Source organism: Scyliorhinus torazame, chromosome 24, assembly GCF_047496885.1.
Source record: "Scyliorhinus torazame isolate Kashiwa2021f chromosome 24, sScyTor2.1, whole genome shotgun sequence".
Lineage (NCBI taxonomy): Eukaryota > Metazoa > Chordata > Chondrichthyes > Carcharhiniformes > Scyliorhinidae > Scyliorhinus > Scyliorhinus torazame.
In genome coordinates, this window is record NC_092730.1 from 53,287,340 (window position 1) to 53,345,902 (window position 58,563).

Sequence of the window (58,563 nt, forward strand, 5' to 3'; positions counted from 1 at the left end):
TTACTCACTCTCCAGGTTTACTCACTCTCCTGCTTCACTCACTCCCCTGATTTCGTCACTCCCCTGGTTTACTCACTCCCCTGGTTTACTCACTCTCGTGGTTTACTCACACACCTGGATTACTCAATATCCAAATGGACGTATTAGTGAGAGGCAGCATGGTTTTGTGAAGGGGAGGTCATGTCTCACTAGCTTGATAGAGTTTTTCGAAGAGGTCACAAAGATGATTGATGCAGGTAGAGCAGTGGATGTTGTCGAGATGGACCACAGTAAGGCCTTTGACAAGGTCCCTCATGGAAGACTGGCACAAAAGTTGAAGTCACACGGGATCAGGGGTTAGTTGGCAAGGTGGATACAGAACTGGCTCGGTTATATAAGGCAGAAAGTAGCAAATGAAAGGTGCTTTTCTAATTGGAGAGCTGGACTAGTGGTGTTCCGCAGGGATCAGTGCTGGGACCTTTGCTGTTCGTAGTATATATAAATGATTTGGAGGAAAATGTAACTGGTCTGATTAGTAAATTTGCAGATGACGCAATGGTTGGTGGAATTGCAGATAGTGATGAGGACTGTCAGAGGATACAGCAGGGTTTAGATCGTTTGGAGACTTGGGCGGAGAGATGACAGATGGAGTTTAATCCAGACAAATCTGAGGTAATGCATTTTGGAAGGTCTAATGCAGGTAGGGAATATACAGTGAATGCTGGAACCCTCAAGAGTATTGAAAGTCAGAGAGATCTAGGTGTACAGGTTCACAGGTCACTGAAAGGGGCATCACAGGCGGAGAGGTAGTCAAGAAGGCATACGGCATGCTTGCCTTCATTGGCCGGGGCATTGAGTACAAGAATTGGCAAGTCATGTTGCAGCTGTATAGAACCTTAGGCCACACTTGGAGTTCAGTATTCAATTCTGGTCGCCACACTACCAGAAGTATGTGGAGGCTTTAGAGAGGGTGCAGAAGAGATTTACCAGGATGTTGCCTGGTATGGAGGGCATTAGCTATGTGTCACGGTTGAATAAACTCGGTTTGTTCTCACTGGAACGACGGAGATTGAGGGGCGACTTGATAGAGGTGTATAAAATGATGAGGGGCATAGACAGAGTGGATAGTCAGAGGCTTTTCCCCAGGGTAGAGGTGTCCATTACTAGAGGGCATAGGTTTAAGGTGCGAGGGGCAAAGTTTAGAGTAGATGTACGAGGCAAGTTTTTTACACAGAGCGCAGTGGGTGCCTGGAACTCGCTGCCGGAGGAGGTGGTGGAAGCAGGGACGATAGTGACTTTTAAGAGGCATCTTGACAAATACATAAATAGGATGGGAATAGAGGGATATGGACCCAGGAAGACTAGAAGGTTGTAGTTTAGTCGGGCAGCATGGTTGGCACGTGCTTGGAGGGCCGAAGGGCCTGTTCCTGTGCTGTACTTTTCTTTGTTCTCCTTTAGATTTACACACTTCTCTGGTACCACCATTCTCATGATTCACACAATCTTCTGGTTAATACACTCCCTGCTTTATACATTCCCCTGTTGTACACACTACCCTGGTTTACACACTCTCTGGTTTACAAACTCTCAGGTTTACATAATTTTTAGTGTGCACATTCTCATGGTTTTGCACACTCTCCTGGTTTACACTCACTAATTTTAAACACTCTCCTGGGTGGAAACTCCCCTGGTTGTAAACATTTCTCTGATTTCCTGGTGCCCGGATTGTTGAAGTGCCTCCTCTCCACAGAGAAAGTCCAGCTCTATGAGTTCATCCTTATCCTTGTTTCTCTGACACTCTCTCTATTTTTCTTGTCTTTCTCTCATTTTCAATATGTCATCAGGAGTGTTGTGGACACAGTGATAACACGTGTAACACTGGCCCTCACTGTGAACACTGGACCTCACTGTGAACACTGGACACAGTGATAACACGTGTAACACTGGCCCTCACTGTGATCACTGGACACAGTGATAACACGTGTAACACTGGCCCTCACTGTGAACACAGCTGCCGTGTTGTGGGTGAGACGGTCACTGTCCCTCCTCTACACAGAAAGTCCGGCTCTGTGAGTCCATCTTTATTTTTTAAATTTGCTATTGGGATCAGAATGGTCAGAATCTGTGTCACTGTGAAAAGCTCCACTCTCAGAGGGGGTGGGATTATTCTTTAACTGGGTGTCCCTGCTTGTTAAGTTTGGGGTTCAGTGTTACCGGGCAGTGCAGGAGGATCACATCAAACAGGAAAATCTCCACTGATATAGAGGATCTCAACTGTATTTTCACCTTCACGAAAGGTGGGCCATCAATGAATTTAGATTTAAAAATATGACTGGCTGCTGCCGGGTATTTAGATCAACAAAAAATAGGGAGCATAAAACTCAGATTTGAAAAAAAAAGAAAATCTATAATTAAGACACGGATTGGGAACAAGTGTTGAGAAGAGGGAGAATTCTGCCCTGGGAAATGTCATTTCCAGACCTTGTGTGTGGATGTGAATATTGTGGAAGAGAGAGTGTGTGAAAGGGGCGGACCAAACAGGAGAAACCAACTGTGTTTGTGTGTCCGCTCTGACCAGGAGATCTCCCAATCCCTCTGGGACTGAATTGGAAATATTTTTCATTCAAACAATCCCCCTGTTCCCCATCTACTTTTCCAAGTTGGATTTCAGGGCAGTTTCGATGCTGCTTTCCAGATTTCTGTGGAAAGGTTGGGAAAATGAGGGCGATCGGGTGAGAGAGCGCGAACAGTGCATCAGTAAAACGGGTTTAAATGCAAAATGGAGCCTTCAAATCGCGTGAAACCTTTTCTACAGCAAACATGAGAGTGTGAGAGACAGGAAGGAATTATCCTGGGACACTGTGGAGCTGGAATTTGAGTGGAATTGGAGAGTTTGGGACGAGAGAAAAACACAGAGAGCAGCAGCAGCCTGGAGCTGAGAGCAGGTTGTCTCCTCCCCGTCCGCTCGCTGCCTTTAAGTTGCTCAGTGCCGCCACCAGAGGCTTCATTTCTCACCCACATTGACGGGGAGATTTTGTGCAGAGTCTCGGACATGAGCGACAGTGCAGCCGCCGAAACGGCTCCTCCAGCCGCCACCCCAGTCAAGGCTGTCAAGAAGCAGAAGGCGGTTCCCCGGAAGAAACAAGAAGGTCCCGGGCTGGGCGAGCTGATCCTCCAGATTGTGGCGGAAAGCGGCGATCGCAAGGGGATTTCCTTACAGGCCATAAAGAAGGCGCTGCGGAGCAAAGGGGTCGATGTGGATAAACAGGGGAACAAGATCAAGCAAAGTGTCCGGAGGAGTGTGGACAACGGCATCTTGGCTCAGGTCAAGGGCACGGGCGCCTCCGGCTCCTTCAAGATCGTTAAGAAGACAATCGGGGGGAAAGTGAAGACCGGAGCAGGCAAGAAACCATCAGTGAAGAAAACAGCAGCCAAGAAATCTCCCAAGAAAACAGCAGCCACGAAAACTTCAGTGAAGAAACCAGCAGCCAAGAAATCCCCCAAGAAACCAGCAGCCAAGAAATCTCCCAGGAAACCAGCAGCCAAGAAATCTCCCAAGAAACCAGCAGCCAAGAAATCTCCCAAGAAACCAGCAGCCAAGAAATCGCCCAAGAAACCAGCAGCCAAGAAGGCGGCAATTCCCCAAAAGAGCGCGAAGAAAGCAGCCCCGAAGAAAAGGTCTCCTGTGAAAAAGACCAAGGGCGTAAAAAATCCGACCCAATCGAGGGCCAAGCCCAAAGTGAAATCAGCAACGGCTAAGAAACCAGCAAAGAAGTGAAAGAAGACGATCAAATTGTAAACCTCTGAACCCAAAGGCTCTTCTCAGAGCCACCCACATCTCTCAGGAAAGAGCTGATCCCCCGACCAATGAATCGCTGTCCCGGTGCTGGGAGCAGATTTCAGACAGAAATGTCAATCCAGTATTGCCGCTCACTCGCTGACATGCTCTGCACCGGGCCTCTCCCCCACTCTGCACTAAAACACAGGGATGTTGCTGCCTCTTCCTAACCGGGGATGTGTCGGGGGAACAGTCACAGTTTGTGTTAGTTTCATTATTCACAGATTCAGGGGGAGAGTCTGTAAAAGAGTTAACACGGCGGAGAAATCCCACCTCACAACTTAAACACTTTATATCAGCTGGAAGGGGTGTTAGTAAAATTCCCAACCCGTCTGGGAGAGGAGTTGTGTGGGGGTGGAATCGGAGCTGGGGTTGAAATGGGTGCAGATAGTTGGGCTGGTTCTAGAAAGGAGCGAACTGAGGCGGGAATATTACTGACAAGTCTGGATTTAATAGATCCGCGTTTCTAACAAGCTGCTGTCTGATGTTGCAGTTTGTACGTGTTGTTCAGCGCGCTCTTTTCACTTCTGTTTGGAATATAAAATGTGGGTTGGAGCAGGCAGGAGGAGGAGCTGGATGATCAAAGACATTTTACTGCTCTGTCTGTCACTCAGTCTGCTCCCCGCCTCTCTCTCTCAGTCAGGTCGGGGCGGGCTGTATAATAAAGGAAAGAGCAGCAGCTCGTCTCTCATTCAGCAGCGACTTTACTCAAGAAGCATCATGTCTGGCAGAGGGAAAGGAGGCAAAGGACTGGGTAAAGGCGGAGCAAAGCGACACCGCAAAGTGCTTCGTGATAACATCCAGGGCATCACCAAACCAGCAATCCGCCGCCTGGCTCGCCGTGGCGGCGTCAAGCGCATCTCGGGTTTGATCTATGAGGAGACTCGCGGGGTGCTGAAGGTTTTCCTGGAGAATGTGATCAGGGACGCCGTCACCTACACTGAACACGCCAAGCGCAAGACCGTCACCGCCATGGATGTGGTTTACGCTCTCAAACGCCAGGGCCGCACTCTCTATGGATTCGGCGGCTGAGAAAATCCATTTGACAATTTAACAAAACCCAAAGGCTCTTTTAAGAGCCGCCCAAATCCTCACATTGAGAGCACTGACCTTAGAATGGCAGCAGAATAACTCATCGAGCTGGTTTAGCGAGTCATAGCTTGGAAACCTCGATTTCCTGTTAAAACGGGTGGCGTTAGAGCAGGAAATCCTTTCCGAGCATTGATTTCTGTTTTCACTCTTGAAGAGCCGCTGCAGTTTCGATGGGCCGAATGGTCTGCAGTATAAATTGTATAATTCGGCGACATAGTTATACAGTCTGAAACACAAAACCTTTCTCCGAGGTCAAACCTGTAACCGCGCACAATGAACACTGACATTGATCAGAGACACTGTTTACATAACTGATCTGTAAACAGCGCCTCATCCTTCCATCTCCCCCAGAACAGTCGCTAAACGAATCAATCCACTCTCCCTTTAATAGCTATTGCTCTTTGCATTGAAACAACCGATATCGCTGATAAGATAAAAATGAGACAGAATTCCGCCCCTCAATAGGAGCTTTACACCAGTCTGGGGAGCTTTACCCCAGTGTGCTGTAGAATAATCAGGGAGTGAATCTGAATTTAATCCGGGTGCTCAGGCAGTGGGTCGAATCTGAGACAAAAATGGGACCAGGAATCATTGAAAAGTTTTTCACATTTACAACTTGAGATTGAGTTTTGATTTTTTTCGGTTTTGTCAAATATCCGTTCCTGGTCCCTGTGAAATTGGCGGGCTTTTTGAAATTGATGGGGTGTCAGTTGTAGGTCCACCAATCAGGGCCCTGATATCCTTCCCAATCATCGCTCTTTTCAAACTTGTCCACGGGATCGGGCTGTATCCAATGAGGAGAAGTGGGCGGTCACTATAATGTCTTAAATAGGCAGCGAGAGAGCGGCGCCAGCATTCTCAGCGTGTGCGTTTCACCCAGTTTCACATCATGGCCAGGACCAAGCAGACAGCGCGCAAATCGACCGGAGGCAAAGCTCCTCGCAAACAGCTGGCTACCAAAGCGGCCCGCAAGAGCGCTCCAGCCACGGGCGGAGTGAAGAAGCCCCATCGCTACAGACCCGGCACTGTGGCTCTGAGGGAGATCCGCCGCTACCAGAAATCCACCGAGCTGCTGATCCGCAAACTGCCCTTCCAGCGCCTGGTGCGAGAGATCGCTCAGGACTTCAAGACAGACCTGCGCTTCCAGAGCTCCGCCGTCATGGCCCTGCAGGAGGCCAGCGAGGCTTACCTGGTGGGGCTCTTTGAGGACACCAACCTGTGCGCCATCCACGCCAAGCGAGTCACCATCATGCCCAAAGACATCCAGCTGGCCCGCCGCATCCGCGGGGAACGCGCCTAAAGCCCGGATTCAGCACCAACAGCAACAAAGGCTCTTTTAAGAGCCACCAAGTCTGTCAGGAAGGGAGCTTCACTCCCCAATACTCATTTGACGTGATTTCGAATATAAGCATCGGCTTTAGGAAGCTTTATTGAAATCACATACCAGAATTAATAGGATGGAATGAATTTATGACATGAACATCGCTTGTCACAAGTAGGCTTCAAATAAAGTAACCGTGAAAAGGCCGCATGTTCGGGGACGCTGGAAGGGAATTGAACCGTCCTGCTGGCCTTTCGTCTGCTTTAAAAACCAGCTCTTTAGCCCTGTGTTAAACCAGCCCGGATTAGATTCTTCCCGGTCCTGGCGCTGGTTAAGAGTCGCTAAATCGACAAATAAAAGCTGCGATCTCCTGTTACTGGTCCCAATGCTCAAGCCTCAATTACAATTAACTCTCCCTTGCAATGGAGTTTCTCTTCTCTCTGAAGGAGCAATTATGTTAATATGAGGCTCCGAGTAAGAAACTAGTCACAGATAGCAACCCACTTACAGATAGCCATTGCAGAAACATCTACACATTAAATAGCAGAGCAGAAACTCTACAGGATAGATTAGATCGCAGGCTTCCTTATTTGAGCAATATTGGAAGGCGCAAAAAATAATTCGCTCTTTTTCCGATAATTTGAGTGGCTCTGAAAAGAGCCTTTGTGTTATTAGACTAAAGAATGGTCGCTTCACTTCTTGCCGGCGCCAGCGCTGGTTTTCTTGGGCAGCAGCACGGCCTGGATATTAGGCAGCACTCCGCCCTGAGCGATGGTCACCCCTCCCAGCAGCTTGTTGAGCTCCTCGTCGTTGCGGACGGCCAGCTGCAGGTGCCTGGGGATGATGCGGGTCTTCTTGTTGTCCCGGGCCGCGTTGCCGGCCAGCTCGAGGATTTCAGCGGTCAGATACTCGAGCACAGCAGCCAGATAGACCGGGGCTCCGGCCCCCACACGCTGGGCATAGTTGCCCTTTCTCAGGTGCCTGTGAACACGGCCCACCGGGAACTGCAGTCCAGCCCGGGAGGAGCGAGACTTGGCCTTGGCCCGAGCTTTACCGCTGGTCTTTCCTCTTCCAGACATTGTTCCAATCTTACAAACACTTTCACACAGAATGAGGAAACCCGCCCACATTCACTTCTCTTATAGCTTCAGGAGGAATGGCGGTGCACACATTGCTGATTGGTTATCTGAACAACATTGCAGAGTCTGCTTCAACGTGACCAATCAGATATCTGTTTGAAGCACCAATCAGGAGGATCCAGGGTACTGAGGGCGGAAACAGATTCCAACCGAAGATTGATTTCAAAGCTTAAAAGAGCGCGAAAAGATTTAAAAAAGAGAAAATTGAATAGGGACCGTAAAAAATGTGAATACGTCGATGAATATTGAGTGTAAGAATGTTGGATTCTCTCTCTATCCCTAGTCCACAGTTTCTCTTCATCTATCAGTTTCTGATTTCGTGTTTTCTCTGTAACTGACAACAAACCCAAAATAAATTAAAGCAAAATAATGCGTTGCTGCAAATGTGAATTAAGGAGAACGTGCTGGATAAACTCAGCATGTCCGGGGGCATCTTTGGAAACGTTTTGAATCTGCAGAACGTGGATTTAGATCTGAAACTGTCTTCAAAATTTTTTCCAATTTGGAGTCCAGTCGGGTTTAATCTGGCTGCTGTTTAAAACGCTCTCAGTCGCCGACAGAATGTCTAATTTCCAGCCAAGTGAAAATTTTATAATTTGTTTCCATATTGTATACTGCTTCCTCGGTGTTAAAACTGGAGTGAGCAATTTGGAGCTCGTGTCAGTATTGAAATGGAGTTTTCCCACACCAATGGTGTGCTCCAAATAAACTGATCGATTATTGAGTAAACCTGAACATAAATGGAAAGGGAGGTTTTTCGGAACCTGAACACAAATTGAAAGGGAGGTTTTGCAGTTCTATTGTCTCTCCAAATCTAGCGACAGGGACCGAATATGACCAAGTCAGAAACCAAAGACACACAGCGTCACCGAGCAGTCACGAAATGATGGGACTTTATTATCAAGGCACGAAGGATGTTATGTTCCAGTGAAACGCTATTTGAACGGATTTGGCTATTCTTAAACTGATAATTGAAAATATGATAGTTTGGCTGCTTTGCAGAAATTGTGGGTGGCTCTTAAAAGAGCCGTTGGGTTTTGATGAGTTTGAGAACAGTTTTACTTGGAGCTGGTGTACTTGGTCACCGCCTTTGTCCCTTCCGACACGGCGTGCTTGGCCAGTTCCCCGGGCAGCAGCAGGCGCACGGCGGTCTGGATCTCCCGGGAGCTGATGGTTCTGCGCTTGTTGTAATGGGCCAGGCGGGAAGCCTCACCCGCGATGTGCTCGAAAATATCGTTGACGAAGGAGTTCATGATGCTCATGGCCTTGGAGGAGATGCCGGTGTCGGGGTGAACCTGCTTCATCACTTTGTAGATGTAGATGGAGTAACTCTCCTTCCTGGCTCGTCTCCTCTTCTTGTTGCCCTTCACTGGTACCTTCTTCTGGGTTTTCTTAGCGCCCTTCTTGGGAGCTGGAGCTTTCTTGTCCTCAGCCATGGTCAGAGCAAACTGCAGACACACAATAACTGAGAATTGCCACACAACTGTTCTTTTCTCGACTAACTCAGTGAACTATGTTAATGAAGGATGGGTGAGAGACCAAGTCACCATTGGTGAATTTAGAATGCTCAGACATCGACGAGCATCTGATTGGTTGTTTCAGGTACCCAATTAGAGCAACTGCCCCTCCCATCCACAAACTTCTGTGGCCAGTCAGATTCCCCTAATTGACACATTGCTCTGACTCTGGGCCTCCCTCTGCCGGCAGCAGCACATTCTCTCTGCTGGTAATAACACGTCACTCTCCAGGGACTGTCCCGGGTGCCGGCGATACCACGCATGCGTGCCCACTCAGCCCGATCAGGCAGTGCGCAGGCGCGGTACACAGCGGGCCGGACCGCCTCCTCCTGACGTCACCGGGCTGTCCAAGGGCAGCTTCTTTGAAGCAACAGCAGGTTGAAGCGGCGCCAGAGAGCAGATCCTCCATTTTGTAGCTGGCAGCTGTGAAGAATTGAAAATGGACGGTTTTGTAATAAGGAAGAGAGGGTCAGAGACACAAACAGGCCCGGATCACACATCTAAATCTGTGGGAGAGAGTCGCTGAGGAGAGTCCACAGCAACACAAAGCAGAGCTGGGGTGAGCTCCACGGCCTCTGCTCAACAACCCATTAAGAAGAAGCTGGAAACAGGAACACAGCAGAATAAAGGTGATATTTGAAGGTATGTCTTTATAAATTGTGCCAATGCAAATCAGGATCCCCTCTGGCTGATTTGTTTGCTGATGAAACGTGGAAGCTCTCTATGTCTTACCTTCCAGACATCTTTTCAATTCTAAACACACTGAACCGCAAATTGTCAGGGAAGGAGGATGATTGCTTTTGGCGCTGTGAAGAATTTGATGCTTTCCAAAAGTAATTGAACGTTAGGCAACTGCGCGTAGAAAGCCAAACCTACTACATGTTCCCCACACTGCAATGACATCTCGAAGAAAACGGTTAGGAAGGGAACTGTCGATAGACTGGCTGCGCTGAACAACAGTTTATATCGCTATTTTCCAGAGGAGAAGTTTCAGATTTTGAGAGAGAATTAGTTGGTGAAAACTCCCTTTGAGTTCGAGACCCCAGACTCAATTTACTGATTTATAGCTGACTCCAAATGTACAAACTGAGCTTCTGCACCTTACCTGTGACAGCACATTAAAAATACGGCACAACTCCATGAGGTTTTCAGAATTCTGGCATAGCGTCTCCGAGGAGTATCCAGTACGGAGTAAAACAAGCATTCTTTTGCTATTACACATCACAAGGATCTACATGTTCAAGGTTGGATTTTTCATCCTCAAAAGGATGAAGACAGCACACAGGAACCAGCTGAACTCTGCACCTGATACACGCACTGCCCTCTCCTCTAAACCTGATTGGAGTGAGATCATAAGGACCAAGCAAGTTCACCTACTGGATTAAAGGTAAGAGAACATAGTGGGTCACGGAGGTCAGCTGGTGTGGGTCCCAAAGGCTGGCCAGCATGGGTCCCAAAGGATGGCCGGTTGGTTAAAATGGGTCGCAGGTTAAAACAGTTTAAAAGTACTGCTCTGTAAAATTCTGCTGATTCAGTTCATCCACTTATCCTTCATTTACCAGGACTAACTGATCGAATGTCATTGATGTAGTACATATGTTACAGATAAGAATATTTATAACTGAAGCAGAATGGAAAAGGCAGTTTCAGACATCAGGACAAGACCAGGTCTCATGCTACAAGAAGAGACCTGCGCACTGATACATTGTTCGAATTATTATTGGTAAACATGCAGTTACTGAAGAAGAATTTTAAAATCCAGGTTTGGCAGTATGTCATGGTGCTCATTACAGAGAAAGTGCTGCAAACTGCTCCGAACTGTTTGTCAACAATTCAAGTGGAGACTGGAGAAGCTTTCAACTGGAGCTGAGTTCATAGATTTCATCGAGCCTACAGTGGCCATTCGGCCCATCAAGTCTCCAACGGCCCTTGGAAAGAGCATATTAATAATAATAGATTGTCACAAGTAGGCTTCAATGAAGTTACTGTGAAAAGCCACAGTCGCCACATTCTGGCGCCTGTTCGGGGAGGCCGGCACGGGAATTGAACCCACGCTGCTGGCCGTGTTCTGCATTACAAGCCAGCTGCTTAGCCCACTGTGCTAAACCAGCCCTCCCCAACTACCTAAGCTCACACCTAAACCCTATCCCCACACCTCCACCCTCCCCGGAAACCTTCCCTCACCTTTTTTGGGCACTAAAGACAATTTAGCACAGCCAATCCACATAACCTGCACATCTTTGGACTGGGAGGAAACCGGAGCACCCAGAGGAAACATGGGGAGAACGTGTGACTCAGTTGACTGTGTAAACCAGGGGAGTGTTCAAATCAAATTCAATTTCAAATTGGAAAGGGGTGAAAATGAAGCCAGTCAGTGAAATGTTAGTTTGCAGAAAGTGAGAGTTTCAGGGGCTGAGTGACAGTGTAATAACAAACAAGCTGCAGGCAATGACTGCAAATTGAATATCTCGTTGGGACAAACACACAGCTACAAAGGTGATTGGTTGAGCCCGAGGGCGCAGGGCCACTTGCAGCCACACACACACACACACACACACACAGGGTCTCAGACTTGCGGGAGTGGAGCAGCTGCTTTGCTGCTGGAGGTGGGAGTGAGACTACCTGTGGCCTGTTGCTGCTCCCTCCCGGGGTGAAGGCCCTGACCTCTGTCCTCCCACCCTTCTCCCTGAGGTGGGACCCCATGGGGCCTGGTGCTGTTTCCCCTCCCGGGGTGAAGACCCTGCCTTTGGTCCTCCCGCCCCTCTGCCTGAGGTGGGAGTGGGACCGCTTGCGGCTGCTGTTAAGAAAAGGACTTTGTTTCGGGCCCCCACAGGGCTGAAGAGTGCCGTCTGCCCACCATTCCCACCCCCTGTGGCGGGTGTGGGGCAGCTTGGGACATTGATTTCGGCCCCTCCAGGGCTGAAGAACGCTGCCCCGCTTACAGTGACTATCTGCTGTTGCCCTGCAGCTCCTTCCCTTGTGGCACCTGCTGTTGTGGGGCCACGTCGTTCCCCATGTACCCTGATCTCAGTTACAAGGCCATGCCGTACCAGGGCCAGTAACCCAGGGGCATCCTCCACTCTGCTGGGGGCAGGGCGGACAAGTCACTCTGCGGGGAAGACAGCCTCCTCGCCCTTCCGCCTCCTAACGCAGCAACTTGGGGTCAAATGTTATGCCCACCCAACCATGGCCATCAAGGCGTGCACTCGTGCGATGGCCGGGGTCATCAGCCCTTTGGCCATCGTAGCCGCCTCTAGGATGTACGGTAAGGCCGTGTTTTTCCTGCGGGCCGAGCAGGCGGTCTACCGTGTCCTGGAAAGGGGGCTCACAGTGGGTGTGGGACACGTGGCGCTGGACCCACTGGAGGCCACTGCCGAATGTGTCGTTCCTTCAAACGTCCCGCTCTACCTCCCCACCGAGCTCCTCCTCCCCCATCTCAACTTCCTGGGGGAGGTCTGGTCCGGGGTGGCGCCGCTGACACTCGGCCTGCGGGACACTTCCCTCTGTCATGAATACTCCTTCCGGCGTCAGGGTTTTGTCTGCCTGACCCGGGAGGAGGTCATGGAGGGAGGATTTGTGGCTCCCCACCAAGGGAAGGACCACAAAGTGATCTGGTCTGCGGATGGCATGCGGTGCCATGCCTGAAGTGGGCTGGGGCATATTCGCCGGAACTGCCCCACCCTAACGGCCACTGCCAACACCATCTCCAGGCCGGCCATGGCTGGCACTGCCCCCCTCTCCTCTACCACCTCTGTCTGCCCAGCAGCCGGCCCCTGACAACACCTCGGCTGTTGGCGGCCTAAAAAGGCCAAACGGAAGACGGCGCGATGGTCGGACCGGGCCCACCCACACCTTGGCCCCATCACGAGTACTGACCCCGTGCCCGTCCCAACCAACACAGAGGCCGCAGCCTCACCTCGCGATGCCGCCGCCACCTCACAACAACATGAGGGGCCTGGAGAGACCAACACACGGGCTCCGGAGGGCGGTGGGGACCCTGTGTACAGTCCCGAGCTGGATGCTGTTCCGGCCCCACCACAGTACCAGGGGCTCGGCGATGCGGAGGGGGGGGCATTGCAGAGGGTGGGGGGGGGGATGCTGCCGAGGGCCCTCCAGCAGTGGTGGCCCCGCAGCAACATCAGCTTGCCCCCCGCAAGCGTCAGCGGCCTGGGTTGCAGGTTGTGGTGGATCTCGCTCCCCCCTCCCCAGGCGAGCGGGGTTGAGTATCTCCTGTGTTTATTTCCATCACCCTGATGCCCAGCCCCGTTAAAAAGGCCAAAGCAGCCTCCAGTGCCGCCGAGGCGACCGAGCTGCCATCGTCCCCCGAGCAGGGAGGCCTGGGGGCGGGCGGAGACGAGACCCCCCCCCCCAATGCTTACATTACTCCCCAATTACCTTTTGTTCATCGCTGGGGGCCGGCGGCAGCCATCAGAGCCCCTATATCTTCGGGTCGTGGGCGGGCGACAGGGAGGAAGGCTCCCCGCTCACAAGGCCCAAGCAGACGATGCGAAGGAGCCCAGAATCCATCCCGGAGCTGTTCCCGGGGATCTTTCCGGGTCTGTCAGAGGGCCCGGCATCGACGGCGGGGTCGGTGTAGCCACGGACTCTGAATCGAGGGGGGGGGGGGGGCCTGCGAGGAACCCGCCTGAGAGATCCTGGGGTGGGATCGACTCGGACCAGAGGGAGCAGCGCCAAGCTGTTCTGTTCCTCGCGGGGCTCCTGAGGGAGTGGAGGGGGCAACAACCCTCTACTCCCTCTGAGCAGAGTTATGGGTGATTGGTGAAGGACACACGCTACAACTGACTTGGAGGTAACCATAGCCAGACTCAACATCCACGGCACATCACCGTTTCCAGTGCTTCTCTGTCCTCCGGGACGCAAAGTACGGGGTGTGCTTCCTGCAGGAAACCCACGCCATTCCGGGGGACAAAGCTAAGTGGACCCTGGAGTGGCAAGGGGGAGTCTTCATGAGTCACTTGGCCCCACGTTCGGGCGGGGTGGCTATCTTGCTGGCTCCACATTTTCAGCCAGAGAGCTGGAGGGTCAAGGAGCCAGTGCCAGGCCGTCTGTTGCATTTAACGGTCCTCGACGGGGACGTGGTGCGTCACTTTGTGAATGTATACGCTCCCTGGCCGGGCCGCAGCAAACAACTTTCTTTGACAAAGTGTCCACTCTTCTTGGCACCATTCCTGTGGGCGAGTGCATCATCCTTGGAGGGGATTTCAATTGCACCCTCCAGGACAAGGACCGTGGTAGAGTCCAGTGCAGCACGCAGGCGGTGATGAAGTTAAGGGACCTGGTCAGGTCCTTCGACTTGGCGGGCGCCTGGAGAACTCTCCATCCTGAATCTCAGGTGGACACATTTGTGGGCCCTCTGTTGGGAGCGTCCAGAATCGACCGTCTTTACATTTCTAGGACGTACTTGCCCAGAGTTCAGACGGCCTGTGGAGCAGGTGCCGTGCTCGGATGACCACCTGGTGTGGGCGGGGCTCGGCCAGCTCCGCGCTCAGGCACGGTCTGCGTACTGGCACTTTAACAACCTGCTGCTGGAGGACAAGAGGTTCCTGGAATCGCTTCGCCATTTCTGGGCCGGCTGGAGAAAGAAGCAGGGTGGCTTCCCCTCCTTGAGGCTATGGTGGGACGTGGGCAAGACTCATGTCCGCGCCTTCTGTCAGGGGTACACGAAGCGGTCGATGCCGGGGCGGAAATCCACGATCGCCAAATTGGCTGAAGAAGTCTTCCATCTGGAGTCACGTCTCGCTCAGCCCGATGAGGACCCACCCTGGGGCTGCTGTACGGGGAGAAGACTGGCGTGCTGCGGGACCTGCAACTTTTCGGGTCCCACGGCGCGTATGTGAGGTCACGGATCCGTCTCCTGACAGACATGGACCGTGGCTCCCCGTTCTACTCGTTGGAAAGAAGATGCAGGGCCAGTCGGCCGACGACAGTCCCTCGTCTCGGATCCGGAGGGGGTCAGGACCCTAATCAGGGACTTTTATTCTGACCACTTTACTGCAGATCCGTGCAGCGAGGACGCTTGCAGAGTTCTGTGGGAGGACCTGCCGCAGGTCGGCCCGGAGGGCGTCGGGGTCTCGACCAAACCGTCAATCATCAATACCGGCGCCCTCGACAGCAAGACCCCAGGGCTGGACGGGCTGACCGTGGAGTTCTTCAGTGCGTGCTGGGGAGCGACTACGCGGGGGTCCTGGGGAATGTATCGTGACCGGGGAGATGCCCCTTTTGTGGCGCAGGGCCGTTATTGCCCTGCTGCCCAAGAAAGGGGATCTCCGCCGACCCAAAAACAGGTGAGCGGTCTCCCTCCTCAGCACGGACTACAAAATAATTGCCAAGGTCATGTCTTTGCACCTTGGCCCTGTGCTGGACCACATGATCCACCCTGACAGTCCTATACCATCCCGGATCGCACCATTTACCATGATGCACCCTGACAGTCCCACACCGTCACGGACCGCACCATTTACCATGATCCACCCTGACAGTCCCACACCGTCCCGGACCGCACCATTTACCATGATCCACCCTGACAGTCCCACACCGTCCCGGACCGCACCATTTACCATGATCCACCCTGCAGTCCCACACCGTCCCGGACCGCACCATTTACCATGATCCACCCTGACAGTCCCACACCGTCCCGGACCGCACCATTTACCATAATATCCATCTGGTCCGGGACATCCATCATTCCCAGATGGCTGGGATGTTGAGCGCCTTCCTGTCTCTTGACCAGGAGAGGGCGTTCGACAGGGTGGGGCACGAATATTTGCTCGGGCCTCTGCGAGCCTTCTGGTTCAGGACGCACTTTGTCACCCGGATCCGATTACTGTACGCTGCCTTGGAGTGTCTGATTAAGGTTAACCTCTCCCTGACGCGCCCCTTCGCTTTGGGAGAGGAGTGCGTCAGGGCTGCCCCTTGCCCGGCCAACTTTATTCTCTGTGCGTGGAGCTTTTCCTGCGCCTCCTGCGGAGGAGGTTGTCGGGGCTGGTTCTGCGTGAGCTGGGCATGGCGGTGGTCGTTTTGGCTTAGGCTGATGATGTGCTGCTCATGTTCATTGACCCCGGTGACCTGCGGAGGATGCGAGAGTGCCAGGCTGTGTACTCCGCCTCATCTTCTGCTGGGATCAACCGGGCTAAAATGTTCCGGACACCTGGTCGGTCCGTGGCAGATGGACCCCCTCCCAGAGGAGCTCAGGCCTTCAGCTGGAGCCGGTCCAACATCGACTTGGACCAACATCCTCGACCTGGGAGCCCACCTTTGCCCGGCAGAGGAAGCCTGGCCGGTGAACTGGCAGGAGTTGGAGACCAAGGTCACCGCTCGCCTGGGACGCTGGACAGGACTGCTCCGAGTGCTGTCCTACAGGGGTCGAGTTCTCATCATAAACCAGCTGATAGCCTCCATGTTGTGGTACCGGCTGGTCACTTTGACCCCTCCCCCTGACTTTGTGACAGGCATCCTGAGAACTCTGATTCGGTTCTTCTGGGACAATGGATTGCACTGGGTCGCTGCGGAGGTCTGGAGTCTCCCGCTTGCGGAGGGCGGTCAGGCGCTGGTGTGCCTTCGCATCCAGATCACGACTTTCCACCTTCAGACTCTGCAGCGATACCTGGACGTTGAGCCTCCTCCACGATGGTGTGCCCGGGCGACATATTTCTTCTGCCAGGTGCACGGCCTGAACTACGACGTTGACCAGCAAGGTCTTCAGAATTCTTTGTTGGCGCTGCCCGTCTTGTACCAGGACCATCTCAAAGTCTGGAACAGGGTCCCCACGTGCCACAGCTCTCCGCTGTCAGGAGTAGTGGCTCTCGTAAAGGAGCCGCTGCTCAGGAATCCGCACCTCCGCCAATATCCATTCCGGTGGCTGGCGGAGCGGAGGGTTGTGGATGTCGGGGTGACCAGGATCTGGGACGTGCAGGGTGGCAGAGTAGTGGACTGGATGACGCCCTACGAGCTCGCCGAGCACGGTGCTGTGTCCACCCAGCACGCGGCCAAGCCCATCCGAGGCCTCAAAATGGTTGTGCTCGGCCCCTTGGACTCGAGACGGCGCAGTTGTGCGGTGGCATCCCGTCTGAGCGGACCCCTGCTCGGACGGAATGCCACGTTGGTCCCAGGCCCCGGAACCCCTTCCGGGCGCCGGTACCCCACAACCCCAGTCGCTTCATGTCGACACCCCCCGTGCCTTTTCGTACCGCGCAGATGTGTTTCCTGTACGGCCTGCTACTGCACACCTTCCACCTCCTTGCCCTCGCCCGCAATCCGGACACGGCTTGGCGTGCCTTGCTGCAGTCCGGCAGCGGAGGTCCCAACTGGAGTTCCCTCTACGGAGGCGTCTTCCCTATAAGACTTGGGGACCTGGGATGGAGGGTGCTGCACAAGGCAGTGTCATGCAACCATCGGTTAAATCACCACACGGCCTCCCCAGAGACCTGCCATGTTTGCGGCCTGGTGGAGACCGTGGAGCATGTGTTTGTTGTCTGTCTTAGGCTGCACTCCTTTTTTAGTTTTTTTGACAATATTGTTGTTGAGATTTTCTTTGCACTTAAGCCCCACGCTCCTGATCTATGGACATCTGGTGTGGGAAGGTGGGGAAGCGGGGAAGGCGGAGGACCTCCTTGTGAACCTGCTCCTGGGCCTGGCCACACTTGCCATTAATAGGTCCAGGCAGCGGGCGACCGAGGGGGTCGTCCGGCCTGACTGTCTGCCCCTCCTCCGCAGCCTCGTTCGCGGCCGGGTGTCCCTGGAGTGGGAGCTTGTGGTGACCACGAGCACACTTGAGGCCTTCCGTGCTCGGTGGCCACCGTAGGGGTTGGACTGCCTCATCAACCCTGATTTTCACACTTTAATTTAACGGGTTTTGTTCCGTTTCCGTTTCCTTTCTGATTCCTTTTTGGGCTCTGCTCCAGTTGCTTTCTTTTTGGAGCACCCCCCGGTTTGCTTTTGTCCCTCAGTTAATTTTTGTATTTTTTCTTTAGTTGTCACGCCGTGCATCACTCCAGAATAGTCGGTGGATGCAGGGTTTTAATTCTGCTGCGTGGAGATAAATGCAGCAGGTCATCACTCACAAGGGAAGAAAACACAAGAAAAAAAAAACAACACAAAAATATTATGACAGTTGTTAAACCCGATAAAACCCCCCACACACAGTGCCCCCAACACGGGCTCTATAGGAGGTTTTGCTCTATATGTGATGACAGTGAAATGAGGAATATTTCCATTGATTCTCAATGCGCAATTACTGCGGGGATCTGCGCATGCCCGGCGTAACCCCGCCCCCTGCCTGTCCTCACTGAGGGTGAGAGCGCATGTGCAGCCCCTCCAGCCCAGGAACAGCGTTCTCATTGCAGCAGCACATCCATCTGGGAGTGTGAGCAAAGAGGCTCAGAGATCATTACTGACTCGGGGGGAGTTCAGGGAGAATCGGGCGCTGTTTGCAAGAGGCGCAGCGGAGCACGATCTTGTTCCGGGACTTGGAGTGAGCGGGGGGAAGGGAGAGCTCTTTCTGGGCCTGGCTTATTTGTCTGATTCTGGGTTAGGATTTGGAGAGTATTTTCTTTATTTTACTGATTATCAATTGAAAGAATAGATTGATCTATCATTGGTCTCATCTGATCCTGATTTACAAGAGAGATGGTATCTTCCGCCCAGTTCAACAGATAAAGAGATGAGTTCCAAGATGATGATTCCTCAGCAACGTGAATGTGGCGACTTGGGGCTTTTCACAGTAACTTCATTTGAAGCCGACTTGTGACAAGAAGCGATTTTCATTCCATTTCACATGGTTAGGTGGGGTTACTGGGTAAGGGTGGAGGCGTGGAACGCTCTTTACAAAGATGGGCTCGATGAACCGAATGGCCTCCTTTTGCCCTATAAATTCTGTGATTATCAGTTGAAAGAATAGATTGATCTATCATTGGCCTCATCTGACTCTGATTTACAAGAGTAATGCTTTCTTCCCCCTAGTTCAACGATGAAGAAATGAGTTCCAAGAACAAGATGATGATTCCTCAGCAAAATGTATGTGTCGCCGTCTCCTTCTAACTGACAGTAAGTACAATATTAATCCAACATTGCAGAGACACAGACACAACATCAACTCCACCGTCACAGAGAACAGAAGCAGTCACACTCACATTCACCTCAAGTCCCAGATAAACATGTCCAATCCAACAGTGATACACGAGAGGGCAGGTGGAATCATTTTCCAGAATTCGCCCCCCCCCCGCCATATCATGGAACGTTGGATCAACTTGTTGTGATAATAGCTTTTCGTAAAGTAATCAGTATAGAAATAATTAGGTACAGATTCAGCAATGTGTAAGTATCCATTTGCCCTTTTTTGTAACTTTGTTGGATTAAAATGTGTCAGAAGCACTTTAACCTCACAAGTTGTGAACCTTTGGTGCAAGTAAAAAGTCAGATAGTACAACTGATTTAAAAATACAGAATTATTCGTAAGTTTCTACTGAGACAAGTCAGAAAACAAAATATTGGGGGAATGTCCAATTCACAGAACAAGCATGTCTTTCGGGACTTGTGGGAGGAAACCGGAGCATCCGGAGGAAACCCACACAGTCACAGGGAAAACGTGCAGACTCTGCATAGGCAGCGACCCAAGCGGGAATCAAACCTTGGAACCTGGCACTGTGAAGCAATCCCCTGATTTACACAATCCCATGGTGTACACCACGCTAGTTTCACACACTCCCCTGGTTTACATGCTCTCCTGGTTTCACACTCATCTGGTTTGAACACTCAACTGCTGTACACTCTCCTCATTTTACACACACTCCTGTTGTGCATCCTCCCCTGGTTCCATACACTCACCTGGTTTCTACACACCCCTGGTTTATACACCCCCCTTGCTTTATACACTCCCCGGCTTTATACACCCCCCTGCTTTATACACCCCCCTGCTTTATACACCCCCCTGCTTTATACGCCCCCCTGCTTTATACACCCCCCTGCTTTATACACCCCCCTGCTTTATACACCCCCCTGCTTCATACACCCCCCTGCTTCATACACCCCCCTGCTTTATACACGCCCCTGCTTTAGACACTCCCCTGCTTTAGACACTCCCCTGCTTTATACACTCCCCTGCTTTATTCACCCCCCTGCTTTATACACCCCCCTGCTTTATACACCCCCCTGCTTTATACACCCCCCTGCTTTATACATCCCGCTTTTAGATACATCCCCCTGCTTTATGCACTCCCCTGCTTTATGCACTCCCCTGCTTTATACACTCCCCTGCTTTAGACACTCCCCTGCTTCATACACTCCCCCTGCTTCATACACCGCCCCTGCTTTATACATCCCCCCTGCTTTATACATCCCCCCTGCTTTATACACCCCCCTGCTTTATACACCCCCCTGCTTAATACACCCCCCTGCTTTATACACCCCCTGCTTTATACATCCCGCTGTTTGATACATCCCCCTGCTTTATGCACTCCCCTGCTTTATACACCCCCTGCTTTATACACCACCCTGCTTTATACACCCCCTGCTTAATACACCCCCTGCTTAATACACCCCCCCTGCTTAATACACTCCCCTGCTTTGTACATCCCCTGCTTTATACACCCCCCTGCTTTATACACTCCCCTGCTTTATACATCCCCTGCTTTATACACTCCCCTGCTTTGTACATCCCCTGCTTTATACACCCCCCTGCTTTATACACTCCCCTGCTTGGTACACTCCCCTGCTTTACACGCTTCCCTGCTTTACACGCCCCCCCCCCTCCACACCCCCCCCCTCCACACCCCCCCCTCCACACACCCCCACCCCACACCCCTACCACACACCCCCACCCCACACCCCCACCCCACACCCCCACCACACACCCCCACCCCACACCCCCACCCCCACCCCACACCCCCCCCACCCCACCCCCCCCCCACACCACCATCCCACCCCCCACCACTTCCCCCTGCTTTACGCACTCCCCTGCTATCCGCACCCCCCTGCTTTGTGCACCCCCCTGCTTTGTGCACCCCCCTGCTTCGTACACCCCCCTGCTTTGTACCCCCCGCTGCTTTGTACACCCCCCTGCTTTGTACATCCCCTGCTTTTTACACCCCCCTGCTTTGTACACCCCCCTGCTTGATGCACCCCCCTGCTTGATGCACCCCCCTGCTTGATGCACCCCCCTGCTTGATGCACTCCCCTGCTTGATACACCCCCCTGCTTGATACACCCCCCTGCTTGATACACCCCCCTGCTTGATGCACCCCCCTGCTTGATGCACCCCCCTGCTTGATGCACCCCCCTGCTTGATGCACCCCCTGCTTGATGCACCCCCCTGCTTGATGCACCCCCCTGCTTGATGCACCCCCCTGCTTGATGCACCCCCCTTCTCGATACACCCCCCTGTTCGATACACCCCCCTGTTCGATACACCCCCCTGCTCGATACACCCCGCTGCTCGATACACCCCGCTGCTCGGTACACCCCCCTGCTCGGTACACCCCCCTGCTCGGTACACTCCCCTGCTCGGTACACGCCCCTGCTCGGTACACACCCCTGCTTGGTACACGCCCCTGCTTGGTACACTCCCCTGCTTGGTACACTCCCCTGCTTGGTACACTCCCCTGCTTTACACGCTTCCCTGCTTTACACGCCCCCCCCCTCCACACCCCCCCCTCCACACCCCCCCCCTCCACACACCCCCACCCCACACCCCTACCACACACCCCCACCCCACACCCCCACCCCACACCCCCACCCCACACCCCCACCCCCACCCCACACCCCCCCCACCCCACCATCCCACCCCCCACCACTTCCCCCTGCTTTACGCACTCCCCTACTATCCGCACTCCCCTGCTTTACGCACTCCCCTGCTTTATACACCCCCCTGCTTATACACTCCCCTGCTTTGTACACTCCCCTGCTTTGTACACTCCCCTGCTTTGTACACTCCCCTGCTTTGTACACCCCCCTGCTTGATACACCCCCCTGCTTGATACACCCCCCTGCTTGATACACCCCCCTGCTTGATACACCCCCCTGCTTGATACACCCCCCTGCTTGATACACCCCCCTGCTTGATACACCCCCCTGCTTGATACACCCCCCTGCTTTACACACTCCCCTGCTTGTGCCGGAATGTGGCGACTAGGGGTTTTCCACAGTAACTGCATTTGAAGCCTACTTGTGACAATAAGCGATTTTCATTTCATTTATGCACTCCCCTGCTTGAACCACTTCCAATCGTTTAGAAGCTCCACTGGTTTCCACACTTTCTTGTTGCGCACATCCCTCTGTTTTCACACTTTCAAAAAACAAAAAAAATTGCCGTTCGTTTTCATTTATTGTCCAGAAACAAAGGCTTCTTCTTCGCTTTCTCTAATAACAGTCTGTCGCCATCTGGCTCAGCAAACAATGCTCCCTATTCCCCCCCCCACCCAGCTCGCCTCCCACTGACCCCCTCCCCACCCAGCTCCCCTCTCCCTGACCCCCCCCCCCGCCCAGCTCCCCTCTCCCTGACCCCCCCCACCCAGCTCCCCTCTCCCTGACCCCCCCCCCGCCCAGCTCCCCTCTCCCTGACCCCCCCACCCAGCTCCCCTCTCCCTGACCCCCCCCACCCAGCTCCCCTCTCCCTGACCCCCCCCCCGCCCAGCTCCCCTCTCCCTGACCCCCCCCCACCCAGCTCCCCTCTCCCTGACCCCCCCCCCCCCCGCCCAGCTCCCCTCTCCCTGACCCCCCCCCCCACCCAGCTCCCCTGTCCCTCCCCCCCCGCCCAGCTCCCCTCTCCCCGGCGCCCCCCCACCCACCCAGCTCCCCTCTCCCTGACCCCCCCCCACCCAGCTCGCCTCCCACTGACCCTCCCCCCCGCCCAGCCCCCCTCCCCCTGACCCCCCCCACCCAGCTCCCCTCTCCCTGACCCCCCCCCGCCCAGCTCCCCCCTCCCTGACCCCCCCCCCGCCCAGCTCCCCTCTCCCCGACGCCCCCCCACCCACCCAGCTCCCCTCTCCCTGACCCCCCCCCGCCCAGCTCCCCTCTCCCTGACCCCCCCACCCAGCTCCCCTCTCCCTGACCCCCCCCGCCCAGCTCCCCTCTCCCTGACCCCCCCCACCCAGCTTTCCTCTCCCTGACCCCCCCCACCCAGCACCCCTCTCCCTGACCCCCCCCACCCAGCTCCCCTCTCCCTGACCCCCCCCACCCTGCTCCCCTCTCCCTGACCCCCCCGCCCAGCTCCCCTCTCCCTGACCCACCCCGCACAGCTCCCCTCTCCCTGACCCCCCCCACCCAGCTCCCCTCTCCCTGACCCCCCCCCCCGCCCAGCTCCCCTCTCCCTGACCCCCCCACCCAGCTCCCCTCTCCCTGACCCCACCCACCCAGCTCCCCTCTCCCTGACCCCCCCCCACCCAGCTCCCCTCTCCCTGACCCCCCTCCCACCCAGCTCCCCTCTCCCTGAACCCCCCCCACCCAGCTCCCCTCTCCCTGAACCCCCCGCGCAGCTCCCCTCTCCCTGACCCTCCCCACCAAGCTCCCCTCTCCCTGACACCCCCCTGCCCAGCTCCCCTCTCCCTGACCCCCCCAGCTCCCCTCTCCCTGACCCCCCCACCCACCCAGCTCCCCTCTCCCTGACCCCCCACCACCCACCCAGCTCCCCTCTCCCTGACCCCCCCCGCCCAGCTCCCCTCTCCCTGACCCCCCCCGCCCAGCTCCCCTCTCTTGACCCCCCCCAACCAGCTCCCCTCTCCCTGACCCCCCCGCCCAGCTCCCCTCTCCCTGACCCCCCCACCCAGCTCCCCTCTCCCTGACCACCCCACCCAGCTCCCCTCTCCCTGACCCCCCCCCGCCCAGCTCCCCTCTCCCTGACCCCCCCCGCCCAGCTCCCCTCTCCCTGACCCCCCCCGCCCAGCTTCCCTCTCCCTGACCCCCCCCGCCCAGCTTCCCTCTCCCTGACCCCCCCCACCCAGCTCCCTCTCCCTGACCCCCCCCCGCCCAGCTTCCCTCTCCCTGACCCCCCCCGCCCAGCTCCCCCCTCCCTGACCCCCCCACCCAGCTCCCCTCTCCCTGACCCCCCCCCGCCCAGCTCCCCTCTCCCTGAGCCACCCCCCCGCCCAGCTCCTCTCTCCCTGATCCGCCCCCCCACCCACCCACCCAGCTCCCCTCTCCCTGACCCCCCTGCCCAGCTCCCCCCCCGACCCCCTTGCCCAGCTCCCCCCCCACCAGCTCCCCCCCCCCCAGCTCCCCTCTCCCTGACACCCCCCCCCCGTCCAGCTCCCCTCTCCCTAACCCCCCCGCCCAGCCCAGCTCCCCTCCCCCACACAGCTCCCCTCTCCCTGACAACCCCCCCCCGCCCAGCTCCCCTCTCCCTGACACCACCCCCCCCCCGCCCAGCTCCCCTCTCCCTGACCCTCCCCCCCCGCCCAGCTCCCTTCTCCCTGACCACCCCCCCGCCCAGCTCCCCTCTCCCTGACCCCCCCCCCCCCGCCCAGCTCCCTTCTCCCTGACCCCCCCCGCCCAGCTCCCCTCTCCCTGACCCTCCCCCCCCGCCCAGCTCCCTTCTCCCTGACCACCCCCCCGCCCAGCTCCCCTCTCCCTGACACCCCCCGCCCAGCTCCCCTCTCCCTGACCCCCCCCGCCCAGCTCCCCTCTCCCTGACCCCCCCCGCCCAGCTCCCCTCTCCCTGACCCCCCCCGCCCAGCTCCCCTCTCCCTGACACCGCCCCCCGCCCAGCTCCCCTCTCCCTGACCCCCCCCCACCCAGCTCCCCTCTCCCTGACCCCCCCCAGCCCAGCTCCCCTCTGCCTGACCCCCCCCCCCGTCCAGCTCCCCTCTCCCTGACCCCCCCCCCCCCCCCCCCCCCGTCCAGCTCCCCTCTCCCTGTCCCCTCCCCCCCCTCCATTTGGAGAAATTCCGATCGGCCGGGAAGCCAGTCTGCAGTTTTAGGTGGTGCTGCTGATCGCCAGCCGAGCAAAATTTTACGGCGGCCGATCAGAGAGGTAAAGGCATCCGCCCTCCTCCCCATGAAGAGATCTGGCTGGTCTGATGCCCCAGAGACTGCCACTTTCGGGCATGTCTTCACTCTCATCCCTAACACTTTGGACATTGCCTCGAAGAAGGCTGTCCAGTACCCACCAAGTCTGGGGCAAGAGCAGAACATGTGGGCGTGGTTGGCCAGGCCTCCTTGGCAGGGTTCACCTCTATCCTCCACCTCTGGGAAGAACCTGATCATTCGGGTTCTGGTCAAGTGGGCTCTGTGTACCAATTTTAGCTGCGTTAGGTTGAGCCTCGGAGGGAGAGTTGACCCTGTGCAGTGCGTCGCTCCAGAATCCCCACCCTATTTCGAACCCCAAGTCGTCTTCCCATTTCCTCCTTGTCGTGTCCAGTTCGGTGTCGGTCCTCTCTTGCAGTTGTTCGTACATGTCACTACAGTTCCCTCTGCCTAGGATGTCTGCGCCCAGTAGCTCTTCCAATAGTGTCTGTCATGGTGGTCGTGGTTATGTCCTTGTCTCCTTCCTTGAGGAAGTTTTGTCGCTGCAGGTATCTGAGTTTGTTGCCTTTAGCTGGTTGGAATCTCTGCATCAGTTCTTCCAGTGTTGTGACCCTACCGTCAGTGTATAGGTCCCTGACTGTCAATGTCCCCCACATCCTGTCTCCACCTTTTGAAGGTGGCGTCGGTGAGTGCTGGTGTGAACCTGTGGTTATTGCAGATGGGGGCTTTGTCGGATATTTTGGTCAGTCCGAATTGCTGCCGTAGTTAGTTCCACGTCTGGAGGTGGCTATCACCACTGGGCTGCTGGAGTGTTTCTTGGGAGAGCCGCCTTGGCGACGGCCCGGGGGGCGGTCCCCTTGAGGGGGTCTCCTCTGCGTGCATCCACTCGGCTTCTGCCTCCTTTGTCCATCCCATCTCTCTTGGATTGGATTGGATTTGTTTTCACTGTACCGAGGTACAGTGAAAAGTATTTTTCTGCGAGCAGCTCAACAGATCATTAAGTACATGAGAAGAAAAGGGAATAAAAGAAAATACATAATTGGGCAACACAACATATACAATGTAACTACATAAGCACTGGCATCGGATGAAGCATACAGGGTGTAGTGTTAATGAAGTCAGTCCATAAGAGGGTCATTTAGGAGTCTGGTGACAGTGGGGAAGAAGCTGTTTTTGAGTCTGTTTGTGCGTGTTGTCAGACTTCTGTATCTCCTGCCCGATGGAAGAAGTTGGAAGAATGAGTAAGCCGGGTGGGAGGGATCTTTGATTATACTGCCCGCTTTCCCCAGGCAGCGGGAGGTGTAGATGGAGTCAATGGATGGGAGGCAGGATCATGTGATGGACTGGGCGGTGTTCACGACTCTCTGAAGTTTCTTGCGGTCCTGGGCCGAGCAGTTGCCATACCAGGCTGTGATGCCGCCTGATAGGATGCTTTCTATGGTGCATCTGTAAAAGTTGGTAAGAGTCAATGTGGACATGCCGAATTTCCTTAGTTTCCTGAGGAAGTATAGGGGCTGTTGTGCTTTCTTGGTGGTAGTGTCGACGTGGGTGGACCAGGACAGATTTCTGCAGATGTGCACCCCTAGGAATTTGAAACTGCTAACCATCTCCACCTCGGCCCCGTTGATGCTGACAGGGGTGTGTACAGTACTTTTCTTCCTGAAGTCAATTACCAGCTCTTTAGTTTTGCTGGCATTGAGGGAGAGATTGTTGTCGCTATACCACTCCACTAGATTCTCTATCTCCCGCCTGTATTCGGACTCGTCGTTATTCGAGATCCGGCCCACGATGGTCGTATCATCAGCAAACTTGTAGATGGAGTTGGAACCAAGTTTTACCACGCAGTCGTGTGTGTACAGGCAGTAGAGTAGGGTGCTAAGTACGCAGCCTTGTGGGGTGCCGGTGTTGAGGACTATTGTGGAGGAGGTGTTGTTGTTCATTCTTACTGATTGTGGTCTGTTGGTAAGAAAATCGAGTATCCAGTTGCAGAGTGGGGAGCCAAGTCCTAGGTTTTGGAGCTTTGATATGAGCTTGGCTGGGATTATGGTGTTGAAGGCGGAGCTGTAGTCAATAAATAGGAGTCTAATGTAGGAGTCCTTGTTTTTGAGATGCTCTAGGGATGAGTGTAGGGCCAGGGAAATGGTGTCTGATGTGGACCGGTTGCAGCGGTATGCGAATTGCAGTGGATCAAGGCGTTCTGGGAGTCTGGAGGTGATGCGCTTCATGATCAACCTCTTGAAGCACTTCATTACGACTGAAGTTAGGGCCACTGGTCGGTAGTCATTGAGGCACGTTGCCTGGTTCTTCTTTGGTACCGGTATGATGGTGGTCTTCTTGAAGCAGGTGGGGACCTCGGAGTGGAGTAGGGACAGGTTAAAGATGTCCGTGAATACCTCTGCCAGCTGCTCCATGCAGGCTCTGAGTGCACGACCAGGGATCCCATCTGGGCCCGTCGCCTTCCGAGGGTTCACTTTCAGGAAGGCCAATCTGACTTCGGAAGCTGTGATGGTGGGTATGGGTGAATTATGGGCTGCTGGGGCACTCGCCAGCGGATTGTTGGTTACCTGCTCGAACCGAGCATAGAATGCATTAAGTTCATCGGGGAGGGGTGCGCTGCTGCCAGAGATACTGTTCGGCTTCGCTTTGTAGCCCGTTATATTGTTTAGTCCTTGCCACAGCCGCCGAGAGTCTGTCTGACTCTAGCTTGGTTTGATCTTCTCTCTTGGCATTCCGGATGGCTTTGCGGAGGTCGTACCTGGATTTCTTGTATAGGTCAGGGTCGTCTACCTTGAACGCCTCAGATCTGTCCTTCAGTAGGGAGTCAGTCTCGCGATTGAGCCATGGTTTCCGGTTGGGGAACGCACGTACTGCTTTCTTTGGCACGCAGTCGTCCACACATTTGCGGACGAAGTCTGTGACGGTGGTGGCATACTCATTTAAGTTGGGCGCTGAGTTCTTAAATATGGACCAGTCCACTGTCTCTAAGAGCTCTTCTGTCTCCTCGGACCAGCACTGCACAACCTTCTTAGCTGGATTCTCCCGCTTGAGTTTCTGCTTGTATGCCGGGAGAAGGAGCACCGTCTTATGGTCTGATTTCCCAAAGTGCGGTCGGGGGATGGAACGGTAGGCACCCTTGATTTTTGAGTAGCAGTGGTCAAGAGTGTTGTCGCCCCTGGTGGGACAGGAGATGTGCTGGTAAAATTTTGGCAGTACACTCTTGAGGTTGGCCTTGTTGAAGTCTCCGGCCACGATGAACAAGGCCTCCGGGTGTTCTGTTTCGCAGTTGTTTATTACTGTGTATAGTTCGTCCAGCGCCTTCCTCACTACTGCCTGGGGTGGGATGTAGACCGCTGTGATAATGGCTGAAGTGAACTCCCGTGGAAGATAATATGGGCGGCACTTCATGGTCAGGTATTCCAGGTCTGGGAGCAGTGGGTCGCCAGAGTCGTCACATCCAAGCACCAGGAGGAATTGATGAGGAGGCAAACCCCTCCACCCTTCGCTTTGCCTGATGATGCAGTGCGGTCCACCAGGTGAATTGAGAAGCCTTCAGGTTGTATGGCACAGTCCGGTGAGGCAGGGGTGAGCCATGTCTCTGTGAAACACAGCACACAGCAGTCTCTTACTTCCCTCTGAGAGGTAAGTCTGGCGTTAAGTTCATCCAGCTTGTTTTCGATCGCTTGGACGTTTGCCAGGAGTATGCTGGGGAGCGGGGTCTTGAAACCGCGTTGCTTCAGTCTAACCTGCAGACCGCCGCGTTTCCCTCGCTTCCTCGGTCGGCGGCTGCTGCTGGATGATCCTCGGATCCGATGGCAGATGTCAGTTCTTGTGGAAGGTAGGTGGTCTTGTCTGGCGGGGTCCAGGGCGCTGGAGGGGTCCAGGGTGCTGGCGGGGACAAGGGCGCTGTTTACGTAACTGGGGTCGCGTCTGGCAGGGTCCCGGGCACTGGTTGAGGTAGAGGGGTTGCAAGGGGGCACGTTTGCGATCCGGATGGGTCCCGGCCTTCTGCGGGCACGGGAATACCTTGCAGCGCTTTTGGGTCCTCGCACGGGGTCTCCGCCATTTCGGGAGTCCTGGGTCGTGGGCAGGGGCTTCCTGAGGCAGGTTGGGCTGGGTCCCGTGGTCTGTTCCCTCCCTGGGTGCTGCTATGGTAGGATCTTGAAGTGGGCCCGTTCGGGCCTCCACGTGGATTTTTCTTTCTTCCATCACCAGGTAGGTCGGGTTGTTGGGCGGGCCTCTCAGGGCCGGGTCACTGGGCGGGTCTCTGGGGGTCGCGTTGGGCCGGGTCTTGCCGTCGGGGGTCGGGAGCTCCGGGGACTGGGCAAGGCGATCCGGGGGCTGGCGTCAGTAGTTTGGCCGGGTTTGGAGCTCCGAGGTCCGATTCGGCTCCAAATCGAGGTTGGGGCTTCACTTCCGGTTTGGGCCCGATCTTCTTCCAGGTCGCGGAGGTCAGGTCGGGTCGGGTCAAAAGGTCTCCAAGGGCTTCGGAGGATGTTCAAGCCTGCAAGAGAAGATAAAAGAGAGAGGTTAGTAATAATGTTAGTTTTAGAATTAATTGTTAAAAGATTAGAACGAGTATAAGTTAAGTAAAAAGTGGATCTGTTTGGGAGAGCTCGCTGAGAGTTGCCTCGCTGCGGCGCCATCTTGGTAAAAGATGCCGCTGTCGCTGCCCAGTGTTAGAATTGAAGGTTTGGGAGGGCTAGCACTCCCCTCGATTTTGGTTTCTGTAGGACCTTCTTTGTGATCCTAGCATTCTTTTCCCCCTATACAAACGCCATGATTAACTTGTCCAGTGAGTTAAAAAAGGCCTTGGGGATATAGATTGGGATCAATCTGAATAGGAAGAGGTATCTGGGCAGAACGTTCATTTTGATTGTCTGTACTCTCCCCAACAGGGAGAGTGGGAGTGTGTTCCATCTCTGCAGGTCCTTTTTGACTTCCTCTGCCAGACTGGTCAGGTTCCATTTGTGGATCCCCATCCAGTGATGAGCGATTAGGATCCCCAGGTAGTGGAATTTGTGTTGGGATTGTTTAAACGGCAGTCCCACCAGTGCTGCCCCTCCCCCTTGCGGGTTCACCGGGAAAATCTCACTTTTGCTCATATTGTGTTTAATCGGCCGAGACGGCACCAATCTCTTTCAGGAGCGCAATGATTCCTTTCATGCTGCTTTGTGGGACCGAGATGTAGAGGAGCAGGCCATCTGCAAAGAGTGAGACTCTATGCTCTCTGCCTCCTCTTTGGATCCCTCTCCAGTTCTTTGCTGTTCTGTGAGCGATCGCTAATTATTCGATCGCTGGAACGAACAGCAGCTGTAACAGCAGGCATCCCTGCCTTGTGCCCTTGTGGAGCTGGAAGTACTGGGAGCTGGTGTTGCTTCGCCATACGCTCGCCATTGGAGCGTTGTACAGGAGCTCCACCCAGGAGGTGAACCCTGATCCGAGCCCGAACTGCTCCAGCACCTCTATAAGGTACTTCCACTCGACTCTGTCGAAGGCCTTTTCTGCATCCAGGGAAACGATCACCTCAGGTGCTCTGACCCCAGATGGGATCATGATCACGTTCAGCAGGTGCCTGATGTTCAATGTTAGCTGTCTACCTCTGACAAAGCCCGTTTGATCCTCTGCGACCACCTCTGGTACGCAGTCTTCCAGTCTTTTGGCTAGGATCTTGGCCAATATTTTGGTGTCTACTTTTCGTAGCAAAATGGGTCTGTATGAAACGTATTCAGTCGGGTCTTTCTTAGGTATTAGCGAGATTGAGGCTTGTGTTAGCATAGGTGGCAGTGTGCCCCTTGCCAGCGAGTCTGTGAACATCTTCCTCAGGTGTGGGGCCAGTGCTGTCACAAATGTTTCGTAGAAGTCCGCCCGGAACCTGCCTGCATGTAGCTTATACTCTCCATGATCTCTCCCAGTTCTAGCGGTGCTCCCAGGCCCCATTTTCTGTCCTCCCCCACGACTGGCATGTCTAGTCTATCAAGGAACTGTTTCATCCCTGAGCCCCCTGTTGGGGGCTCTGAGGTGTACAGTCGCCAGTCAAAGTCCTCGAAGGTCTTGTTAACCTTGTTTGGGTCTGTTTCTAGTGTGCCTCTGTTGTCCCTAATTTGCACGATCACTCTGGTGGCTGCCTGCTTTCTCAGCTGGTGTGCCAACAGGTGGCTGGCTTTGTCCCTGTTTTTTTATAGCGGTCTCCGTGCCTGGCGGAGTTGGTGCACTGCTTTCCTCGTGGAGAGCAGGTCAAAGTCCATTTGTAGCTTTTTCCTTTCCGCCAAGAGCTCTGCTGTTGAGGCCTAGCCGCTCTCTCCTCTCTCTCCCTTTGCACTTTAAAGGCAATAATTTCCCCAATTTTGTTTTTAAACTTAGAGTACCCAATTCATTTTTTACTTTTTTTTCCAATTAAGGGGCAATTTAGTGTGGCCAATCCACCTAACTTGCACATCTTTGGGTTGTGGGGGCGAAGCCCACACAAACACGGGTAGAATGTGCAAACTCCACACACAGTGACCGAGAGCCGAGATCAAACCTGGGACCTCGGCGCAGTGAGGCCGCAGTGCTAACCCACGGCGCCACCGTTCTGCCCAATTTCCACTCTAATCACGGCCTTCAGCGTCTCCCAGAACGTGGAGGATGAGACCTCTCCCAATCTTGTTTGTCGTATACTCCGCTATGGCCTGTGATAACCTCTCACTGAAGTCCTTCTCGGCCAATAGGGCAGTGTCCAACCTCCTTGTGGGGCATTGGGTAGAGCCCGTCCCCGACCTCACTTCCATATAATGTGGAGCGTGATCGGAGATTACGATTGCGGAGTACTCTGCCTTGACCAGCCCTTGGTGCACCGATTTTCCAACCACAAAGAAGTCAATCATCGAGTATACGTTGTGGACTGAGGAGAAGAAGGAGAACTCCTTCTCCCCTGGGTGGGTGATCCTCCATGTGTCCACCACCCTCTTCTGCCCCATGAAGCGACCGGGTTCCTTCTCCATGTTCAAGGTCTTCCCTGCTCTGGGGTTTGACCTGTCTGTCCTTGGGTCCTGGACACAGTTAACGTCCCCCCACCCCTCACCATGATCAGTCGGTGCGTCGCTATGTAGGATATTTCTGCCATGGTCTTTTTCATGAATTTTACATTGTCCCAGTTGGGAGCAGGCCGTACAGGAAACCCATCTGCGCGGTACGAAAAGGCACGGGGGGTGTTTCCGTGTGGCGGCTGGGGTTGTGGGGTACCGGCGGCCGGAGGGGGATCCAGGGCCTGAGACCAACATGGAATTCCGTCACAGCAGGGGTCCGCTCAGACGGGATGCCACCGCACAACTGCGCCGTCTCGAGTCCAAGGGGCCGAGCACAACCGTTTTGAGGCCTCGGATGGGCTTGGCCGCGTGCTGGATGGACACAGCACCGCGCTCGGTGAGCTCGTAGGGCGTCATCCAGTCCACTCCTCTGCCACCCTGCACGTCCCCGATCCTGGTCACCCCGCCATCCACAGCCCTCCGCTCCGCCAGCCACCGGAATGGATATTGGCGGAGGTGCGGATTCCTGAGCAGCGGCTCCCTTACGAGAGCCACTGCTCCTGACAGCGGAGAGCTGTGGCACGTGGGGACCCTGTTCCAGACTTTGAGACGGTCCTGGTACAAGACTGGCAGAGTCAACAAAGAATTCTGAAGACCTTGATGGTCACCGAACAGGAGCTGCACATCGTAGTTCAGGCCGTGCACCTGGGGGAAGAAATACTTCGCCCGGGCACACCATCGTGGAGGAGGCTCAACGTCCAGGTATCGCTGCAGAGTCTGAAGGCGTAAAGTCGTGATCTGGATGCGAAGGCACACCAGCGCCTGACCGCCCTCCGCAAGCGGGAGACTCAAGACCTCCTCAGCGACCCAGTGCAATCCATTTTCCCAGAAGAACCGAATCAGAGTTCTCTGGATGCCTGTGACAAAGACAGGGGGAGGGGTCAAAGTGACCAGCCGGTACCACAACATGGAGGCTATCAGCTGGTTTATGATGAGAACTCGACCCCTGTAGGACATCACTCGGAGCAGTCCTGTCCAGCGTCCCAGGCGAGCGGTGACCTTGGTCGCCAACTCCTGCCAGTTCGCCGGCCAGGCTTCCTCTGCCGGGCAAAGATAGACTCTCAAGTAGAGGATGTTGGTCCGGCTTCAGCTGAAGGGCCTGAGCTCCTCTGGGAGGGGGTCCATCTGCCACGGACCGACCAGGAGTCTGGAACATTTAGCCCGGTTGATCCCAGCAGAAGATGCGGCGGAGTACACAGCCTGGCACTCTCGCATCCTCCGCAGGTCACCGGGGTCAGTTAACATGAGCAGCACATCATCAGCATAAGCCGAAAGGACCACCGTGTTGCTCTGTTTATCTGGTTATAAATATGGCGGTCAATATGGTCGCCTTCCTTCATCCTAATTATGTTTACTTTAGAGTCGCCAGGTATCTCTCGATACCACCACAAGGTTCAAACCCGAATACTGATCAAAGAGCCAGTACACCAGTTCGTTAGTTCAAAGTCAATACTATATATTTACACACACCGTAAGATCTACTCATGCACAACAGTACTACAAACTAAACTATTTCTAACGCTAACGCCTGTACTTAACTTCGGGTGCCCACTTTGTCAGAGGAACAATGGCCGTTGTTTGGATCTGAGGCTGTTGGGTTTGAAGATACACAGGAGAACAGCGAAGGTCGTCCGTCTGGTAGCGAGCGTTGACCTTGAACTTACTTGCTTCTGGTGATGCTGGTGGATGGGTCTCTGTGCTTTGAGAGCCAAGTCCAAGAGAGTGAATCTCTCCTGGGGGTTCCTTCTTATCCTTGGAGGGGCTTTGCGCGCTTTTAGGTGGGCCTTAAACTTGGTCCCAATTAATTGGGCCGCTTCTCGATCACTGTTATCGATCTTGACCAATAAAGGGGTGGGTGCCCTGATGGCTGGGCGTGTCTCAGGTGGCCGTTGGCCTTGCTTTGTTTGTGCTTTTCGGTTGGGGAACTGGCGCCGGGATGCCTGCAATAGTATCGGTGACCTGAGTGTCATTCCTTTGTTTCCCGGAGATGGGCCATCAATATGCTAATCGACCCATAGTTTCAATTCCGTCTGGGAGCTGTTTCCCAAATATCCATTCAGGCTCTGTGCCTGCTTGTTTTCTAGCATTGTCCACAATTCCCTATATTCTTTGCGAGCGTCCATTTTGTATTCTGGAAGTGGCCATCCCAGATGGCTACAACCGCCATGCCCGGCTCGCACAGAACCAGCCCCGACAACCTCCTCCGCAGGAGGTGCAGGAAAGGCTCCACGCAGAGAGAATAAAGTTGGTCAGCCCTGACGCACTCCTCTCCCAAAGCGAAGGGGCGCCGTCAGGGACAGGTTAACGTTAAACAGACACTCCGAGGCAGCGTACAGTAATCGGATCCGGGCGACAAAGTGCGTCCTGAACCAGAAGGCTCGCAGAGGCCCGAGCAAATATTCGTGCCCCACCCTGTCGAACGCCCTCTCCTGGTCAAGAGACAGGTAGGCGCTCAACATCCCAGTCGTCTGGGAATGATGGATGTCCCGGACCAGATGGATATTATGGTAAATGGTGCGGTCCGGGACGGTGTGGGACTGTCAGGGTGGATCATGGTAAATGGTGCGGTCCGGGACGGTGTGGGACTGTCCGGGTGGATCATGGTAAATGGTGCGATCCGGGACGGTGTGGGACCACGAAAGGGGCATCTCACCGGTCACGATACATTCCCCAGGACCCCCGCGTAGTCGCTCCCCAGCACGCACTGAAGAACTCCACGGTCATTCCGTCCAGCCCTGGGGTCTTGCTGTCGAGGGTGCCGGTCTTGATGATTGATGGTTTGGTCGAGCCTCCCGACTACCTCCGGGCCGACCTGCAGCAGGTCCTCCCACAGAACTCTGCAGGCGTCCTCGCTGCACGGATCTGCAGTAAAGAGGTCAGAATAAAAGTCCCTGATTTAGGGTCCTGACCCCCTCCGGATCCGAGACGAGGGACCGTCGTCGGCTGACTGGCTCTGCATCCTCTTTCCAGCGAGTAGAAGGGGGAGCCACGGTCCATGTCTGTCAGGAAACTGATCCGCGACCTCACGTACGCGCCGTGGGACCCGACAAGTTGCAGGTCCCGCAGCACGCCCGTCTTCTCCCTGTACAGCAGCCCCAGGGTGGGTCCTCATCAGGCTGAGCGAGACGTGACTCCAGATCGAAGTCCTCTTCAGCCAACTTGGCGATCGTGGATTTCCGCCCCGCCGTCGACCGCTTTGTGTACCTCTGACAGAAGGCGCGGACATGAGTCTTGCCCAAGTCCCACCATAGCCTCAAGGAGGGGAAGGCACCCCGCGTCTTTCTCCAGCCGGCCCAGAAAAGGCGAATCCAGTCCAGGAACCGCTTGTCCTCCAGCAGCAGGTTGTTAAAGTGCCAGTACGCGGACCGTGCCTGAGCGCGGAGCTGGCCGAGCCCCGCCCACACCAGGTGGTCATCCGAGCACGGCACCTGCTCCACAGAGGCCGTCGGAACGCTGGGCAAGTACGTCCTAGAAATGTAAAGACGGTCGATTCTGGACGCTCCCAACAGAGGGCCCACAAATGTGTCCACCTGCGATTCAGGATGGAGAGTTCTCCAGGCGCCCACCAAGTCGAAGGACCTGACCAGGTCCCTTAACTTCACCACCGCCTGCATGCTGCACTGGACTCTACCACGGTCCTTGTCCTGGAGGGTGCAATTGAAATCCCCTCCAAGAATGATGCACTCGCCCACAGGAATGGTGCCAAGAAGAGTGGACACTTTGTCAAAGAAAGTCGTTTGCTGCGGCCCGGCCAGGGAGCCTATACATTCACAAAGTGACGCACCACGTCCCCGTCGTGGACCGTTAAATGCAACAGACGGCCTGGCACTGGCTCCTTGACCCTCCAGCTCTCTGGCTGAAAATGTGGAGCCAGCAAGATAGCCACCCCGCCCGAACGTGGGGCCAAGTGACTCATGAAGACACCCCCTTGCCACTCCAGGGTCCACTTAGCTTTGTCCCCCGGAATGGCGTGGGTTTCTTGCAGGAAGCACAGCCCATACTTTGCGTCCCGGAGGACAGAGAAGCACTGGAAACGGTGATGCACATCCCTGCTGCCGTGGATGTTGAGTCTGGCTATGGTTACCTCCAAGTCAGTTGTAGCGTGTGTCCTTCACGAATCACCCATAACTGCTCAGAGGGAGTAGAGGGTTGTTGCCCCCTCCACTCCCTCAGGAGCCCCCCGAGGAACAGAACAGCCTGTCGCTGCTCCCCCTGGTCTGAGTCGATCCCACCCCCAGGATCACCCTCAGGCGGGTTCCTCGCAGGCTTCCCCCTCGATTCAGAGTCCGTGGCAACCCCGCCTCCACTGTCGTAGCCGGCCCCTCGGAGAGACTCGGAAAGACCCCCGGGAACAGCTCCGGGATGGATCCTGGGCTCCTTGGCATCGTCTGCTTGGGCCTTGTGAGCGGGGAGCCTTCCTCGCCGTCGCCCGCCCACGACCCGAAGATATAGGGGCTCTGGTGACTGCCGCAGGCCCCTGGACGGGCACGGGGTCAGTACTCGTGATGGGGCCAAGGTGTGGATGGATTCGGTCTGACCGTCACGCCGTCTTCCGTTTGGCCTTTTTAGGCTGCCTCTGGTCTAGTGGAGTCTCCCTCTCCCCCGCCAGTAGCCGCGGTGTTGTCAGGGGCCGGCTGCTGGGCAGACAAAGAGGTGGTAGAGGAGAGGGTGGCAGTGCCAGCCACGGCCGACCTGGAGATGGTGTTGGCAGCGGCCGTTAGGGTGGGGCAGTTCCGGCGAATATGCCCCAGCCCTCTTCAGGCATGGCACCGCAGACCAGATCACTTTATAATCCTTCCCTTGGTGGGGAACCACAAAACCTCCCAGCGTGACCTCCTCCCGGGTCAGGCGGGCAAAAGCCTGACGCTCCGAGTATACATGACGGAGGGAAGGGTCCCGAGGCCGAGTGTCAGCAGCGCCACCCCGGACCTGACCTCCCCCAGGAGGTTGAGATGGGGGAGGAGGAGACACGTTCGGCGATGGCCTCCAGCGGGTCCACGGCCATGTGTGTCCCACCCACTGTGAGCCCCTTTCCAGGACACGGTGGACCGCCTGCTCGGCCCGCAGGAAAAACACGGCTTTGCCGTACATCCTAGAGGCGGCTACGATGGCCAAGAGGCCGATGACCTCGGCCATCGCACGAGTGCACGCCTCGATGGCCATGGTGGGGAGGGCATAACATTTGACCCCAAGTTGCCGCGTTAGTAGGCGGAAGGGCGAGGGGGCCGCCAAGGGTCGAGAGGCTGTTGCCCCCGCATAGGTTCTTTGGCGCCCTGCCCCCAGCAGAGTGGAGGATGCCCCTTGGGTACTGACCATGCCCACACTTGGTACGGCACAGCCATGTAACTGAAATCCGAGTACTGGGGGAAGGACGTGGCACAACAACAGCAGGTGCCACAGGGGAAGGTGCTGCAGGGCAACAGCAGATAGTCACTGTAAACGGGCAGCGCTCTTCAGACCCGGAGGGGCCTAAAGCAAAGTGGCAACTGCCACACACCCGCCACAGGGGGTTAAAGAAGTGGGCGGACGGCGCTCTTCAGCCCTGTGGGGGCCCAAGACAAAGTCCTTTGTCTTCACAGCAGCCCCAGGCGGTCCCACTCCCACTTCACCCCGGGAGGGGGAACAGCACCAGGCCCCAGGTGGTCCTACCTCAGGCAGAGGGGTGGGAGGACAGAAGTCAGGGCCTTCACCCAGTGAGGGGGCACAGCAACAGTCCCCAGGTGGACCCACTCCCACCTCGGGCACGGCGGTGGAAAGACAAAAGGCTGGAGGCAGGGTCTTCACCCCGGGAGGGGGCAGCAACCTGCCCCAGGTGGTCCCACTCTCTCCTCCAGCAGCAAAACATTTCATTGATTGACTTCATTTTCACCCCTTTCCAATTTGAAATTGAATTTGGTTTATACACTATCCTGGCTCACACAGTCCGCTGGTTGATACATTTCAGTGGCTTTGGACAATTGTCTGGTCTTGGACAGTCCGCTGGTTTGAAACACTCCCCTGATTTCCACACTCCTTGGTTTACCCACACCACTGATGTAGTCACTCCCCTGGTTTCCAATTTGTAATTGAATATGATTTGAACACTCCCCTGGTTTACACAGTCAACTGAGTCACACGTTCTCCCCATGTTTCCTTTGGGTGCTCCGGTTTCCTCCCTGTCCAAAGATGCGCAGGTTATGTGGATTGGCTATGCTAAATTGTCCTTAGTGTCCAAAAAAGGTTAGGGAAGGTTTCCGGGGAGAGGGTTGAGGTATTGGCTTAGGTAGTTGTGGGGCTGGTTTAGCACAGTGAGCTAAACAGCTGGCTTGTAATGCAGAACAAGGCCAGCAGCGTGGGTTCAATTCCCGTACCGGCCTCCCCGAACAGGCGCCGAAATGTGGCTACGAGGGGCTTTTCAGTAACTTAATTGAAGCCGACTTGTGACAATAAGCAATTATTATTATTAGTTTGCTCTTTCCAAGGGCCATTGCAGACTTGATGGGCCGAATGGCCACCTTCTGCACTGTAAATGCTATGAAATCTATGAACTCCGCTCCAGTTGAAAGCTTCTCCAGTCCCCACTTGAATAGTTGACATCCAGTTCTGAGCAGCTTGCAGCACTTTCTCTGTAAGATGCACCATGACATACTGCCAAACCTGGATTTTAAAATTCTTCTTCAGTTTCTTCTTCCGTTACTGCATGTTTACCAATAATAATTCTTATAATATGTCATTGCTCAGGTCTCTTGTAGCATGAGACCTGGTCTCGTCCTGATGTCTGAAACTGCCTTTTCCATTCTGCTTAAGGTATGAATGTTCTTATCTGTAACGTATGTACTACATCAATGACATTAGTATGTACTACATCAAGCACCGATACTGTCTATGGCACAGTGATGGAGCTGGATTTTGCTGACATTTTTTGTATAATTGAAAAATACATTCCAGCCGTAATACATTGAGAATATCTTTAATATCTGCAACTCCAGTTCATGTATTCCAAGAAGTTTTCATAGTAAACTTACACACATCGATTAGGAGCTGCCAGATGTGTACAACTATCATATTCATTTTAAAGCCACGCAGAATACACGGGCAAAATGCTGGAGTTAAAATAAATCATTCTCTGCCAGAATCTGAGCATTATGGAATAGTGTAATAAACAAAAAATGTGTATTACAGGTGAATCCATACATATGGATTGTAAACAGACAGGTGGCCCATAAACCCACAGCAGGGTTTTGTTTCAGTCAGGTTTTTCTCAATGTTGTTGTCACTGCTCTTCTCACATTTTATCCAAAACATTCACAGCAATGTTCACATGAGCCCCAGTTGTAAATCAAACATTCTGGATTCTACTTCCGGATGAAGGGCGGGATTAATAAACATCAGTTAGTCCTGGTAAATGAAGGGTAAATGAATGAACTGAATCAGCAGTATTTTACAGAGCAGTACTTTTAAACTGTATTTTACCTGCGACCCATTTTAACCAACCGGCCATCCTTTGGGACCCATGCTGGCCAGCCTTTGGGACCCACACCAGCTGACCTCCGTGACCCACTATGTTCTCTTATCTTTAATGCAGCAGGTGAGCTTGCTTGGTCCTTATGATCTCACTCCAATCAGGTTTAGAGGAGAGGGCAGTGCGTGTATCAGGTGCAGAGTTCAGCTGGTTCCTTTGTGCTGTCTTCATCCTTTTGAGAATGAAAAATCCAACCTTGAAGATGTAGATCCTTGTGATGTGTAATAGCAAAAGAATGCTTGTTTTACTCCGTACTGGGTACTCCTCGGAGACGCTATGCCAGAATTCTGAAAACCTCATGGAGTTGTGCTGTATTTGTCATGTGCTGTCACAGGTAAAGTGCAGAAGCTCAGTTTGTACATTTGGAGTCAGCTATAAATCAGTAAATTGAGTCTGGGGTCTCGAACTCAAAGGGAGTTTTCACCAACTAATTCTCTCTCAAAATCTGAAACTTCTCCTCTGGAAAATAGCGATATAAACTGTTGTTCAGCGCAGCCAGTGTATCGGCAGTTCCCTTACTAACCGTTTTCTTCGAGATGTCATTGCAGTGTGGGGAACATGTAGTAGGTTTGGCTTTCTACGCGCAGTTTCCTAACGTTCAATTACTTTTGGAAAGCATCAAATTCTTCACAGCGCCAAAAGCAATCATCCACGTCAGGAGGAGGCGGTCCGGCCCGGTGTGTACCGCGCCTGCGCACTGCCTGATCGGGCTGAGTGGGCACGCATGCGCGGTATAGCCGGCACCCAGGACAGACCCTGGAGAGTGACGTGTTATTACCAGCAGAGAGAATGTGCTGCTGCAGAGGGAGGCCCAGAGTCAGAGCAATGTGTCAATTAGGGGGAATCTGACTGGCCAGCTTCCACCCTACTTCCACCACCTCCTCTGGCAGCGCGTTCCAGGCACCCACTACCCTCTGTGTAAAAAAACTTGCCTCGTACATCTCCTCTAAACCTTGCCCTTCACACCTTAAACCTATGCCCCCTCGTAATTGACCCCTCTACCCTGGGGAATAGCCTCTGAGTATCCACTCTCTCTATGCCCCTCATAATTTTGTAGACTTCTATCAGGTCGCCCCTAACCTGTCGTTCCAGTGAACAAACCGAGTTTCCTCAACCGCGCCTCATAGCTAATGCGGATTATTCTGGAAAAGAGCAGGTGTGGCAGTTCTCAGTTATTGTGTGTCTGCAGTTTGCTACGATCATGGCTGAGGACAAGAAAGCTCCAGCTCCCAAGAAGGGCACTAAGAAAACCCAGAAGAAGGTACCAGTAAAAGGCAACAAGAAGAGGAGACGAGCCAGGAAGGAGAGTTACTCCATCTACATCTACAAAGTGATGAAGCAGGTTCACCCCGACACCGGCATCTCCTCCAAGGCCATGAGCATCATGAACTCGTTCGTCAGCGATATTTTCGAGCGCATCGCGGGTGAGGCTTCCCGCCTGGCCCATTACAACAAGCGCCACACCATCAGCTCCCGGGAGATCCAGACCGCCGTGCGCCTGCTGCTGCCCGGGGAACTGGCCAAGCACGCCGTGTCGGAAGGGACAAAGGCGGTGACCAAGTACACCAGCTCCAAGTAAAACTGTTCTCAAACTCATCAAAACCCAACGGCTCTTTTAAGAGCCACCCACAATTTCTGGAAAGCAGCCAAACCATCGTTTTTAAATTATTATTGGATTATGAATAGCCAAATCGGTTCAATAGGGTTTCACTGGAACATAACATCCTGGGTGATGTCCAGTGATCGCCCGGTCGATCTTCGTGCCTTGAAAATAAGTCTCATCATTTAGTGACTGCTCGGTGTCCGTGTGTGTCTTTGGTGTCTGACTTGGTCATATTCGGTCCCTGTCGTTAGATTTGGAGAGACAATAGAACTCCAAAACCTCCCTTTCAATTTGTGTTCAGGTTTCCAAAAACCTCCCTTTCTCTTTCAGGCTTCCTCAATAATCGATCAGTTTATTGAGAGCACACCAGTGTTGTGGGAAAACTCCATTTCAATACTGACACGAGCTCCAAATTGCTCACTCCACTTTTAACACTGAAGTAGTCTACAATATGGAATTTTTAAAATAAGTTTTGTAGTTGGCTGTAAATTAGACATTCTGTCTGCGGCTGAGAGCGTTTTAAACAGCAGCCAGATTAAACTCGATTGGACTCCAGGTTGTAAAAATCTGTGGAGACAGTTTCGGATCTAAATGCCCCTTTTATAAATCCGAAACATTTCCACAGATTCTCCCAGACATGCTGAGTTTATCCAGCATTTCTCTTCAATTCACATTTGCAGCATCCACATTATTTTGCTTTAATTCATTTTGGGTTTGTTCTGTTAGAGAGAAAACCCGAAATCAGAAACTGACAGATAAAGGGAAACTGTAGATTACGGACAGAGAATCCAACAATCTTATACTCAGTGATTTAGTCTCGTTTTTACGGTCCCGATTCAATTTTCTGTTTTATCTTTTCGCGCTCTTTTAAGCTTTGAAATAAATATTCGGTTGGAATCTGAACATTTGGCGCCCAAACTTTCCGCCCTCAGCACCGTGGAGTCTCCTGATTGGTGCTTCAAACAGACATCTGATTGGTCAGTTTGTGCCAGGCTCCACAATGTTGTTCAGATAACCAATCAGCAATGTGTGCACCGCCATTCCTCCTGAAGCGAAGTGAATGTGGGGGTGCTGCCTAATATCCAGGCCGTGCTGCTGCCCAAGAAAAGCAGCGCTGGCGCCGGCAAGAAGTGAAGCGACCATTCTTTAATCTAATAACACAAAGGCTCTTTTCAGAGCCACTCACTTTATCGGAAAAAGAGCGAATTGTTTTGTGTCACTCAGATTCTGCTCTGCTACTTAATGTGTAGATGTTTCTGCAATAGCCATGAGAGACTCCATTGCAATGAGGCGTTAATTGTAACTTGGAGGCATTGGAATCAGTAACAGGAGGTCGCAGCTTTTATTTGTCGATTGAGCGGCTCTGAACCAGCGCTGGGACCGGGAAGAATCCAATAACCCAAAGGCTCTTTCAGAGCCACCCACTCCCTCCGGACAAGGGTGACCTGTTGTCCATTCGCTTAATTCTCACTAAAGCTTCCGAATGCAGAGATACTGCCGATGATAATATTCTAAATCACCGCAGCTCAACTGAGGGAATTGGGAGTTGAAGCTCTTTTCCTGACAGACTTGGTGGCTCTTAAAAGAGCCTTTGTTGTTGTTATTGGTGAAGACGAGTTTTAGGCGCGTTCCCCGCGGATGCGGCGGGCCAGCTGGATGTCTTTGGGCATGATGGTGACTCGCTTGGCGTGGATGGCGCACAGGTTGGTGTCCTCAAAGAGCCCCACCAGGTATGCCTCGCTGGCCTCCTGCAGGGCCATGACGGCGGAGCTCTGGAAGCGCAGGTCTGTCTTGAAGTCCTGAGCGATCTCTCGCACCAGGCGCTGGAAGGGCAGTTTGCGGATCAGCAGCTCGGTGGATTTCTGGTAGCGGCGGATCTCCCTCAGAGCCACAGTGCCGGGTCTGTAGCGATGGGGCTTCTTCACTCCGCCCGTGGCTGGAGCGCTCTTGCGGGCCGCTTTGGTAGCCAGCTGTTTGCGAGGAGCTTTGCCTCCGGTCGATTTGCGCGCTGTCTGCTTGGTCCTGGCCATGATGTGAAACTGGGTGAAACGCACACGCTGAGAATGCTGGCGCCGCTCTCTCGCTGCCTATTTAAGACATTATAGTGACCGCCCACTTCTCCTCATTGGATGCAGCCCGAACCCGTGGACAAGTTTGAAAAGAGCGATGAGCGGCAAGGATATCAGCGCCCTGATTGGTGGACCTGCAACTGACACCCCATCAATTTCAACAAGCCCGCCAATTTCACAGGGACCAGGAACGGATATTTGAGAAAACTGACAAACTCAACCTCAAGTTGTAAATATCAAAAACTTCTCAATGATTCCTGGTCCCATTTTTGTCTCAGATTCGACCCACTGCCTGAGCACCCGGATTAAATTCAGATTCACTCCCTGATTGTTCTACAACAGACTGGGATAAAGCTCGTATTGAGGGGCGGAATTCTGTCTCATTTTTATCTGATCAGCGATATCGGTTCTTTCAATGCAAAGAGCGATAGGTATTAAAGGGAAAATTGGCTGATTCGTTCAGCGACTGTTCTGGGGGAGATGGATGGAGGAGGCGGTGTTTACAGATCAGTTATGTAAACCGAGCTTCTGATCAAATTCTGACGCTGAACATTCATGTCCGAAAGTAGATTAATAAAATCCAGCAGGTACAATTTCACAGGGACAAGTAACGGATATTTGAGAAAATCAGTCCCAAATTGGAAACATCAAAAACTTCTCGATGATTCCTGGTCCCTTTTTTGTCACATTCGATGCACAAAACTGTGCAGGTCTTCATTCCCGCTCTCGTTACAATGTCAGTGTTCACTATGTGCGGTTACAGGTTTGACTTTGGAGAAAGGTTTTGTTTCAGACTGTACAGCACATCAATGTCGCCTTATAATGTGAAAAGAGAAATCAGTGATAGGAAAGGAGTTCCTGTTATAACAGTACAAACTTTAACAAAATCGTGGTATCTCATTTATGACGCGTGAAACCAAGTCCTTACATTCCTTTCTTATCCAGTCCGCCCCGACCTGACTGAGTCAGGGAGAGAGGCGGGGAGCGGACTGAGTGACAGACAGAGCAGTGAAATGTCTTTGATCATCCAGCTCCTCCTCCTGCCTGCTCCAACCCACATTTTATATTCCAAACAGAAGTGAAAAGAGGGCGCTGAACAACACGGACAAACTGCAACATCAGACAGCAGCTAGTTAGAAACGCGGATCTATTAAATCCAGACTTGTCAGTAATATTCCCGCCTCAGTTCACTCCTTTCAAGAACCAGCCCAACTATCTGCTCCCATTTCAACCCCAGCTCCGATTCCATCCCCACAACTCCTCTCCCAGACGGTTGGGAATTTTACTAACACCCCTTCCAGCTGATATAGTGTTTAAGTTGTGAGGCGGGATTTCTCCGCCATGTTAACTCTTTTACAGACTCTCCCCTGAATCTGTGGATAATGAAACTAACACAAACTGTGACTGTTCCCCCGGACACATCCCCGTTTAGGAAGAGGCAGCAACATCCCTGTGTTTTAGTGCAGAGTGGGGGAGAGGCCCGGTGCAGAGCATGTCAGCGAGTGAGCGGCAATACTGGATTGACATTTCTGTCTGAAATCTGCTCCCAGCACCGGGACAGCGATTCATTGGTCGGGGGATCAGCTCTTTCCTGAGAGATGTGGGTGGCTCTGAGAAGAGCCTTTGGGTTCAGAGGTTTACAATTTGCTCGCCTTCTTTCACTTCTTAGCTGGTTTCTTAGCCGTTGCTGATTTCACATTGGGCTTGGCCTTCAATTGGGTCGGATTTATTCTGCCCGTGGTCTTTTTCACAAGTGACTTTTTCTTCGGGGCTGCTTTCTTCGCGCTCTTTTTGGGAGTTGCCGCCTTCTTGGCTGCTGGTTTCTTGGGAGATTTCTTGGTTGCTGGTTTCTTGGGAGATTTCTTGGTTGCTGGTTTCTTGGGAGATTTCTTGGCTGCTGGTTTCTTGGGAGATTTCTTGGTTGCTGGTTTCTTGGGAGATTTCTTGGCTGCTGGTTTTTTGGGAGATTTCTTGGCTGCTGTTTTCTTCACTGAAGGTTTCTGGCCTGCTCCGGTCTTTCTCACTTTCCCCCCGGTTGTCTTCTTAACGATCTTGAAGGAGCCGGAGGCGCCCGTGCCCTTGACCTGAGCCAAGCTGCCGTTGTCCACACTCCTCCTGACACTTTGCTTGATCTGGGCCCCCCGTTTATCCACATCGACCCCTTTGCTCCGCAGCGCCTTCTTTATGGCCTGTAAGGAAGCCCCCTTGCGATCGCCGCTTTCCGCCACAATCTGGAGGATCAGCTCGCCCAGCCCGGGACCTTCTTGTTTCTTCCGGGGAACCGCCTTCTGCTTCTTGACAGCCTTGACTGGGGCGGCGGCTGGAGGAGCCGTTTCGGCGGCTGCACTATCGCTCATGTCCGAGACTCTGCACAAAATCTCTCCGTCAATGTGGGTGAGAAATGAAGCCTCTGGTGGCGGCACTGAGCAACTTAAAGGCAGCGAGCGGACGGGGCGGAGACAACCTGCTCTCAGCTCCAGGCTGCTGCTGCCTCTCTGTGTTTTTCTCTCGTCCCAAACTCTCCAATTCCACTCAAATTCCAGCTCCACAGTGTCCCAGGATAATTCCTTCCTGTCTCTCACACTCTCATGTTTGCTGTAGAAAAGGTTTCACGCGATTTAAAGGCTCCATTTTGCATTTAAACCCGTTTTACTGATGCACTGTTCGCGCTCTCTCACCCGATCGCTCTCATTTTCCCAACCTTTCCACAGAAATCTGGAAAGCAGCATCGAAACTGCCCTGAAATCCAACTTGGAAAAGTAGGAGGGGAACAGGGGGATTGTTGGAATGAAAAATATTTCCATTTAGTCCCAGAGGGATTGGGAGATCTCCTGGTCAGAGCGGACACACAAACACAGTTGGTTTCTCCTGTTTGGTCCGCCCCTTTCACACACTCTCTCTTCCACAATATTCACATCCACACACAAGGTCTGGAAATGACATTTCCCAGGGCAGAATTCTCCCTCTTCTCAACACTTGTTTCCCAATCCGTGTCTTAATTACTGTTCAACTCTCTGAGTTTTCTGCTCCCTATTTTCTGTTTACCTAAATACCCGGCAGCAGCCAGTCATATTTTAAAATCTAAATTCATTGATGACACACCTCCCTTGAAGGTGAAAATACAATTGATCTCCTCTCTATCAGTGGAGATTTTCCGGTTTAATGTGATCCTCCTGCACTGCCCGGTAACACTGAACCGCAAACTCAACAAGCAGGGACCCCCAGTTAAAGAATAATCCCACCCCCTCCGAGAGTGGAGCTTTTCACAGTGACACAGATTCTGACCATTCTGATCCAAACAGCAAATTTTAAAAATAAAGATGATCTGATAGACCTGGACTTTCTGTGTGGAGGAGGGACAGTGACCGTTTCACCCACAACACGGCAGCTGTGTTCACAGCGAGAGCCAGTGTTACACGTGTTATCACTGTGTCCAGTGTTCACAGTGAGGGCCAGTGTTACACGTGTTATCACTGTGTCCAGTGTTCACAGTGAGGGCTGTTGCTAACTTTTGCCTTAGTTTAATTGCTCTTTTTTATCACCTTTGCTCTTGAGTCGCCAGGTATCTTTCTGATACCGCCATGTGGTTCAAGTCCGAGTAATGATCAATAATCCAATACACCGCTTAGTAAGATTTAAATCAAAGCACATTTATTATACACAGTAATCACTACTCATGTATAAATTCTACGTGTGAGCTAGTTCTACGACTAACAGGCCAATACTTAACTTGGAACTGGCCCACCAGGTCAGGGAAACAAATGGCCTTTCGTTCGTGTTCTGAGCCTGGGGATTCGAAGTTGGTACAGATTGGTAGCTAGGAGCGCCTATCTCGTAGCGAGCGTTGAAGTAAGACTTACTAGATATCAGCGGTGGCTGGACCGGTCACTGTCGAGGGTTGGTTCGCGTTGCTGAGTGACCCGGTCAAGCAGAGGGGCGATTTGAACTTGAGCTTGATTCTTATAGTCCCCAGGGGCTTCCCGCCTTTCGGGGCGGACCCTGTACCTGGTTCCAAGTGATTGGACTTTGTCCCAATCACTTGGTTCGATTTTCTCCAATGCTGGAGCGGTTCCCTGATCGATGGGCAGTCCTGAGGTAGTCGTTCACCTCCCATTGTGTAGGCTTCTGCTGGCGCCAAAGAGTCTGGTTTGGCTTCATGTGTCTAAATGTTGCTCATTGTTCCCGGGGATTGCTCATTAATATGCAGATGGATGGTGTTTTGTTCTGCTGATGGCTGCCGGTATCGATCTTGGAGTGAACCAGGGGAGTGAGTGAACCAGGGAGAGAGTGAACCAGGGGAGTGAGTGAACCAGGAAAGTGAGTGAATCTGGGGAGAGAGTGAACCAGGAGAGTGAGTGAACCAGGGGAATGAGTGAACCAGGGAAGTGAGTGAACCAGGAGAGTGAGTGAACCAGGGGTGTGAGTAAACCAGGAGAGTGAGTGAATCAGGGGAGTGAGTGAACCAGGGGAGTGAGTGAACCAGGGGAGTGAGTGAACCAGGAGAGCGAGTGAACCAGGAGAGTGAGTGAACCAGGAGAGTGAGTGAACCAGGAGAGTGAGTGAACCAGGGGAGTGAATACATTTGGAAGGGGAACATTGGTTTCACTGCTGCCTCACTGTGCCAGGGATCCTGGTTCAATTCCAGCGTTGGGTGACTGTCTGTGTGGAGTTTGCATATTCTGCCTGTGTCTGTGTAGATTTCCTCCGGGTGCTCTGTTTTTCTCCCACAAGCCAAAGATGTGCAGGTTAGATGGATTGGCGATGCTGAATTACCGCTTTGTATCAAAGGGTGTGTAGATTACGTAGGGATGCAGATTTATGGTGGTCGGGTGGGGAGTGGTCCTAGGTGGGCTGCTCTTTCTGAGTGTCAGTGCAGACTCGATGGGCCAGATTGCCTCCTTCTGCAATGTGGTAATTCTATGGTTCTCAGGAAAATGAAGTAAATCAGTGGAAAGGTAGGTTGCAGAAAGTGTGAGTTTGAGGGGCTGAGTGACAGTGTAATAACAAACAAGCTGCAGGCAATGACTGCAAATTGAATCTCTCATTGGGACAAACACACAGCTACAAAGGTGATTGGTTGAGCCCTAGGGCGCAGGGCCACTTGCAGCCACACACACGGTCCCCCCAACACGGGCTCTATAGGAGGTTTTGCTCCACATGTGGTGACTATGAAATGGGGAATGTTCCCATTGATTCTCAATGCGGAATTGCTGCGGGGATGTGCGCATGCCCGCTGTAACCCCGCCCCTGCTAGTCGTGATGTGGAGATGCCGGCGTTGGACTGGGGTGAGCACAGTAAGAAGTCTTACAACACCAGGTTAAAGACCAGCAGGTTTGTTTCGATGTCACGAGCTTTCGGAGCGCTGCTCCTTCCTCAGGTGAATGAAGAGGTATGTTCCAGAAACATATATATAGACAGATTCAAAGATGCCAGACAATGCTTGGAATGCGAGCATTAGCAGGTGATTAAATCTTTACAGATCCAGAGATGGGGTAATCCCAGGTTAAGGAGGTGTGAATTATGTCAAGCCAGGACTGTTGGTAGGATTTTGCAGGCCAGATGGTGGGGGGTGAATGTAATACCTGGGATTCATGTCACATTACATTCATCCCCCACCATCTGGCCCGCAAAATCCTACCAGCTGTCCTGGTTTGAGACAATTCACACCTCTTTAACCTGGGGTTACCCCATCTCTGGATCTGTAAAGATTTAATCACCTGCTAATGGTCACATTCCAAGCATTGTCTGGCATCTTTGAATCTGTCTCTATTTATATTTCTGGAACATACCTCTTCATTCACCTGAAGAAGGAGCAGTGCTCTGAAAGCTCGTGACATCAAAACAAACCTGTTGGACTTTAACCTGGTGTTGTCAGACTTCTTACTGTACTCACCCCAGTCCAACGCCGGCATCTCCACATCATTCTGAGATTGGGGGCGCATGCGCAGCCCCTCCCCCACACACTCCATTTGGTCAGTGAGTGGAATCGCTTTGTTGAAACTGAGTGAAATGTCAATGTCAGGGCCCAGGTCAGCGAGGAAACAGCGTTCTCATTGCAGCAGCACCTCCATTTGGGAGTGTGAGCAAAGAGGCTCAGAGATCATTGCTGACTCGGGGGGGGGGGGGGAGTTCAGGGAGAATCAGGGGGCTGTTTGCAAGAGGCGCAGCGGAGCACGATCTTGTTCCGGGACTTGGAGTGAGCCGGGGGGAAGGGAGAGCTCTTTCTGGGCCTGGCTTATTTGTCTGATTCTGGGTTAGGATTTGGAGAGTATTTTCTTTCTTTTACTGATTAGGGGCAGCAAGGTAGCATAGTGGTTAGCACGGCTGCTTCGCAGCTCTATGGTACCAGGTTCGATTTCCAGGCTTGTGTTGCTATCTGCGGAGTCTGCACGTTCTCCCCGTATCTGTGTGGGTTTCCTCCGGGTGCTCCGGTTTCCTCCCACAGTCCTAAGATGTGCAGGTTAGGTGGATTGGATCTAATAAATTGCACTTAGTGTCCAAAAAGGTTAGGTGGGGTTACTGGGTTAGGGTGGAGGCATGGGTTACTGGGTTAGGGTGGAGGCATGGATTACTGGGTTAGGGTGGAGGCGTGAGATGCTCTTTACAAAGATGGGCTCGATGGACCGAATGGCCTCCTTCTGCACTGTAAATTCTGTGATTATCAGTTGAAAGAATAGATTGATTTATCATTGGCCTCATTTGACCCTGATTTACAAGTGATATGCTTTCTTCCCCCTAGTTCAACAGATGAAGAGATGAGTTCCAAGAACAAGATGATGATTCCTCAGCAAAATGTATGTGCTGCCATCTCCTTCTAACTGACAGTAAGTACAATATTAATCCAACATTGCAGAGACACAGACACAACATCATCTCCACCGTCACAGAGAAAAGAAGCAGTCAGACTCATAGAATCATAGAATCATAGAAGTTTACAGCATGGAAACAGGCCCTTCGGCCCAACCAGTCCATGCCGCCCAGTTTTTACCATTAAGCTATTCCCAGTTGCCCGCACTTGGCCCATAACCCTCTATACCCATCTTACCCATGTAACCATCTAAATGCTTTTTGAAAGACTCACATTGACCTCAAGTCCCAGATAAATATGTCCAATCCAACAGTGATACACGAGAGGGCAGGTGGGGTAATTTTCCACAATTCACCCCCCCCCCTCCATATCATGGATCGTTGGACAACTTGTGTTAACAGCGTTTCATCTGTAAAGTAATCAGCACAGTATTAATGTGGCTGCAGATTCAGCAATCAATGTGGATGCAATCCATTTGCACTTTTTTACAACTTTCTTAGGTCAAAATACATAATAATAATAATCGCTTATTGTCACAAGTAGGAAACGGACGTGGATACAAATCATTTGTTATATCAATGTTGTCACTAAAAGTAATAATGGAAGATCAATATTGAACAGAAAGTTCACCATTAATTCACAGAACAGATATTGACAAGTACAGAAAACACAATAAAATCACGCACATCAGAGAGGTGGACAGGTAGAGATTAAACCCAGAATCCCATAACAGAGACAGACAGCTACAAATGCAAGCACACAGAACAGAGACAGAGTTACAGAATCAAATAGATTTTTCCCTAACACTTGACCCATAACAGAGACAGACAGCTGCAGTGGAAAACACATTCTCACACTCGCACACCAACAACTGAGCAGTAAGCAGTAAAATATGCCATATATCATATACACTCACATTTTCTCATGCACATGATCACTCACAGGTAACTTAGCAGTAAGCATTACATATGCATTATATATCGCTGAGTGTCTGAGGGGGAAACACACACACACACACACACCAATCACTGAAGCAGTAAAATATATGTTATGTAGAGCACAGAGTAACAGTGAGGTTTGTACACACTCACTCACACTCTGTCTCTCATACACTTTCTCTCTCTCTCTCACACATCCATGCACTGTCTCTCCCACACTCACTCACAAATCCAGAACACAGCAGTAATCAATAAAATTGCCCTTAGTGTTGGGTGGGGTTACTGGGTTATGGGGATAGGGTGAAGGTGTGGATCTTGGGTAGGGTGCTCTTTCCAAGAGCCGGTGCAGACTCGATGGGCCGAATGGCCTCCTTCTGCACTGTAAATTCTGTGAAAATATAAATTGTATATCACAGAGGTTAATACACACACACTCACTCGCACTCTCTCTCTCCCACATACACACTCTCTCTCACACACACACCAGTCACTGAGCAGTAAGCAATTAAATATGTGACATATGTCACAGAGATACAGTGAGGGTAAAACATGCACTCACTCTCTCACTCACTTGCTCACTCAGACAGACACACAGCAGTAACTGAGCAGTAAGCAGTGAAATATTTGTTATATATCAGAGAAAAACAGTGAGGATAAAACACACACACACTGTCTCTTTCACACACTCACAAACACTCTCTCTCTCACAGAAACCCTACAGTGCAGAAGGAGGCCATTCAACCCATTGTGTCTGCATTGACCCTCTGAATGAGCACGCCACGCTAAGACCAATCTCACACCCCCTCCTTGTCACCCCACCTAGGGACAGTTCAGCATATCCAAACCCCCGTAACCTGCATATCTTTGGACTGTGGGAGGGAACCGGAGCACCCAGAGGAAACCCAAACAGACACGGGAAGAATGTACAAACTCCGCACAGTCGCCGAGGTCGGAATCAAACCCAGGTCTCTGATGCTGTGAAGCAGCAGTGCTAACCACCGTGCCACCCTGCTGCCTATCAGCAGCACATCCACTTTTCACTCTATTGCTCTCACACACACATACACTCATTAGCCCTCACACAGACTCTCCCTCACACACACACACTCTCACACCAGGAACTAGGCCATAAGCAGTAAAATATGTGTAATACATCAGAGAAAGACAGTGAGGGTAAAACACAAACTTACACACTCTCTTTCACACACACACATGCACACTCTCACACAAACTCTCACACTGACTCACACACCAATAACTGAGCAGTAGACAGTAAAATGTGTGGTATATATCACAGACAGTCACTCACACACTCTCACTTACACACACTATCTAACTCACACTCACTCCCTCTCACACACACACAATCACTCCCTGCCTCTCTCTCACACTATCTCACTCCCTCTCACACACTCACTCACTCACACACACTATCTCACTCACACACACTACCTAACTCACACACACTATCTAACTCACACACACACTATTAACTGAGCAGTACGCTGTATAATATTTGTTATATATCACAGAGAAACAATGAGGGCAATACACACACTCGCACGACTGTCACACACACTTACACTCTCTCTCACACACAGATGTTTCCTCTCTCACACACACTCAGTCACTCTCACTCACACACATACCAGTCACTGAGCAGTAAGCAGTTAAATAAGTTTTATATATCACAGATACATAGTGAGGGTAAAACACACACACACACCTGTAAGAGTAAATTATGTGTTATATAATCACAGATACACAGTGAGGGTAAAACACACACACACCTGTAAGAGTAAAATATGTGTTAATATCACAGATACATAGTGAGGGTAAAACTCACACACACCTGTAAGAGTAAAATATGTGTTATATATCACAGATACATAGTGAGGGTAAAACACACACACACCTGTAAGAGTAAAATATGTGTTATATATCACAGATACATAGTGAGCATTAAACACACACACACACCTGTAAGAGTAAAATATGCATTATATATCACAGATACATAGTGAGGGTAAAACACACACACACCTGTAAGAGTAAAATATGTGTTATATATCACAGATACATAGTGAGGGTAAAACACACACACATCTGTAAGAGTAAAATATGTGTTATATATCACAGATACATAGTGAGCATTAAACACACACACACACCTGTAAGAGTAAAATAGGCATTATATATCACAGATACATAGTGAGGGTAAAACACACACACCTGTAAGAGTAAAATATGTGTTATATATCACAGATACATAGTGAGGGTAAAACACACACACACACACCTGTAAGAGTAAAATATGTGCTATATATCACAGATACATAGTGAGGGTAAAACACACACACACACCTGTAAGAGTAAAATATGTGTTATATAGCACAGATACATAGTGAGGGTAAAACACACACACACCTGTAAGAGTAAAATATGTGTTATATATCACAGATACATAGTGAGGGTAAAACACACACACACCTGTAAGAGTAAAATATGTGTTATATATCACAGATACATAGTGAGGGTAAAACACACACACACACACCTGTAAGAGTAAATTATGTGTTATATATCACAGATACATAGTGAGGGTAAAACACACAGAATCCTGTAAGAGTAAAATATGTGTTATATATCACAGATACATAGTAAGGGTAAAACTCACACACACCTGTAAGAGTAAAATATGTGTTATATATCACAGATACAGAGTGAGGGTAAAACACACACACCTGTAAGAGTAAAATGTGTGTTATATATCACAGATACATAGTGAGGGTAAAACACACACACACCTGAAAGAGTGAAATATGTGTTATATATCACAGATACATAGTGAGGGTAAAACACACAGACACACCTGTAAGAGTAAATTATGTGTTATATGTCACAGATACACAGTGAGGGTAAAACACACACAGACTCCTGTAAGTGTAAAATATGTGTTATATATCACAGATACATAGTGAGGGTAAAACACACACACCTGTCAGAGTAAAATATGTGTTATATAATGACAGATACATAGTGAGGGTAAAACACACACACACACCTGTAAGAGTAAAATATGTGTTATATATCACAGATACATAGTGAGGGTAAAACACACACACACCTGTAAGAGTAAAATATGTGTTATATAATCACAGATACATAGTGAGGGTAAAACACACACACATCTGTAAGAGTAAAATATGTGTTATATATCACAGATACATAGTGAGCATTAAACACACACACACACATGTAAGAGTAAAATAGGCATTATATATCACAGATACATAGTGAGGGTAAAACACACACACCTGTAAGAGTAAAATATGTGTTATATATCACAGATACATAGTGAGGGTAAAACACACACACACACACCTGTAAGAGTAAAATATGTGCTATATATCACAGATACATAGTGAGGGTAAAACACACACACACACCTGTAAGAGTAAAATATGTGTTATATAGCACAGATACATAGTGAGGGTAAAACACACACACACCTGTAAGAGTAAAATATGTGTTATATATCACAGATACATAGTGAGGGTAAAACACACACACACCTGTAAGAGTAAAATATGTGTTATATATCACAGATACATAGTGAGGGTAAAACACACACACACACACCTGTAAGAGTAAATTATGTGTTATATATCACAGATACATAGTGAGGGTAAAACACACAGAATCCTGTAAGAGTAAAATATGTGTTATATATCACAGATACATAGTAAGGGTAAAACTCACACACACCTGTAAGAGTAAAATATGTGTTATATATCACAGATACAGAGTGAGGGTAAAACACACACACCTGTAAGAGTAAAATGTGTGTTATATATCACAGATACATAGTGAGGGTAAAACACACACACACCTGAAAGAGTGAAATATGTGTTATATATCACAGATACATAGTGAGGGTAAAACACACAGACACACCTGTAAGAGTAAATTATGTGTTATATGTCACAGATACACAGTGAGGGTAAAACACACACAGACTCCTGTAAGTGTAAAATATGTGTTATATATCACAGATACATAGTGAGGGTAAAACACACACACCTGTCAGAGTAAAATATGTGTTATATAATGACAGATACATAGTGAGGGTAAAACACACACACACACCTGTAAGAGTAAAATATGTGTTATATATCACAGATACATAGTGAGGGTAAAACACACACACACCTGTAAGAGTAAAATATGTGTTATATAATCACAGATACATAGTGAGGGTAAAACACACACACACACCTGTAAGAGTAAAATATGTGTTATATATCAAATATACATAGTGAGGGTAAAACACACACACACCTGTAAGAGTAAAATTTGTGTTATATATCACAGATACATAGTGAGGGTAAAACACACACACACACCTGTAAGAGTAAAATATGTGTTATATATCACAGATACATAGTGAGGGTAAAACACACACACACACCTGTAAGAGTAAAATATGTGTTATATATCACAGATACATAGTGAGCATTAAACACACACACACACCTATAAGAGTAAAATATGTGTTATATATCACAGATACATTGTGAGGGTAAAACTCACACACACACTCCCAAACACACTGTCTCATTCACACACACACACCAAAACACACTGTCTCACTCACACACACTCCCAAACACACTGTCTCACTCACACACACACTCCCAAACACACTGTCTCACTCACACACACACTCCCAAACACATTGTCTCACTCACACACACACTCCCACACACTGTCTCACTCACACACACACTCCCAAACACACTGTCTCACTCACACACACTCCCAAACACACTGTCTCACTCACACAAACACTCCCAAAAACACTGTCTCACTCACACACACACTCCCAAACACACTGTCTCACTCACACACACACTCCCAAAACACACTGTCTCACTCACACACACTCCCAAACACACTGTCTCACTCACACACACACTCCCAAACACACTGTCTCATTCACACACTCACTCCCAAACACACTGTCTCACTCACACACACTCCCAAACACACTGTCTCACTCACAAACACACTGTCTCACTCACACACACACTGCCAAACACACTGTCTCACTCACACACACACTCCCAAACACACTGTCTCACTCACAAACACACTGTATCACTCACACACACACTCCCAAACACTGTCTCACTCACACACACACTCCCAAACACACTGTCTCACTCACACACACACTCCCAAACATACTGTCTCACTCACACACACACACTCCCAAACACTATCTCACTCACACACACACTCCCAAACACACTGTCTCACACACACACACATTCCCAAACACACTGTCTCACTCACACACACACTCCCAAACACACTGTCTCACTCACACACACACTCCCAAACACACTGTCTCACTCACACACACACTCCCAAACACACACAGACTCCTGTAAGTGTAAAATATGTGTTATATATCACAGATACATAGTGAGGGTAAAACACACACACCTGTCAGAGTAAAATATGTGTTATATAATGACAGATACATAGTGAGGGTAAAACACGCACACACACCTGTAAGAGTAAAATATGTGTTATATATCACAGATACATAGTGAGGGTAAAACACACACACACCTGTAAGAGTAAAATATGTGTTATATAATCACAGATACATAGTGAGGGTAAAACACACACACACACCTGTAAGAGTAAAATATGTGTTATATATCACAGATACATAGTGAGGGTAAAACACACACACACACCTGTAAGAGTAAAATTTGTGTTATATATCACAGATACATAGTGAGGGTAAAACACACACACTCCTGTAAGAGTAAAATATGTGTTATATATCACAGATACATAGTGAGGGTAAAACACACACACACACCTGTAAGAGTAAAATATGTGTTATATATCACAGATACACAGTGAGGGTAAAACTCACACACACCTGTAAGAGTACAATATGTGTTATATATCCCAGATACATAGTGAGGGTAAAACACACACACACCTGTAAGAGTAAAATATGTGTTATATATCACAGATACATAGTGAGGGTAAAACACACACACACCTGTAAGAGTAAAATATGTGTTATATATCACAGATACATAGTGAGCATTAAACACACACACACACCTGTAAGAGTAAAATATGTGTTATATATCACAGATAAATAGTGAGGGTAAAACACACACACACCTTTAAGAGTAAAATATGTGTTATATATCACAGATACATAGTTAGGGTAAAACACTATCACACCTGTAAGAGTAAAATATGTGTTATATATCATAGATGCATAGTGAGGGTAAAACACACACACACACCTGTAAGAGTAAATTATGTGTTATATATCACAGATACACAGTGAGGGTAAAACACACACACACCTGTAAGAGTAAAATATGTGTTATATATCACAGATACATAGTGAGGATAAAACACACAGACTCCTGTAAGAGTAAAATATGTGTTATATATCACAGATACATAGTAAGGGTAAAACTCACACACACCTGTAAGAGTAAAATATGTGTTATATATCACAGATACATAGTGAGGTTAAAACACACACACCTGTAAGAGTAAAATATGTGTTATATATCCCAGATACATAGTGAGGGTAAAACACACACACCTGTAAGAGTAAAATATGTGTTATATATCGCAGATACAGAGTGAGGGTAAAACACACTCACACCTGTAAGAGTAAAATATGTGTTATATATCACAGATACATAGTGAGGGTAAAACTCACACACACCTGTAAGAGTAAAATATGTGTTATATATCACAGATACATTGTGAGGGTAAAACTCACACACACACTCCCAAACACACTGTCTCATTCACACACACACACCAAAACACACTGTCTCACTCACACACACACTCCCAAACACACTGTCTCACTCACACACACTCCCAAACACATTGTCTCACTCACACACACACTCCCAAACACATTGTCTCACTCACACACACACTCCCAAACACACTGTCTCACTCACACACACACTCCCAAACACACTGTCTCACTCACACACACTCCCAAACACACTGTCTCACTCACACAAACACTCCCAAAAACACTGTCTCACTCACACACACACTCCCAAACACACTGTCTCACTCACACACACACTCCCAAAACACACTGTCTCACTCACATACACTCCCAAACACACTGTCTCACTCATACACACACTCCCAAACACACTGTCTCATTCACACACTCACTCCCAAACACACTGTCTCACTCACACACACTCCCAAACACACTGTCTCACTCACAAACACACTGTCTCACTCACACACACACTGCCAAACACACTGTCTCACTCACACACACACTCCCAAACACACTGTCTCACTCACAAACACACTGTATCACTCACACACACACTCCCAAACACTGTCTCACTCACACACACACTCCCAAACACACTGTCTCACTCACACACACACTCCCAAACATACTGTCTCACTCACACACACACACTCCCAAACACTACCTCACTCACACACACACTCCCAAACACACTGTCTCACACACACACACATTCCCAAACACACTGTCTCACTCACACACACACTCCCAAACACACTGTCTCACTCACACACACACTCCCAAACACACTGTCTCACTCACACACACACTCCCAAACACACACAGACTCCTGTAAGTGTAAAATATGTGTTAT

The 58,563-nt window shown here is 51.4% G+C and overlaps 3 protein-coding genes and 1 long non-coding RNA gene across 4 annotated transcripts; 3 read left to right on the forward strand and 1 right to left on the reverse strand.

The window, feature by feature from the left end:
• Positions 1–3,031: 3,031 nt before the first annotated feature.
• LOC140400154 (histone H1.5-like) lies at positions 3,032–3,757 on the forward strand. Its single transcript, XM_072489622.1, has one exon. It carries the CDS (start codon positions 3,032–3,034, stop codon positions 3,755–3,757), a length of 726 nt encoding a protein of 241 aa, XP_072345723.1.
• Positions 3,758–8,199: 4,442 nt separating this feature from the next.
• Positions 8,200–8,853, reverse strand: LOC140400155 (histone H2B 7-like). The gene has a single exon (XM_072489623.1). The coding sequence runs from the start codon at positions 8,803–8,805 to the stop codon at positions 8,428–8,430; it is 378 nt and encodes a 125-aa protein (XP_072345724.1). The 5' UTR covers positions 8,806–8,853; the 3' UTR covers positions 8,200–8,427.
• A 351-nt stretch (positions 8,854–9,204) lies between these two features.
• LOC140400158 (uncharacterized) lies at positions 9,205–49,913 on the forward strand. Its single transcript, XR_011938071.1, has 3 exons — positions 9,205–10,273; positions 18,865–18,948; positions 49,836–49,913. It is a non-coding gene; the product is annotated as an uncharacterized lncRNA (long non-coding RNA).
• Positions 40,619–41,002, forward strand: LOC140400156 (histone H2B 7-like). The gene has a single exon (XM_072489624.1). It carries the CDS (start codon positions 40,625–40,627, stop codon positions 41,000–41,002), a length of 378 nt encoding a protein of 125 aa, XP_072345725.1. The 5' UTR covers positions 40,619–40,624.
• Positions 49,914–58,563: the final 8,650 nt, after the last annotated feature.

What these genes read in the sequence shown, in the direction of transcription:
- LOC140400156 (XM_072489624.1), top strand. Translation starts at nt 40,625, where the DNA reads ATGGCTGAGGACAAGAAAGCTCCAGCTCCCAAGAAGGGCACTAAGAAA.
- LOC140400154 (XM_072489622.1), top strand. Translation starts at nt 3,032, where the DNA reads ATGAGCGACAGTGCAGCCGCCGAAACGGCTCCTCCAGCCGCCACCCCA.
- LOC140400155 (XM_072489623.1), bottom strand. Translation starts at nt 8,805, where the DNA reads ATGGCTGAGGACAAGAAAGCTCCAGCTCCCAAGAAGGGCGCTAAGAAA.